The sequence below is a fragment of the Lactuca sativa genome, chromosome 1 (genome assembly GCF_002870075.4).
Source record: "Lactuca sativa cultivar Salinas chromosome 1, Lsat_Salinas_v11, whole genome shotgun sequence".
NCBI classification, from domain to species: domain Eukaryota; kingdom Viridiplantae; phylum Streptophyta; class Magnoliopsida; order Asterales; family Asteraceae; genus Lactuca; species Lactuca sativa.
In genome coordinates, this window is record NC_056623.2 from 93,437,905 (window position 1) to 93,509,993 (window position 72,089).

Genomic DNA, 72,089 nt, shown 5'->3' on the forward strand with positions numbered 1-72,089 from the left:
ACACTTTTCCTAGGGATTTCCTAGGAACGCAATCCATTTTCTAATATTAAAAGTTGAAACATCTATTTTTTCGTTCAATATTTTGTACAACTTCATTATACATGAAATGCTTTTAGTTTACCAAGTTATGCATGATATATATATATATATATATATATATATATATATATCTATATATATATATATATATATATATATATATAAATGTGTACACCACCATAACACATTACTCAAAACATTTGTTTATCATTATGTATTCTATATAGTGTATGTGTACATATGTATGTGCATAATACATATTTTTGTAAGATAAAAGTATTTCATGTATAACAAAGTTGCACAAAGTATGAGACAAATAAAAAATAATAAGAATGAAAAAATGAGTTTGATTCCTAGGAAATCCCTTGGAACTTCCTATGCATTTCCCACAAATTTGTGACGACTAATGTATTTCCTCGGAAATCCATCGGAAGTTCCCACATATTTCCTAGGGATTTCCTAGGAATCAAGGAAATGTCTCGGAAATATATTTCCTAAGAAATTCCTCGGAAATATATTTCCTAGAAAATTCATCGGAAAAATAATTCCTAAGAAATTCCTCGGAACTATATTTCCTAGGGAACTTCTCGGAAAAATATAGGCTAGGAAATTCCTCGGAACTACCGACAAAACATATCTCCTCGGAAATGCCTCGCAAATTTCCTCGGAAATCCCTTACAAAAAGTTTCCTAGGAGGGTTTTACCTACGCACAACTATTCCTCGGTATTTCCTCGGAAACACCGGTTTCCTAGGAATTTCCGAGGAAATTGTCCCTCGGAAAAAACGTGTTTTTTTAGTAGTGTAAGAAAAAAAAATATGTTTACAATTAATAAATAAAAATGTTATAAAAAAAATTAACATACTGATATAAATTCCTAATTAATGAGTGGTAAAGGAAAATACATATAATGACATTTTAATCAAATATGACAAATCAATTTTATGTTATAGAATATTTTGTAAGTTAAAAAAATTCTTTAATATCTGTTTGGAAAATATACGGATCTATTGTGTCAAATAAAATTGTTGTGTCAAATAAAAAATATTAAAAATATTAAAAAAAAAAAAAAAACTATTGTGTCAAATAAAACTGTGAAATGTGAATTAGGAAAAAAAATAATCACTCAAATAATGTCATTATCTAAAAGTAGAAAACAAAAATATTATGTTGACTAATATGTTGTTCTTTCAAAATAGGGTTAATTTCATTTATATCATAATTGAAATATAAGTTTGGATATAAATGTTAATTTTATAGATTTAAAAGGATATATACGTAATTTAAACTTTTACAAGGATGTTAAAGTAATATTAAAAGTTTACAAGGATATATATGAAATTTAGCCTTCAAAATAATGTCATATTGGAAGAAATACAGTTCACAGGTAGTTAAACTCTCTCTTTCATATTTTTTAATCTTGAATTTAGCTTCATGTGATTATGTTGTTCTTGCTAATAAGTAATAACAATTATATTATGCTTTTTATCACGGATATAAAAGGTGCCAACATATTAGTAGACATGCATGGGTACTTTATTGATTTTCGTCTTTATAAAAAGGTAATTTCCTATTTCCTTTATGCTTTCTTATTAGTTTTTATGATTTTACTTTTTTTTTTTCTTTAAACAAATTTGTTATTGTATGTTTGATATGTGTTTTCAGGCACATGCAGCAGCTAATCCTGTTGTTTATGAAGAGTATTTAGAGAAAAGGAAAAAGGAGAAGGATGAGGAGGAGCGTAGCACACGTATTACGGTTAGTATCTAAAGAAGGGCAAATTAGGAAATATAGAAAAATAAAACAATATAATCTTTTTTATAATTCTGTTGTTGCAGATTAAGAAGAAACTCCCTAAGGTTAATATTCTTGGGGATCATTGCTGGTTCTGGAGAAGGAGATGGTGATGAAATGTGATCAAGTGATCGGGAGTTAACAGAACTAAAATGGACGTTATGAGGAAGGGACTGTGAAGCTGTACAATATCAATGTTCTAATTTTTTTTTTATAGTTTCTTGCACAATTTTGTATCAGACTTTTGTTATCAAATTTTCTATTATACATCCAGTCTTCAAATCCAAACATCAATGTGAACTGATTTGGAGTGGAGTTGTAGTTTTTTTATTGTTTACTGTACATCTTTGTGGCTTCACAGCAAGATAACGTTTGGTTGCATTTGAGTTCATTTGATACCTTTTTGGTTTCATTTGAGTTGAATGTTATTTAATTTTAGTGTATGTGTGATTATCTAGCAGATGGGTTCAATAGAGTCAAAAAAGAAAGAGAAAAGAAACATACATGGATAAACAAGTGTTTCCCCACAGCCTAATCCACCTGGAAAGTCTCTAGCTAAAGCCATAAGTAATTCAACAGTATCTTTAGCAGCCAAGTCTGCAAATGATTTGACTCTTACTAATGCTAGTTCTCAAGGCACATTGCAATATAATGTCACCGGTTCATATATTTGAGTTGAATGTTATTAAATTTTCTAGTTTTTTTTAATAGCTAGTTCTATATTTTTTTTTATTCGAATTGTTGTTTGGTTTTCTATTTGGACGGTTGTTTGATCACATTTTTTGGTAAAAGCTTTGTGAAATATATTGTGTTGTTTTGAATGGCTAGTTAAAATTTTAAATCTTATTATCAAGTGAAATATATATATTGTTGTTTTAAGCACTGGAAACATGGAGACCAAACAGGTGTTTGATGGAACTCCTCCTCCTACTTTACTGGATGATTCTAAGCAACAAGCGAGGCAGGGAAAGCACAGAAATCGACAGGTTACAAGTATGGAAAGCACAATTGAAATCACAGGAAGAAAGGCCACATAATGAACTCTTGTATTCAAGTCAATTTGGGACAGGGGCAATTCGGTCTTTTTCTGTCTATAAATTTTTTTGTGTTAATATACTTCTATGGCTAGTGAAACCTTATAAGGTAATCTTCGGTCAGAAGAGGAGTCTTCCACCAAACCTGTTTCAGTTACATGAACAATCATTAACAAACTCAACAAAACAAAATAACAAACGACAATCAAAACTGTTTATAGATAAAGGATAAGAGAAGTTAGCACGAATGATTTAACATCAAATAATGTTATATATGTGTAGAGAAAAATATATAATAATTAAAATAGTACATATAAATAGTCTATATCTCACTTTATTGTTTTTTCTTCAAGTCCTCATACTCACTTTATCATTACCTACTGCCCACGCACTTTATACATTTATCTTGAAAATATAAGTATTTCAATATCTTTGTCATGGAAAGCTCTTCTAGAATGATTTTGATATTTTTGTTTCCTCGGCCCAACATGTATTATCTTGGTCACTTGGTCTAAAAATAAGGTTATTAGTTACTACTTGATGGCCGATGGACAACAAGTTTACTCTTACGTTATTTGACTCGTCAAAGTCGTGAGTTGGATCCACTAGGTACGAGTTGACGCGTGACTCATATTTTTTGATCTGAGTCACATCAATTTCGAGTCATGCTACCAAGTTGGTAACTTTAAGTTTAAGGTTTGAAATAAATTCACTCGTGTGCGAGTTTCACAACTATGTAGAAAACTACCCAAGTACAAATACCACTTAAAATGTATTATTATTGCATGTTATAACACAAGCTTTGAATGTTTTCATGACACATATTATCCATACATTTTTAAAGTACTTTATAAACAGATATTTTTCTCTTTTTTACTTTTTACAATGTCACTTTGACCCCCTACACTTTAAACTTTGTAAAATGTCACTATTTCTTCATCGACTTTCTAAATTTTCGTGTTTACGTCTCGTAATATATATAATCTGAATTTCCTTAGTAACTTTTTTCGTTAACTAAAAAAACTAATTTATTACATGTTTATTTTTATATATATTTGAAATGGTCAACGTCTCGACGTAAATTTAGAAATTTTAATTTGGTAATTTGAAAAAAAGATTCTCGACGTAAATTTAAAACTTTCATTCGTTAATTTAAAAGAAAAATTACTTTTTTTTTTATGTAATTTTTTTTTACGTTTTCCTACTAATTTTTATGTAAAATGACATTTTCCACCAATTTACTTTTTTAAATGTTACTTTGACCCCCTCTATTTTGTAAACTTTCATGTTTACCCCTCATAGTATACATAATATGATTTTCCTTAATAACTTTCGTTCGTTAAAAAAAATATTTAAAAAAATTAGTTTTAACGTGCTTATTTTATGTATGTGTCAGTATAAATTCGAAGTGATCAACGTCTTAACGTAAATTTAGAACTTTGTTCGTTAATTTGTATCGACATTGTATATTTATCTACCAACAAATTTAACGGCACCTAACTTTTAAAATACTTTGTATATTTTTCTGCCTCTCTGCATTTTAAAATACTTTGTAAAATGATACAACTCCTATGTTTTTTAAAATGATACAACTCCTATGTTTTTTAAAATGTCACCCCCTTCATTTTGTAACATTTCCTTTGTAGTATATATACTTTGATTTTCCTTAATAACATTGTTCGTTAACTTTTTAGAATAAAAAAACTAATTTTTTATGTACTTATTGTTATCTATATGTCGGTATAAATTTGAGTTGGTCAACGTGTCGACGTAAATTTAGAACTTACGTTCGTTAATTTAAGGAAAATCTCCAGAAAAGTCTCAATATTTTGGTCTTGTTTATGAAAAAATCCTCAATTTTATTTTGTTAAAAAAAAGTCTCGATTACCAGATAAAAATTTCAAATTAGCCTTTTTTACCGGTAAATTATTTTTTATCCGGCTACTTTCAGAAAAGTCTCATTATTTTGCTCAGTTATGAAAAAGTCCCAAATTTTTATTTTACTTAAGCTCTGTTAATCTTTCACAAAAAAATCTGAAAATTTCTAATTCTAAAATTTGCATGGTTCTAACCATTTGTTACACTTTCAGGACCATTTTCTATGATTGTAACGACCCAAAAATCACGACTAAAAATTTCTTTTAAAACATTACTAAAAATGGATTTATAAACAACGTATCATAAGTCAAACATAACTTTTGAGTATTAAATTCAAAACATAATAGCATTATCAGAGTCAAACATTCCCAGGCTAACTGACTATGGTGTGTGCTCTGCAATCTTCCCGAGCACCTCTTTTGAAAACCGAATACCTGAAACCAAAACTGAAAACCGTAAGCACGAAGCTTAGTGAGCTCCCCCAATCTACCACATACCACACAAAACGTATAAATCAAATATTGGGCCTTGCCCACTGCATCGGACCGAAGTCCGAACTATCTGGGGCCTTGCCCCCTACATCGAACCGAAGTCCGAAGCTGACATCGAACCGAAGTCCGAAGCTAACTGACTGGGGCCTTGCCCCCTACATCGAACCGAAGTCCGAAGCTGACATCGGACCGAAGTCCGAAGCTAACTGACTGGGGCCTTGCCCCCCCTCCATCGGACCGAAATCCGAAGCTAACTGTCTGGGACCTTGTCCCCTCCATCGGACCAAAATCCGAAGCTGACATCGGACCGAAGTCCGAAGCTAACTGACTGGGGCCTTGCCCCCTCCATCGGACCGAAGTCCGAAGCTAACTGAACACAACATATCATAACATATTACTGGCATAAACTCACATATACTGCATACTACATCGGGTCGTAGCCCGGAACACATAACACATAATTCCTGTCTGAGCCACGAAGGCATCAAACATACTAACTACTGTACCAGATCAACATCCGAAAACTACTGCTAGCTAAACGGGCCGGCATTGTGGCCTTAGACCCGTTCCTACTGGAAGGAAACTCACCTGAACTGCTGAGCCCTGCTGATAAACCTCTGGCTGCTACTCGACAATCCCCTGAACCGCTGCTCCTCTAGCTCTCCGAGCTATCAATATACATATAACACTTAGTCTGACAGTCAACTAAGTCAACTCTGGTCAAAGTCAACCTTCCAGGTCAACCCTACTCGCCGAGTCTTCCTAAAGACTCGCCGAGTTCATAAGCTCAGGGTCTTTCTTATTCGCGACCCGACTCGCCGAGTCAGTCCATGACTCGCCGAGTCCAACTAGTTCCAAGTCCTGTCCTGCCCAACTCGCTGAGTCGCCACCCGACTCACTGATTCGAGTCTCAACTCAAAAGGGTTTAGGGTTTCGCGACCTGACTCGCCGAGTCCAAGAACAGACTCGCCGAGTCCAAGACAATCTTCAACCAACTCGTCGAGTTGTTCATCCAACTCGCTGAGTCCATGCCTAACTTCAACCGACTCGACGAGCTGTTCATCCTACTCGTCGAGTTCCTCCTCATCTTCAAGCTACTCGCCGAGTCCACTCGAAGGACTCGCCGAGTCTATCCAGTCCTCAATCCATGCAGTGGCTTTTCGAGCCAAACAGAACTTCCAACTCATAGATCCATACTTCTAGGGCCTATTCCCCACGTAAAGTGGCAAACTTTACGTGTAGATTGAGAGATCTATGCTCAAAACACACTAAACTAGGGTCTATGGCAAACATGCTTCTTCAACATACCAAGGGCTGATACTTTAGGGGATTCAAGACCAAAACCAACATGGATCTGAGGTAGCAACCTCAGATCTGAACCTCCAACTCGAATTGGTTACAAATCATACCAATAATGACCAAAACTCACACATAAGAATAGATCTAGATGCAAAGGGAGTCCAATCAACAGCTTATTACCTCCAATTGATCTGAAATGTCTTCTCAATCTCGTATCTACAGTCCCTTCTTGCACTTCCAAGGTTTTTCTTCCTTCTCCACGCTTATAGTGCTCTCTTTGATGCAAGATCTAGCTCAAAAACGGATATGGCGGCTAGGGTTGATGTTCAGGGGTAAAGAGGCACTAAAGGAACCCTAAGAAAGAGAATGAGACGCTTAAATAGGCTCCAAGTCCCGGATTTAGGGTTTTCCTCGTTCAGACCCAACTCGCCGAGTCTCCTTGGCCGACTCGCCGAGTCGGTCGCTAACACCTCAACCCGGATCCCGCTCGGACTCGCCGAGTCCCTCCTTGGACTCGCCGAGTCTCCCCTAAACTTGAGGTTTTTCTTTCTTTTCTTGACTTTCCAAACTTTGGGGTGTTACAATGATGTAAATGGAAAAGGACATTGTCGTCTTTCGTACAAACTAGGTCGAAAAGTAGGTCATCATTGCATCACTTGGCTTTATAACGCCCACTTTCCAGGCATGATTAAATTTATTAAGTTACATGTTCAAAGGTTAAGGATTTGGGGTTTCGGGGGTTCGCGGCGCGAGCGTTGACCTTAGCGACGCAAGCTATGCCAATAAGTAGTGACACCACCAAGATATTGGTCACAACACGACACCGATTTGTGCACCTATAGGCCCTTTGAGCTGTGGACTATGAATTGGTTGGAAGTCTAGGGTATTATTAATGGCACCATGTTTTTTTTTAAAACGGCAAACTAACTAATCTACTCCTAAATAACTACCTATGTCTCTACCGAGACTTGAACCCCTGACCTCTCGTATGAGATGGTCACTCCATACCGCTAGGTCATTGGCCATTTGGTTAATGACACCATGTTATAGGTCAAAACCACCTTACAAGTCAAAACCACTATTAATAAACTATTAATTATTGTTAAAACAACTGTTAATAAACAATTATTTATTGTTGTCAAAGAGGTTAAAGTGAGCTGGTAAAAAACTATGACATGCAGACTCGTTATAATAAATTTACATCTTTGTTCCTTTATTTTACTTTTACTTTCTCTTTCAATCCTTTTAATTTTAAAGTGTTTTATTTACAACCTTTTGATATATATGTGAATCATAACTATTATGTGAATGTATGATAATTTTTGGTCCATTAGATTAAAAGAATGAGTGGTTATGATGCAAATAGCAGGATGGTAATTAATTAGAAAAAAAATAATTCTTTTTAATATTTAAACCTCCAATACGGGCAAATTGGACATTTTGTTCTATTAGAAATTTGGAAATAACATATATAAAGGGATACAAACCAAAAAAATTTGGAAAAAATTCATATCAAAATACAAAATCGTAATTAACATTTTTGAAAATTAACATTTCAAATCCAAATTAAAATTCCGCTTGTCTGCATCACGTTCTTCAAACACCAACTTCAATAATCTGTATCATTCTTCAAGAATTGGTTCCAGTTTAGCTTTTTTCATAAAGAATCAGTTTCTATTCTGCTTCCATTGTTATGCATTTCATTCAAGAATTAGTTTCCAATATGCATTCCAATCTTCTGCATGAACAAAAAAAATTGAAAATATTATTAGGAGCACTATCAGAATATGTAAAAATATGAAAAGGATTTTAAAACTTTATGCATATTCTGAAAGAATTTAAGCATATTTTTTAAGAATGAGATAAAACACACAGAATCTTAGGAAAACATGCTTTCTATTAAACTTGAAACATTAAAGTTCTAGTACAGAAAAAACACAACTTATATTCTTTAAGAATATAGCTCATTTAAATTTTATCATTTTAAAATTGCTTATGTAATCAAACTAGTATAAAGAAAAAACCATTACAATCAAATTACATCATCAACAGATATTGTATTTGGTTTATTTACAAACATTACAAGTATAAAAGTTGTGTTTCCTATTTCTCATGCACCGTTCTATAAGACTTCATACTAAATGCTTGAAGAATGGAATATTTATCTCTAAACTAATTTAAGAATGAGACTAGATTATATATGTTTTATTCTTAAAGAATATAATTGCCTAATTCTTAATGAATATGACTATTTTGTTTTAAAAGAATTTGATAGGTTCAATAGATTGCCTTTTAAATTTTATCTGTTAATCAAACACAAACTTAACTGCTTCAATATACTATTTTTTAAATTTAATGTATTAATCAAACACATAGGAACAAAAACCCCAACATTGCTTCACCAAAAAAATATTATAATTCAGCTGTTTCACAACCAAATTTCATTGTGAAGATCAATCGGTTGTAAAAAAATAAACTCTTGTTGCACTAATATATCTAAACCTCCAAGAATTTTGTTTTTATTTACGATTTTGGCATCTAATATTACACTATCTTTAATTTTTCAAGAAAGTTAACATTCAATCACTAATAGCAAAAGCCATGATCATGACTTTTAGTGTATAATTCTTGAAGAATAAAAGAATATCTAACCTGATGGGGAGCTTCAAAGTCATCATCGTTTCATGTTAATAGAAAATCAGCAGTATTATTAATCTACGATTTGAAATCCGTACATAACTTAGAACTCGATCTCCGAACCTTCATTATTTATTTTCTACACCTTCAAATTCCTGATTTGAGACGTTGGAACAATGCTCCTGTTTTTTAGTGTGAGAATAAATCGACAATTCCTCGACGTATAATGGCTGACGGTTCTTTAGCAATGGTTGTAGAGCGGCCGACAAGTGCGCCAGTAATCATCGAAGATGGTCGACCAACGCCTGATGATGAAATCTCCGGTGATAAAGAAGCGGACCAAAATCCATTTCAACTTTCTGTCTCGATGGAATGAGTTTTTAGTTTCTAAAGGGGAGGTTCCGATTGTGGACCTTTGTTGCTAGATATGAGGGTTCAACGCCTCCTGTTACCGGAGGGGAGTGTAGATGGAGGAGGAAATATTGGGGAAAAAAAGGATTGGATAAATACGGGTTGTACAATTAGGGAAATTGTTAAAGAATTAATTAGTTTACCATAATTAAATATGATTAAAGTTACTTTTATACCCTTCTCAAATGATTGGTTGAGATTTAGCCCTACATTCACACAATACTTATGGTTTATATATGAACCTAACTCTCTCTCTCTCTCTCTCTCTCTATATATATATATATATATATATATATATATATATATATATATATATATAGTAATTTACATGAATCGTCCATCATATAAGTACCAAAAAGCACGTTTGGTCTATATTTTCAAAAATTAACTCGGACAGTCTCTCGTTTGTTTAAAACTTACATGTTTCATCCCTAAAATCGTATTTTAGACATAGAAGGACTGTTTTACCCTTATATATATTTATTTTATTTATTTATTTATTATTTATAACATAGAAAAATAAAAGAAGCCCGCCCTACCCTTCGCTCATACACCCATATGTCGTATCCCACTCCGTTTCCTAACCTGACTCCCTTTTTCTCATTTTTAAACTCTTTTGATGGAAAACACATTTATTAGAGAAGATGAGACGGCATAGAAGATGATAGGAGAAGATGGGACGGCGTAGAAGATGATCGGAGAATATGAGATAGCGTAGAAGATGAGACGGAGACTGGTTTATCAGTCAAAGAAGAAGATAGAGAGAAGAGGAGATGGAGGCGGCGTGGTTGACTGGTCGGAGAGTAGGATATGACGGTCATCTAGTCGGTTGGTCGAATAAGACAGGAGGATGGGAAGGAGATGGTTGGAGTCTTGGAGAAGGGATGGGTTCCAAAAAGGGCATTTTAGTAATTTTATGTTCGGTAGGGAGTGCAAGTTTTAAACAAAAGAGGGATGATCCGAGTTAATTTTTTAAAATGTGGACTAAAATTGTGTTTTGGCATTTGCATGAGGGACAATTTGTGTAATTTACATATATATATATATATATATATATATATATATATATATATATATATATATATATATATATATATATATATATATATATATATATATATATATATATATGCCGAAACACTGGTTTTCTCATCGTTAACATGTTTAACGTAATCGTTCATTTCTTAAGTAAGCAAGATACATCGCCAACTATACGTATATTATATTATGTATTTGTTTAATGGGATACAAAACGAATGAATATAAATAATCATTGTCTCGACTGAACGAAAAAAAACCACTGTGTTGTTTGTTTGCTTTGTAAAAAGAACAAAAATCATGTTTAAATTCATTATTATGAATTTTGAATATATGTTCTATGTTATCCTTATATTTTAATAATAACTTTAAATTTAAAAACAAAAATGTTAAATGACATATTAAATAAATTTATTTAAAATATTACAATATATTTATTTTAATATAATATAAATTAAATAGAAATCTTTGAAAAAAACATATTATTAAGCTTATAACAAAATAACTAACTATAAGGTTTAATAATATATATTATAAAATTTAAAGGTTTAAATCACAAGTATGATATATTTCAATATATTTTATTTTAATATAATATAATTTAAATAGAAATTTTTTAAAAAACCATATTATTAAGCTTATAACTATAAGGTTTAATAATATATATTATAAAATTTAAAGGTTTAAATCACAAGTATGATATATTTCAGGGGGCTATTTCGTAAACAAACAAAACAATTGTGATTTCAGGCAATTGAAAGCGTTGGAATTTGTGCAAGGTCACTTCATCATCTTGACTTTGACTATTAGGCTTCTTATAGGTTTATCATAGGGTGTGCTTAAAATCCCCCGGAAGTCTAGCATATCTGTAGGATGATGAATTTGTGCCTGTATGCCCACTAAAGTGTTGACTATGAACCTTTTGCATGTATGTATTGTATATGTGATGTATTATATGGTATTTTAAGGAACTCACTAAGGTTTGTGCTTACTCTCAAGTTAAATGTTTTCCAAGTTGTTCTTCTGAAAAAAGGAAGGACTCAGCTTGATAGTACTGCACATGCATCTTGATTGATATTTGTTTTAGACTTTTGTTGTTTTATGATGATTCTAATACACTTTTATGATATGGTTTTGTGGTGATGAAAGGATTTGATACTTTAGTTTTTATGAAAATGGTTTAAATGTTTTATTATGTCTTCCAAAAAGAAAATTTTGGCTTGAAAATTTGGGACGTTATAGAAACAGTATAAAATCACAATGTTATATATTGGTATGAAATCTATAACATAGCTTCATTTTAAAACATTCATGTGTCAAACTAAAAGTGATCATAGAAGTGAATCCACGGAAGAACAAACATCGCGTTTCATATGGTCTTGATGTTTTGGAGCTCCGAAATATACTTTTAAAGTAATTAATCTATGGATGAATTGCTCATATATGGTTATGATTTAAGGATAAAACTCATGCTCTTCTCTAGAATTCGTATAACCTTACCTCGCATACTATTGCATCGATTGGTTTGTCATCAGTCAATGATTTCGTATATGAACATAACAATTAGTTTTCATTTAACCTACTTTTAGGTAGATTATAATAAGATGTTCGACGCCATTTTGAATATCTTATAATATTTGTAACATAAATTTCTATGAGAAACGATTATATGGACGATGATGAGTTCAAAATAATGCTAACTTCATTGTTTTGTGGCAAACAGTTGGTTATAGATGACTTTGATCCTTAGTTTTATGGAGCTTAATGACGTTTATTCTCATTCATAATTCGAACCAACAATTTTCCAGATTTATAGTAAAAGAGTAAAAGAGTTGAAGTAAAAAAATTAGGACTTTTTTATAAATTGGGCCAAAATAATAAGATTTTGTGAAGGTAGTCGGGTAAAATAATAGTTTGTCGGTAAAAAATGATTGATTTGAATTTTTTATTCGGTAATCGAGATATTTTTGTTAACAAAATAAAATTCACGATTTTTTCATAAACTTGACCAAAATATTGAAATTTTTCTGGGAATTTCTCTTAATTAAAAAAAATAAAAATAATAAAATAAATAAAAACTTACTACATGTCTATATAAAAAAATATAACTATATAGCTTTATTCTGATGCAAAGCATAGATATTTGTCTAATACCTACATAAAAACAACCACAAAACAAAGAAGAACATAGAAATTATCTTCTATTTAGAATGTTTATATTTGAACATTTCAATAAACAATATTTTAACTTTGAGATTAAACATATCGCAAAATGCAAGAGCTAGTAATGTAATTTAATTTCTTCTTATTATAACATTATACTTTCATATTATTTATTAATGCAACATCTACCATGCACATAGTTCAAATAAAATTTTATGTTACTTAAATACCTAAACACCCATCAATAAACCATCAATAAAGATCAACAAATACATCTCAAATGCCTAAAACACCCATCAATAAACCATCAATAAAGATCAACAAATACATCTCAAATGCCTAAAATACCCATCAATAAAGATCAACAAATACATCTTCTAGATCTGTTGAAAATGTTATTTGTTACAATCTCATATTTATTTTATTAAGAAAGTTGTGAAGGGTGTATTGTGTAAGTATGTATTCTATAAGGGTAAAAAGTGTATATAGGTGTTGGAATGAAATCTCGCGGGTTGAATCTGGATCAAGTCTGGGTCGGATTAAGTTCGTGGGTTTTATCCAAGATATAAATAGAAGGGAAGAATGTTCTGGATGAAGTGTGTGGTTAGACAAAAAGATCAGATCTAGGGTTTTCTCTCATTTTTAAGTGTCTCGTTCTTATCTCACAAGAGTTCTGAGGGTTGAGTGATTTAGCAGATGTATCAGTGTTCTTTTGGTTGTTGTTGATTAGAAGTAGGTTAGATTGAGTGTTGATCTGAGTGATTTTGTAGTGAGTTTTGATTTGTAAGTAAATGAAAAACCACCTGTTTCTTGATCCTAAAATGATATGAGAAATGGTGATGTTGGGAAATTTGTCTTGTGAGTTTTTTAACATGGTATCAGAGCTTAAGGCTCGTCTTCGTTGATCCTGACGGACGCTTCTTGTTCGACTTCTCGTGCTTCTACCTTTGACGATCTGTGACGATCTGTGACGATCTGTGAAAGGTATACTTCCTTTCTCGTTTTTTGTGAAGGAACGAGTTCAGTTTAAGATTTTTTCTTTATTTTTCTTAGATCTAGAATCTAGTTGTTGAGATCTTGGTACTGCGAGATTTTTTGGTTTAATCTTTCAGGGATATTGTGATTCAAGATCTCATTAAGTGTTGCTGTAAAGAAGTTTAAAACTCTCCAACGCAATCGATCAATCCCTATTAATCTGAAATAAACCTCGAGGGGTCAGATTTCATCACTGACAAACCCTTGTAGGAAACGGATTAAGGGAGTCGATACTGTCATTCTTGTTTGCCTATTGCACTGTGAGAGTTTCTCGTTCCCTTTTTTTCTTAGCTGTAGACCTGGAGTTTTTTGATGTTTTGAATACATCTGTTATTTGTTGGTTGCTTCTTGAAGCTATTTGTGTTTTTTTCACACTGTGTTGATTGTCTAGGGCCCCGACATACTGTGGTGACCATCTGGACTTTAAGTCAACACTAGTGGTGTTCTTTGTTCTTGATCTTTTTTGGCATTTGGATCTTTGATTGTTTTTTTGTGTGATTTACTATGGCTGGTGAAACTTCTGATGGGAGTGGTGTTCCTAAGGAAACTCCTGTAGATTTTGATGATCCTTTATATGTCCATCCTTCTGATAATACTGTAACATCCATTATAACTGTTAAACTAACTGGTAATGAGAATTATCGATTGTGGCGTAGTGCTATGTCTAGAGGTCTTAAAGCTAGAAATAAATTGGGCTTTGTGGATGGTACTATTACTCTTGAAAGTACTAAGAAATCTAAAGCCTCTAAATGGGAACGTGTAAATGCTGTTGTCTGTAACTGGATTCTAGGGTCAATTTCTGAGACTATATATGCTAGTCATGTGTATTCAGATAATGCTAAAGATATTTGGGATGAATTGTTTGAAACGTATAATAAATCTGATGGATCTGTAATTTTTAATATCCATCAGCAGATTAACACACTAAAACAAAATGGTTCTTCTCTTTCTGATTATTTTAATAAACTAGATTCCTTGTGGAAGGAGTTTGATGGGTTGACTAGTTTAACTGAATGTGTGTGTGAGGCAGCTACAAAACTTAATGATCATTCAAAATTGATGAAGCTTATGCAATTTCTTAGTGGGCTTGATGATGTTTATAATCAAGTCAAGAGTCACATTCTTTTGATGGAACCTTTACCCAATGTAAAATCTGCCTTCTCTATTCTTTCTAGAGAGGAGTCTCTTCAAAAGAATGGGTCTCTTGGGTCTACTGGTTCTTCTTCAAAACCACAAGTTTCTGTGTTTAATAGCAAAATAAATGATTTTAAACGAGGGCAAGATCAAGTTAGGTTTAAAAACCAAGGATTACAATGCAAACATTGCAATCTTAAAGGTCACACGATAGAAAGATGTTATAAACTAATTGGTTATCCAAAGGATTTTAAATTTAAAAATGAAAATAATAATCAAAACAAATCTGTTTCTGTGAATTCTTCTTCTGCTAGTGCTAACAATAGCCAGTCTGTTATTTCTGAGTCCGGTCTTGGGAGTGATGCTCATTTTCTCACTGGTAAGCAATATTCTAAGTTTTTGCGTCTTATTAGTGAGAATTCTGCTTGTGATGATGTGCCTGCTACTGCAAATATGGCAGGTATGTATGTGTTTCAGTGTTGTAATTCTTTTGTTAGTTCAAATGATTCTCAAAGCTGGATTGTTGATTCAGGAGCTAATCAACATATGATAGCTTATGAGTCTCAACTTAAAGATGCTGTAGATGTGTCTAAACTTAATCTGTCTGTTAAACATCCTAATGGTTCATCAGCTTCTATAAATAAAATAGGGAATCTTCAATTGTCCTCACATCTTACTTTATTTGATGTTTTTGTTGTTCCTGATTTCAATGTTAATCTTTTGTCTGTTCATAAACTTTGTAAAGATAGTGGCTGTGAGGTTGTTTTTTCTGAACATACTTGTAAAATCCAGGATTCACTATCAAAGAAGATGGTGGAGAATGGTAGAGAGTCTGGGGGATTATACTATCTTGATTGTGTTCCCTCAGGTATTTCAACACATAATGTGTCTAAATGTTATGTTTCTAAATTAACATGGCATAGTAGACTTGGTCATCCAGCAGACCAAGCTTTAATATCGTTAAAAGGTGTTCTAAAACTTGGAAATGAATCACTTCCTCCTTGTGATGTTTGTCATAAATCAAAACAAACTAGAGAATCTTTTCCACATAGTCAACATACATCAACCAAGTTAGGTGAACTGGTTCACATTGATGTCTGGGGTCCTTATAGGCTTGCTTTTGTTGAGGGGTTTAAGTATTTCTTGACTATTGTGGATGATTTTACTAGGGCCACTTGGGTATTTCTTTTAAAATCTAAAATTGAGGTTTTTGATTGTTTTAAGTCTTGTGTTAATATTCTTTTAAATCAGTTTAATGTTAGTGTTAAAATAGTGCGTTCAGATAATGGTACTGAGTTTGTTAACAATCAAATGAAGTGTTTTTGTTTTGAAAAGGGTATAATACATCAAACTTCTTGTGCTTATACTCCACAACAAAATGGAGTTGTGGAGAGAAAACATAGGCATATCCTTAATGTTGCTCGATCTCTTTTATTTCAATCAGGAGTCCCTATTAAGTATTGGGGAGATGCTGTTCTGACTTCTGTTTTTTTAATAAATAGAATGCCTACTTCTGTTTTAAATGGTCAGTCACCTTATGAGCTTGTTTTTCAAAGAACTCCTAGTTTTGATTATTTAAGAGTATTTGGTTGTTTATGTTTTGCTGCAAAGCCAAATGTTTCTGATAAATTGTCTGAACGTGCTGAAAAATGTATTCTTTTAGGATATTGTTCTGATAAAAAGGCTTATAAACTTCTTAGTTTGGATACTAATTCTTCTTTTGTATCCAGGGATGTGAAGTTTTATGAATCTGTTTTTCCATACAAGTTGAAATCAACCTCTGTTGATAAAAGTTTAAATAATTTTGGCCCTAGTGATCTCTTTTCCTATGATGAATTTGATAATAATAAATATATAAATGATTATATTAATCTTGATGAGCTGAGAGTAGAGTCTCAGTTGGATGGTGTTGATGCAGCCATTGGTTCGGATGATGTTAATTCTAATAGTTTTATCAACCCTGATGGCGGGGCAACTGTGCCTCCTACTGATACATCTGTTCCCTCTTCTTCAAGTGTATCTGAGGAAAATAGTCAGTCGGTCTTAACCCCTTCTTTGGATCAGTCTATAGCTGTCTCTAGGTCTAGGCGTGAGTCTCATTTGCCTGTTAGGTTTTCTGATTATATTGTTGAAGGTAAGTATAAATATGGTGTTGAAAGGTCTGTTAACTATTCTTTTCTTGATTCTGAAACTAAGTGCTTTATTTCTAATCTTGATAAAACTGTTGAACCTAAAAGTCATAGTGAAGCTTTTTCTGATCCACATTGGATTAAAGCAATGAATGATGAAATGGAAGCACTTCATCGTAATAATACATGGGAGATAACTGATTTGCCTAAAAATAGAAAGCCAATTGGATGTAAATGGGTTTATAAGATTAAATATAAGTCAAATGGTGAAATAGATAGATATAAAGCACGATTAGTTGCTAAAGGTTATAATCAAAGAGAGGGGATTGATTTTGAAGAAACGTTTTCTCCTGTTGCAAAAATTGTAACAGTTCGTATTGTTATATCTCTTTCTGTTCATTATTCTTGGTCTCTATATCAATTGGATATTAATAATGCTTTTTTGTATGGAGATCTTACTGAAGATGTTTATATGTCGCTTCCACCTGGTTATTACTCTAGTAATGATACGAGAGTATGTAAGCTTACTAAGTCTTTGTATGGACTGAAACAGGCTCCTAGGAAATGGAATGAGAAACTTTGTGCTTCTTTGTTTATGTTTGGTTTTAAACAGAGTATAAGTGATTATTCATTGTTCATTAGAAAAGTTGAAGATTCAATAACTGTGTTACTAGTGTATGTTGATGATATTATTTTAACTGGAAATAGTGAAGTTGAATTAAAAAAGGTAAAGTCTTTCATGAGTAGTCAATTTTTAATCAAAGATCTTGGAACACTTAAATATTTTTTAGGGATTGAAGTAGTTAAATTTGACAATGGTTTATGTTTAAACCAAAGAAAATATTGTCTTGAATTGTTGCATGAATATGGTATGCTTGGGTGTAAGCCTGTAACCACACCTTTGGAAACAAATTTTGTTATAAATTCTGATAATTGTGATGGGAAAAATGAGTTGTTGAAAAATAAAACTGAATTTCAGAAACTAATGGGTAAACTCATTTATCTTACTGTTACTAGACCTGATATTTCATATGCAGTTCAGGTCCTTAGTCAATATATGCATAGTCCCAGAAAGTTACATTTAAATATTGCTTTTAGGTTGTTAAGGTATTTGAAAAATAGCCCTGGGAAGGGAATTGCTTTAACCAGATCAAGTGAGTTGGAATTAAAAGGTTTTGTGGATGCAGATTGGGCTAAATGTTTAGCCACAAGAAGGTCTGTATCTGGTTATATGGTATATCTGAATAATTGTCTTATTTCTTGGAAAAGTAAGAAGCAGTCTACTGTGTCCAGATCATCTACTGAATCTGAATACAGGGCTCTTGGTTCTGTCACATGTGAAATAATTTGGATTTTAAAAATTTTGGTTGAACTTGAGGTTAAAAATCTTATTCCTGCTTCTGTTTTTTGTGATAATAGTTCTACAATTAAGTTGGCCCTTAATCCTGTGTTTCATGAAAGGACAAAACACTTTGAAATAGATCTGCATTTTGTTAGAGAAAAAATTTCTAGTGGTGTTTTAAAACTTGTGAAAATTGGTTCTGATGAACAAAATGCTGATATATTGACAAAGTCTTTAAGTGTAAAACAACATGAGTTTTTATCTAATAAAATGGGTCTTATAGATATTTTCAAAAAATAAATATTTCGATTGAGGGGGGATGTTGAAAATGTTATTTGTTACAATCTCATATTTATTTTATTAAGAAAGTTGTGAAGGGTGTATTGTGTAAGTATGTATTCTATAAGGGTAAAAAGTGTATACAGGTGTTGGAATGAAATCTCGCGGGTTGAATCTGGATCAAGTCTGGGTCGGATTAAGTTCGTGGGTTTTATCCAAGATATAAATAGAAGGGAAGAATGTTCTGGATGAAGTGTGTGGTTAGACGAAAAGATCAGATCTAGGGTTTTCTCTCATTTTTAAGTGTCTCGTTCTTATCTCACAAGAGTTCTGAGGGTTGAGTGATTTAGCAGATGTATCAGTGTTCTTTTGGTTGTTGTTGATTAGAAGTAGGTTAGATTGAGTGTTGATCTGAGTGATTTTGTAGTGAGTTTTAATTTGTAAGTAAATGAAAAACCACCTGTTTCTTGATCCTAAAATGATATGAGAAATGGTGATGTTGGGAAATTTGTCTTGTGAGTTTTTTAACAAGATCAACGGTAATCGGTGAATATGTAACCTTGGAACCTTCCCAAAAAAAATCATTGCAATTTCCACAAACCAAATACGCACATATAGCAAACAAACTTGGTAAACAAAACAAGAAACAAAAATTAATTAATGAACAGGAAGATAGGGACCAGTGCCACCTGGCTTATAAGCATCGGGAACACTCGAGTAGAAACAGAAACGATTTGACATTTCCCAACCCCAATCATGCCTCCTTGAAATAGACAATTGTGCCCAACTGTTGATTCTTACATAATGTTCCCGAATTCTTCCATCTGCTAAGAAGCTTGTAACAATGGAGTAACAGCATTCATGGCCTCCCCATACCTGATCATCAACATCAGCAGTTTGACTTCCATCTTCATGGAAGTAGCGATGCATTGGTTGCCCTGTTCCTCTCCAGTGTGGATCCAAATCACGCCAGTACTCTGGGGCACCCTGAATGCAATTAATGTAAATGTAAAACTTATGAGTTTCTGAAATTGAAAGAAATCTTGGGGTCATAATAAGATTCAACGAAGCCTGTAAGAGCATCTTCAATGCAAGCTTTTTGAAAAGATTTTTACATTTTGAATAAGGTTATTGGCAAACTAGAAAAAACACTTTTTATATACATTGGGGTAAAAGGTTTTTTAAAGTTTTTTTTAATCAATTTGTTAGTGAAAAGTCTAGTTGGAAAATACTACCTCCGTCCCAAATTAATTGTCCACATTTGACTTTTCAAGTCTTTATTGTTCAATTTTGACCTTAAATATTTTTCTTTTTGATAGATAATACTTGAAACAAAATATATGAATGGATTGAATTTTAAATGTCTTTTCATTGTTATAAGTTTCATCAAATAATATATAACACAAATAAAAATATTTAAGGTCAAAGTTGAAGAAAAAAGACTTCAAAAATCAAAAGTAGACAATTAATTTGGGACGGACGGAGTACCATAAGTCTTTACAAAGAGATGCTCTAAGATATCAAAATCCCATGAACGAGATAGTGCATGATTACATAACTAATTTTTAACCCGTGGGAACCACGGTCAAACTTTTATAGTAAAAACTCAAAATTATTAATAAGTTATTTTAAATAAATTATTAACGAGATATTTTTTATTAGTTATGTGAAATTATAATCATTGATTCAAATAAATATATAAAATTAATTTTTAATATATATTAGATATTTTTTATTTGTGAATTAATGAAAACAATAATTTAAATTTAAAATTTAAAATTTTAAATAGAATCACATTAATGAGGAGGTCTAATAAATTTAAAATGAAAAACTAATAGATTGACAAGTGACAACACATTAATTAACATGTCTAATATGGTGACACATGGCAAAAGAGTTACTCTTTTATTAGTATAGAGATAAGGATTAAATGCAAAAAAATTATAAACGACGTTTGTCTATTTGTTTATTTACCACCTACTTTAATTTCTTCATGTACTGTGAGAAATCTTAGCAAATTATAACAATATCAGTGGACTATGCCATCGATATATTTAGGTAGACTTTTCAAACTACAAGTCTTAATAAGTAAAAAAAAAAGCTGGTACAATGATATAACCTGGTAGAGTTTTCAATGTACAACGATTTCATAAGAAAAAACGAAATTACAATAGAAAGAAATTAACATATGAAAAGGAAGTATGATTCAATTTCTTGCTTTTTAGCTCTTATTATAGCATCCTACTTGCATTTCTTTTTGTTATAGCATTGTACTTTGAAAAATATAGCAAATTATAACAATATCCAATTATAATTCACAAATCAATTTTCATTGCTATAATCGGGTAGATTGTTCAAAATACAATGTCTTAATAAAAAAAGAAATTGGAAGTAGAATGGTATTATTGTGTAGATATATATTTCGACGTACTAGTATTACTCCTCTATAAGAAAAAAAAAATGCTACAGTGAACAAATAAATGAAAATATGTTGCTATTTCTTGCATTTAACCATTTAATAATGCAACTCAAAATTAAAAAAGAACGTGCCTCTTTAAAGTGAAACTCCCAAGCATGATCCCAAAGATCTTCCTTCACGATCCGACTCTAATAAAGAACATAAGCCAAGAGAGAAAAAATGTTGTTAATATAATATTTAAAATAAAATAAAATAAAAGGGTAAATGTCATACCCAGATTTGAACCTGAGACCTCACTTGCTTATATTAATTAAAGAGTCTTACCCGTTTGCCATCGTGAATGGATAAGGTGTAAGCAGACAACTTTGACAACCCCTCAACTAGGGCAAAACGAGGTAGATGAGCTTTATCAGCCCATAGCTCTTTAATCTATAAGCAAGGTAGAGGGTAATTAGGTCTTTTACGTAAACCGATGATCCTACCGATGATGACTATTCTGTGACATGATTCAAACAAGTTATATATGAGATCGAATATGCATGCCAATAATAAAAAGATTCAAAACCAATGATCTTTAAATTAAAACAGTGCAAAAGGGTCATCTTTATCCATGTAACAATCATGTCCTACATACTACTTTGCAGTTTCCGAATATACCCTCCATAGTTTTGTTATAAACTTGCCATTACTTTGCTCTTCATAACTTACTACACAAAAACAAACTACTAATTAGTAATTGTCAACAAGAGAAAGATACACACAAGAATCTTATAATACCAAGTACTACAAACATTATTTGCATCAACAACAGAAAAAGAAAATCTTGATGATTACCACAATATCAAACACACTAAACATATCATATGGTGATCAAAAAAGTTAACAAATGCAGTATTTTAAGAAACAAAAAAGAAGAAAGTAGAAGTAAGTGTGTCGACCTTTTCAGACCAAATGGTATCACTGGAAGCAACTCTACGCCATCTACGAGAAACAACAAGTGATGAAGCCACACTGTGTGCGTCAAGAAAGCTCAATATCGTCAACATGATATCGCCACCACATACAACCAACGGATCCTGTGAGTTGCAACCATTTTTCTTCAATCGGCGTTTTCCCCTGTTTCTCCGACGAAAAATCTCCACCGGAACTGCTCTTTCAGTGTCCGATTTCTCATAACTATCTTCGTCTTCGTCTGCAGAGGGTTCGTACCCATCTTTCACAATGCTCTGTTTCCTGTTTTTCCTCATGGCTTGAACTTTGAGAGACGATAATGTTCGCAGAAGATAAATGAAGTTAATATGACATATATGGCGTGGATTTATGTTGTAGATATTTGAGAGAGAGGAAACGTGTTCGCTAAGAAATGAAGTCGAAGCAGGTGAGTGATGAGTGATTAGTGGGGTGTTGAGACTAGAAATCTTTTGAGTTTCGAATGCAATCGTCATGAACGTATAGCCTGTTTTGTTGTTTTGTTAGCAACGTGGTGATGCAGCTGCTTGGTGTTTGCTTTAATGAACTGTTTTTTAATCGGAAAAAACAGAAACAAAACCCACTAAAAACAAAAGCTTCAACAATTGAAGGAGATAGAACTGAATTCTAAATACATATATAATTGATTTATATGATTTAAAATATATCATTATTATTGCATGTTTCACAAATTTTGGATGAGCGTCCATGTGGCAATCCTAGTCCACGATTAATTCTTTTTACATATTTTATTAAAAGAAATTAATTATATATATAAATAAATTATATGTAAAGGTTAAATATTGCTGTAGTTCAAACCTAAAAAACTAAAGCATAGATAAATGATCGTCTAGGATCTTGAATTTCAGATTAATTAGGGTTCTTGTCAATCTATTTAGCTAATTGCTTGCGTCTCCAAATAGATTGCTATTAGGTTTTTTTTTCATAAATTTGATGGTATTGAATTGTTGGTTTTCTCCTCTTCATCGACAGATCCCATAATGGGATTAAAAGATACAAAGTTCCTAAACTATAGGAAAAGAAAACGGATAAAGTTAATCTAATTTATCTAGCTCAACATGATAAAAGTTATCAAGAAACTTAAATTTTAAACATAAATTAAATATTATCTAATACTCCCCCTCAAGATGGAGCATGTAAATTAATGATGACCATCTTGCCAAGTAGGTAGAGAAGATGTTGAGCTCCAAGTCCTTTAGTTAAAATGTCGGCCACTTGTTGTCTGTTGTCGATCTTCATAGGGATGATTTCTTTTGAAAGAACTCTTTCTCGAACAAAAAAACAATCCATCTCCACGTGTTTGGTGCGTTCATGAAACACTGGATTATTTGCTATATGCCTAGCCGCCTGGTTATCACAAAACAAAGGAGTCGAGTCTTGTATGTTGACTTGAAGATCTTGAAGTAACCACTTCAATTCCAAGAAAGTATTTCAACTCTCCTAGATCTTTTATAGTAAAAGCTTCATGCAACAAGTCTTTTGTTCGTTGAATTTGTTGTAGATCATTCCCCACAAGGATAACATCATCAACATACACCAACAGAGTTAAATAAACACCATTTTTATTCCATAAGAACAAGGAGTGATCTGCTTTGGATTGCATAAAGTCAAGGCTAAGAAGAAACTTGGTAAGCTTATGGTACTAATTTCTTGAAGCTTGTTTGAGCCCATAAATAGACTTTTTAAGGCGACAGACCCGATCATCACCTTTAACTGAAAATCCCTCAGGAATCTTCATGTACACTTCTTCCTCCAAATCGCCGTGCAAAAAGGCATTGTTGACATCTAACTGGTGAATGAACCAGTTCTTCTTGACTGCCACTGCTAAAAGTGTACGAACAGTGACAAGCTTCGCCACTGGAGCAAACGTATCATGATAGTCAACACCCTCCATTTGAGTAAAACCTTTCGCCACAAGTCTAGCTTTATACCTTTCCACAGTGCCATCGGGTTTGAATTTTATTTTATAGATCCATTTCGAATCTATGGCTCGTTTTCCTTCTGGCAACATCGTTATCTCCCATGTGTCATTTTGTTCAAGAGTCGTTGCTTCATTTTTCAATGCAACACGCCATTTCTCATCCTTTGAAGCCTGACTAAAAGATGTTGGCTCACTATGTGAAGTAATGGCCACTAAAAAGGCTTTGTGATTGTGAGTAAAATTATTATAAGACACGAAATTGGAAATAAGGTGTACCGTAGAAGTTTCTAGATTGGAAACAGGTGCATCGTGACTGACGGAAGGGGGTAGCTTTACTTGAAAATCTTTAAATTTGGCAGGCTGAAATTTTGTGCGAGTGCTCCGAGTTCGATTTTCTGAATTTTATGGTTCAACGAGGTCATCAAAATAAGGTTGATGGATTGGTTGTTCAGTCGGACTCGTGACAGGCTGAAACATTGGGCCATCATTATTCACTGGACCAGAATCATTGTCCATATCGGTTTGAGGTGGACTCCCAAAAACGGCGCTTGGGCTCTCGGTATTAATTGAATCACTAGCGGAAGTCTGATCACTTTGGGCTAAAAATTCAGTGGGCTCATTAATTGTTTCAGCGGACCCACCATCAAATATTTGGGTTTCATGATCGTGGGTCATGTCATCAAAAACCTTAGATGGAATTTCATCCAGCTCGTCATTTTCTACAATTATTTCTTTGAATGGGAATATATTTTCACAAAATATAACATCTCGGCTAATGACTATTTTCTTTTCTTTTATATCAAAAATTTTGTAAACTTTTGTTCCCGAGGGGTAGCCTAAGAAAATACCCGGTTTTCCTCTTTCTTCAAATTCATCACCTAAAGAGTTCATGTTTTTGTGATAAGTCAAACATCCAAAAAATTTCATGTGATCATATTTTGGTTTCTCGTTCCAAATTAATTCATAGGGAGTTTTGTTGTCTGTTACCTTTGATGGGAGCCGATTGATTATGTAGGCTGCTGTCAAAATGCATTCTCCCCAAAATCTTTTTGGTATGCTTGCTTGAAAACGGATAGCTCTAGCTGTTTCAAGTAGATGACGATGTTTTCTCTCAACAACGCCATTTTGTTGAGGCGTGTGAGGGCATGAAGTCTCTAATAAAATCCCTTCTTTACTATAAAAATTGCGCATTAAATTTGAAGTAAATTCTCCGCCATTATCGCATTTAATTTTCTTAATGTTTTTCTCAAATTGATTCTTAACCATTTTATGAAAATCAATAAGACATTTACTTGCTTCGTTTTTGTGTTTTATGAGAAAAACCCATACTGCTCTACTATGATCATCAACAATTGTGAGAAAATAATTTGCCTTTGTGTAAGATGGTACACGATAACCACCCCATATGTCATAGTGTATAAGATCAAATACAAATTTACTTTTATTATTACTAACGGGAAATGGGTTTCTAATAAGTTTGGCTCTGGCACACGAATCACAAGTCTTATTGCAAAATTCAATTGGACTACTTTTAAGAAAATCAACATTTGAAAGCTTTCCCTTCGAGGCATGTCCTAACCTTTTATGCCAAGTTCTTGTAGTTGTCGGCATAGCTCGTCTATCTTTATTTGACCTCATCCGGTAAAGCCCCCTTTCCCGTCTACCCGCTCCAATCAAGTTCTTCTTGTAGAGGGCCTGCATGACACAAAAGTCAGGAAAAAAGGTTATAGCACACTGTAGGTCTTTTGTCATGCAACTTACCAAATGTAAGTTGCATTTGAAATCCGGTACACAAAGAACTCCATCTAATTTTACTCCCCCTGGGAGTATACTTTCACCTTTGCCTTTGACAGGAATAGAATCACCATTGGGTATGACCACTGATGATTCAAAAGGAGTGTTGGTTTTATTTTTAAGAAGACTAGGAATATAAGTTATATGCTTAGTACAACCTGAATCGATGACCCAGTCCTCTTCATTAATTAATTTACCTGCCATGTTCGCACTTCGTACTGGAGTTTCTTTTTCGTCGTTTGCAAAATGGCGCACAAACATTTGATATTGGTCTTTTGTTAAATCTGGGATTGGGCTAGAGTCTGTATCTGCAAATGCAACCGTGGACTTCCCTTTTTCAGTCTTCTTGTTGGGCCACCAGTCTGGGTAGCCCACCAGTTTAAAACAACCATCGCGTTTATGCCCTGAGCAATTACAATGAGTACAGTAATCGTTCTCCTTCTTCTCTTTCTGGATCTTCCAGTTGTTCTTCTGATTGAAAGTCGGATTTTTCCCTTGACTGGTCTTGAATGTTGCAGCCTTCGGCGCCGATCTGCTTTCACCGGAAATAGATCTCTGTCTCTCGTCCTCTGCAACCAGGTGGTACACCGCTCCCAAGGATGGAATCGGTTTGGTCGCTAGAATCTGGGTTCTAATTACGTTGAAATCAGAGTCGAGCCCCATTAGAAATTGATAAAGGCACTCCTTTTCTTGGTACTCTAGCATCCGTTTCCCGTTTTTGCAGGTACAATTCTTGCAAGTGCACACCGGAAGTGGCAAGATCGACGACGCCTCATCCCATAAGGACCTCAGATTGGTGTAGTAAGTTGAGACAGTCGTTCCGCTTTGTCGAGCAGCGGATATTTTTTGTCTCAATTCGTACGCCCTTGGTGAGCTTTCTTTTCCAAATCTCTCATGCAAATCCTTCCACATCTGTGAGGCAGTCGTAGAATATTTGACACTATCCTGTATCGTTTTTCCATTGCGGTGGCGAGCCAGCCTTTCACCATGGCATCGCACCGCATCCACGGCATGTATTCGGGAGTCCCCTTTTCTGGTTTTGCAAGAGTTCCATCAACAAACTCTATTTTGTTCTTTGCAAATAGGAAATTTTGCATCTCCTGTGCCCAATCGACATAATTGGAATCTGTGAGGATGTCGTTGACATGTAGTTGTTTTGGTACGTCAGATGGATGCAGATAATAGGGAGAATTGTGATCAATGGGGTTGCTGGAGCTTCCTCCTTCTGTCTTCTTTTCGCCTGACATCGATTAAGATACAGGTGATGTTGTTTTGTTGTTTTGTTGTGTTTTAGAATTTCTTGAACCGCTTTGATACCATCATAAATTTGATGGTATTGAATTGTTGGTTTTCTCCTCTTCATCGACAGATCCCATAATGGGATTAAAAAGATACAAAGTTCCTAAACTATTGGAAAAGAAAACGGATAAAGCTAATCTAATCTATCTAGCTCAACATGATAAAAGTTATCAAGAAACTTAAATTTTAAACATAAATTAAATATTATCTATTTCTAGTGCATGAATAAAATGATACGTCTGATTTGTAAAGTATCTTATGAAATATTTATGAATTGCATGTTGTGAATGAAATGTTATTGAAAAGAATGTGGTGTGTTAATGCATACATAATGTAATTTAATATTTTATCGACCCTTACTTGGAATATACTATATGTCCTTTTTAAAGCTCCTCAATGCGGTTGGGGTCTAATTTCTTTTGAGAAGCCGATTTGGGTAAAAAAAAAAAAGAAAGAATGTTGTGGATCCGATGGGATAAAGTATTGCCTGATTTTGATAAAGGATGTTTGGGGGTGGGTCTTTGGCAGGGTTCAATCGAGCCTTACTTTTGAAATGCCGTTGGAGATTTATTAGTAACGGGGGCGATCTTTGGACGCGTGTTGTGAAGATGGACAATGTTGTTAGTGGAGGGATTATTGATATGTGAAAAGGCAGACGAGTTTGGTCTAGTATAGTGCCTGTTATTGATCAAATTCATGAAGGAACATAGTTGCTTTTGATAAAAAATAAATAAATAAACCTAGATGATGTAAGGGAGTTCCAAAGAAAGTTAGGGGCTGTTTATTTTTGTCAGCAGATCTGCGTGTCCTCTTTTGTCTGCATCGTGTAGATATAATGATTTGCAGTGTGTGTGTTTCAGAAGTCCGCAGACATAGAAACATATGTGCGAGTTCTTCATGACAATGACATAGTCTTAAGTCTTCTTATGTCTCCACGCTTTATTAAACCTAAAAAAATACTCACATCTTTCTCTCCATATATCGGCTTCCCTACAACATCTCATTCACCAGACATCTTCCTCCTCTCCTTTACGGTGTCCTCCAGACCCGTGGTCGACGTCATCGCCATCTAGGAGGACGTCCAAAGCTACCGCCAACATCCATCAACACCTCCTTACCATCGACAGCTCCCTCCACCATCGAACATCTGATCTACCTTCGTCCACTCACATCAACGCTGCTTGTCACGCCCTTCGTCTCCATCGCACACCATCTCACAAATGACGGCGATGTTTGCTGCTACCGATAAGTTGTTAGTAAAATTTTTTCCCCTAAAATCGGATGATATCTTTTTAGGGTTTGTTGTTAATGCTCTGAAATCAAGATATTCATTGTTGCTAATTATCATATATATTTGCTGAAAATCCATATAATTTGTTGAGATTGTTCTAATTTGATGTTATATTTGCTGAAAATGTATATAATTTGTTGAAATGTTGAAATCTGATGTTATTGCTGTTGGAACTAATTTTTCTCTATTAATCTTTTGCTTAATCTAGATATGTATATAATTTGTTTAGCTAGGGATTTTGTATATGGACATTTTCTTATTTATATTTTCTAGGGACATACAAATTTTCTAAAGTTTTAAATTATAATGAAGAACATCATGCTTAAATATGAAAGTTTCTTGGTTTGATCTGAATTATTAATCACATAACATCTTCTAATATTGATTTTGTTGTTTGTAGGTACTTGAATTGGCTGGAAATGCCATTAGGGACAAGTAAAATAGTCTAAGTTCAAGGCTTGTTTTGTTGGCAATTAGAAATGATAGAAGAACTTGAGAAATTCCTTTTCTTGAAACTGTATATAGATCATATATATGATAAGTTAGTGCGTTTATTTTTAGTGCATTTATTTTTATCGAGATCTATTGATTTAACAACTAGTCTTTTATGACTTAAATATAGAGCTTTTTTGTTTGATGCAATATTTTAGAAAAATGAGTTTGCATGTTTAATTTAACAAGTCTAGTGTACTCTATTTTTTTATTCTTGGAACCGAAGGATGCTACATCTTACAAAGTACAGAATAAAATATAACATGCATAAACAAAAAGTAACAAGCTTGTGGGATGATTAATTGGTTGTCATAAACAGTGAGACAAGCTTATGGGATGATTAATTGTTTTAAGACCGAAATTAACAAGCTTGTGACAATATGGATTTTATTTCAATGTTTTAAGATTGAAATTATTTTAATTTCAGTGTTGAAAAACTATTTAAGGTTGTAAAATCATTTTACTTAAATTCTAGTTTATTTTAGGAGTCTGTAGACGTTAAAAAACAAACAGTCTTTTTCATATAGATTGCAGACGTTTAGTCCACCTTTTCTTTTGCAATGGCTTGAAAATATGGTCCGTAGACTGCAGACATTTTGGTTTTAGAAAAACAAACAGCACCTTAATGTTTTCTTGTTAAGAGCTATGTTAGACATGTTGCTAACGCGTCTAAATTTGTTCAAAAGGGGTTTCGATTTGGAGAGCATTGGTTGTGCTTCTTGTAGCTCCAATTTTGATTTGGACGATCACATGTATTGAATTGTGGAAAACCCCGTAGGGATTGCGGTAGTATATTTCAGTACACATGTGATATAGAAAGTTAAAAAGGGGAACCCTATACTATACAAGAATATATATATATATATATATATATATATATATATATATATATATATATATATATATATATGAAGCATCCAAAAATTATGACGCAAAAATTTCATTTTTTATTTAAGTAAAAAACAATATTCCAAAACATTGTTCATACAACCCAATAAAATGAATATGTCAAACATCATAAAAATCAGAGTATGTCTCATAAACAGAATCCACATGGCGTGTGCGATGCAGTCAACTCAAACTCTTCCCCTTGGAACCGGAAGGACCTTAAACATAAATTAAAACCATGACATCATTCTACATGAATGGCAATCTAGTAACATGGGTCTCACAAAAGCAACACAATGTAGCTTTGTCGTCCTATGAAGCAGAGTTTATTGCAGCAACCATGGCAGCTTGCTAAGGTATTTGGCTTTGGAGACTTCTCACTGAAATAATCGGGCAAAAGGTGCCACCTGTAGCTCTGTTTATTGATAATCGCTCAGCTCTTGAATTAATGAAGAATCTGGTGTTCCATGCACGTAGCAAACACATTGACATAAGGTATCACTTTATTAGAGAATGTGGTTAAAATGGGGAGATAACAGTAAGTCATGTGTGTGGTGCGAAGCAGAAAGCAAACATTCTCACAGAGACAATGGCAAGAGTGAAGCATGAAGAAATGAGAGATCTGATTGGAGTGAAGGCAATCACTAACTTCTGAATTAATGGGGAAAGTGTTAAAATAATTCAGAAGTATTTTATTCAATTTTTTGCATGTTTAAATTGAGTAGGAAGAATAACTCAAGGCCATGTGACAAATATGCCCCTGGTATTTAGCAAGTAGTTGGTAATTCCTATTTTCCTGCAATTTCCTTTCTTTAAATTCTAGGCATTGTGTACGTTGGTTATATCCCCTGTTGAAGTGAATAATATAGAAAAACATTTGCCTAATCTCTGTTAATTCCTTGCTCTATTATTTGTTTGTTTGTGAAAAGCCAATTGAAGGGTCTGTCAATACTAACAGTGTCAAGAGGTAACTTTGTAGAAGCTTCGTGGGATTCATGCAATAAGAGCATGTTCTTGGCTTCAAGGAAAGATGGAAACGGCTTTTTTTTAGTGTGTTGAAATTTCGGTAATGGAACTAGAGCCTTTTTTAGTATTACGAAATTGGTCTTGCAGTTTAAGCATATGGGACATTTTTGTTGTTGCGAAAAAAACTCAACCAATTTGTCATAAAGGTCCTTTGTAGTGCAATCATCCATAGAAATAATTTGGAGCAAACTCGGGTCATGTATATTATAAAACCATGACTGGATTCTAGCATCAATAGAATGTCAGGAGAGGTTGACGATAACCACAGAGAATCACATGTAGCAGTGGATGAAGAGAAAAAGAAAAAATATATATATTTGCTTTGATCGGTCACGTAGGGTATAGGATGAGAATTGTAGCTTGATATCATGTTGAATTGTGAAAAAACCCTTACGGATTACGGTAGTATATTTTAGTATAAATATGACACAAAAAGTTATAAAGGGAACCATATATTATACAAGAATGTATATAAATTAACGTGTTATGCTCATGTGCAGTAGTGGTGGAAGTGTGGATGTGGTGGTGCCTCGAGTCCATTTTATTTCCAAATGGATGTATTGGGTGGATGTCATGCTTTTGGTGACTACACGTAAGGAAAGACGGGAACTTGTGGTGTTAGTGACATGTTGGGTTCCTTTGGATATGCATGATGTGGTGTTGATTTCGGTTATGCGAAAGTTTGAGATCGTAGATTTTATTAAGACGACACCTTTCCTCTCGCTTAAAAGTAGAATTACAAAGTTTAATGTTTTTGCCCTCATTGCTAGTCTTGAGGTATATAAATTTTAGATGTTCAATATATATATATATATATATATATATATATATATATATATATATATATATATATATATATATATATATATATATATATATATATATATATATATATATACTAGCCATTTACCCGCGCAAAGCGACGGGTGCGTATCAAAAAAATGACATAAAAAATTTGTTAAACAAAATGACGAACATATAGAGATTTCTTATACCTGGGCTAGGATTAAACGTAAGACATTTTTGGGCTTATTCGATTTTAATAGAAAGAAAAACAAAGGATGAGGTAGCGAGCATGAGAGAGAACCAAGGTTTTGCGGTCAATGGCAAGACATTCATGATAGACGAATGCTAGATCAATGCGCCTCTTCCGGTTTATATAAAATGTTTTATAATGTGTACATCGTATTAGACCGATTCAAATGGATATGAAGAACACTTGGTCAAACTTTGACCCATTCAAAATCTTATCATCCTCTTATTTGACTTTATCATTATTATTGACAGATTCAGTATTTAGCGAATCAATTGGATATGAGGAACACTTGGTCAAAGTTTGACCCATTCAAAATCTTATCATCATCATCTTATTTGACTTTTTCATAAATGTTGACCGGATAAGATTTAGTATTTACCGATTCAATTGGATATGAGAAACACTTGGTCAAACTTTGACCCATTCAAAATCTTATCATCATCATCTTATTTGACTTTTTCATAAATGTTGACCGGATAAGATTTAGTATTTACCGATTCAATTGGATATGAGGAACACTTGGTCAAACTTTGACCTATTCAAAATCTTATCATCATCATCTTATTTGACTTTTTCATATTTAACCCATTCAATTTGAAGATAAGCTTAGAAGACCTATTCAAAATCTGTCTTTGACCGGATAAGATTTATTATTCTCCGATGCATAAAATTATTGTATATGATGCATAAAAGCTTGTACCTCTTAAAATTCAGCAAAATCTTGTAAATGTTTTTTAAGGTATATATATATATATATATATATATATATATATATATATATATATATATATATATATATATATATATATGGTAAAGTGCTAACCTTGTATACCCGATCCTCAAAACTGTAACATTTCTCACCCCTTGTCCGACCGACGTTCCGATCCGCCACCACCACCCACCCGTTTTCCTCTTCCCTTCTCACTCTTCACCAAAAATCCGCATCTTCACCAAATCGATTTCATAGAAATTAGAATTCAATTCATAGAGTTCACAGAAATCTCCTTCTTTCTCTTTCGTTGATTCGTTCTTTCTTTATCGTAATCCCATTCTTTCTCTGTCGCCGACTCATTCTTTCCTCCTCACTTGTCACTCTTCACCGGAAATCACCATCACAAAATTGGAATTGGGTCCTAGGGTCCTTGGCTTATCGATGCTTCTTGATTTGAAAAAGATTGTGATTTAAGGTAATATTAATCACGAAGATTGAAAAAGTTTAGTGTTGGAGTTTTCTTATTGCGTATATGCATCAATTCTTCCCAATAATATTAATCACGAAGATTGATAAAGCAAACCTATCTTATTTAGAATCGGTTGGGGTGTTTGAACGATACCAGGTGATAAGTTGAGACATTTTTTGATTTCATCTTCTTCAATTTTTTTCTTGGTGTGCATTAGGTAATTTCTATAGATTGGGGTGTTTGAACAATAGCAGGTTCATCTATGGTGATTAGTTTCTGTGTATTTTCTTTTCAAATATAATGTCTCTAGTAATGTATAGTAATGTACACTAGGTGTTTGATTAAATGTCTTAGTGAAATCTTGTCCCAATATGTAAAAAGACTGATTCTTTTGCTAGGAAAAAATGCAATTTCGGGTGTTGATTGAATTAAGTGACCGTGTTACTACAAAATTTGAAAGAAAGTAGTTTGATTGGGTCTTCTGCAGCTGCTGGTTTGTTTTCCTCCATTTTCCCTTATTTTGTGGATGCTCCTGGTTGTTTTTCTCTTCCTAGATTGCTTGTGGATCGCTAGTTAGTTTTGGCTTGCCCAGTTCTAAATATGGTTTCAATTTTAGCATAAATATTGTTAAAGCAATGAAGACAAGTTCTATTACTATGGTTTTAATTGTTTTTGTTAGGAAAGTTAAGTTTGTAATTCTAGCCACAGGTTTCTTCACTGATTAATTGTTTATTTTACTTGTATGACCAATTAGGAAAGTCAATTTAGCAATTTGTTACACGATAATGGTTTGGAAGGGTATGAAAGATAAGTATGCCCACATAGAAGCAATGTTATTCTACTTGGGTTTTGATGATTAACACCAAAAAAAATTTATACTGAATATAATGGAAACATTATACATAAAAAAACACAATAAATAACAAGTTATAAACATGGTAAAAATTTTAATTTATAAACACGGTAAAAATACTAAAACGAAGAAAGGCTTACGAGAAAAATTAAGCCGAAATCAAAGATGCAAACAAAGGTCACAAAATGATAATGAAGAACATCTTTTTCTTTCATGTCATAAGACTCTCCACTGAACATCAAAGAAGTATGTATATTTGTTTTTTTGCTGACTCACTTATTCCAACCACTGTATGAAACTCATCTAAATAAATAACAAGTTATGTACTCTTTATGTTTTATATACATACATGTTTTCTAATCCATCTATGTAAAAGTAAATTAAAGCCATTAATATCAATTTACTACTTTGACATATAGTAAAGCATTATCGTTTTCCTTATCATTGTCGATGTACCTTACAACTCCCTGTAACTCGTGCCTTTGGCGCGGGAAACTTCCCCTAGTTTGTATGAATTCTTGTCAGTTGCAATTTGTATGAATTCATGTGAATTACAATTTGTATGATTTACGTTAATTGGCTTCCATGGAATTGGAGCAGAAAAAAAACCATTCGTTAAAATACATTACAACTCGGAACATAAAAAGATCATTTGTTAAAAAACATTACAACCGATGACTTCATATTCAATTTGTTTGTTGCTTTTTATTATCAATTTTTCATTGTTTGCAATAAGTTGGATCAAATTCATCCAAGTTAACCCAAAACAAAGACTTTAGAAGGCATGAAGTTAGCTCTTTAGAATAATGAATTGCCTAAACCATCAAAAGATCAAACTGTTTTTATTAATGAAGTATATAGCAAAAAAAAAATAATAAATGCCGCTGCATTATTAATGAAGTATATGCCTTCAGCCAAAAAAAATGTCGCTGCATTAAAGACCACACACAGAACCAAAGAATTGAAATTAAGGGTTACAAATAATTTTGTAAACTTAATATATGTGTATGAATTGCAAACGATTCCAATTAATAATATAAAAATACAAACTAAGAAGATTGCAATTAGTAGATATAAAAAAACCCATGTTTGTATATTACCTGAAAGAGAGGTCGTAAGAATGAAAAGAACAACGAAACAAGATTATGATTGAATTGAAATCTTCTTTTTATTTTAATTCGTGTGAATTGCAATTTTTTTTTGAACTCCTTGTATTGCGATTCCAGATTCCGATTTCTTGATGATGGAACTATTGGAACGTGATCACGATTAAGGAAACCACATATTTTTTTATAAGGATTTATTTTATTTAGCAAATTAACCCACTAATCTAAACTACGTAGTTTTAAATAGTTGGTACCTAATCTTATATACCCTTAACGGTATATTTACTTTTCCCATATATATATATATATATATATATATATATATATATATATATATATATATATATATATATATATATATATATATATATATATATATATATATATATAGGTGTTACAAATTTTAATTTACAAATAACCATTTTGTTTTTTTTTTAAATTTTTTAGGACCGACAAATATTCAAGCTATATAGTTTTTTAAATGTCTCAAGTGTTGAAAACCGAGTTGACCGGTCCATGCTTTAAAACCAAAATCAATTTGGATTCACTTGAACGGATCGGATAGGATGGGAACCGGTCCATCAAATGAACACCCCTAACTTATCAGTTAATTTGTTCCCTCATGATGGTAAAAATAAATGATGATATGAAATCCAAGCATTGCATTATATTTTCATATTAGCGTGAAAGTATATTTTGTATTTCTATATAATAACTTGATTTTGTTAATTAAGCACCTGACCTTAGCATATGTTACAAAACAAATATGAGAGTTTCCATCCCAAAATGACTAATAGTCTAATACTATAACAAAAATGTAGACACATCCTTTTTACAGTACATTTTTTTTTCAAAAGTATCCATGTGCATACATACCCAAGGTGAGGCATGGGTATAAGTTTTAATGCCCATATTACAACATTACCCAAGCAGAAGTTTTTCATCAAGTCTCCAATGGCTGTAAGGAAATTATCTTCACTGAACTTAATGTCATTGATAAGAGAGCTTGACATCAAGTCTCCAACGGCTGCCGGCTGAAAGATTGATTGGTCTTATACTTTCCATGAAGAGCTCTCAAAATCTCCACCATAACAGACGGATTGATGAAAAATAAAATCCTCTGAAACTTTTTGCAAGTTTGAGTCGAAGATCCAATAGCCAGCTGGCGATGTTTCATCCAGCCATCAGTGTTGATCATCTTTCAAGAGTCGCAAATTACCAAAAAGACCTTCCTCAAGTAAAGTAGGTACAAAAGCTACACCAAGTTTGTGGGTAAAGAGCTTCTGAGAAAAAGCCATGTGATGGAGGGAGGGAGTATTCCGTTAAGAATTGAAAGATAAGGGTTTGTTATGTACAATGTGAAACTTGGAGGTGCGCAATGAGGTTTGGCGAGAGTTGGGGTGCACCAATTAAGGTTTGGTTTGGACTTTGGATTGGGAAGGGAAATCTTTTCCCATGAATATGCATGCGTGTGTGTGTGTGTGTGTGTGTCCTTCCAACCAAAAAAATTAATAAATAAAAACAGCCACAGAGCCCTACTCCTTTAAAAACTGAAACTCAGGGTTTTCAAGGAGTTCATTTGGAGGTTTCATGTCTGAAAAACCTTTCTCGTTTATTGACTTACTAATTTCCTCAATTGGAAAAGAAGTGCTGCAACCAAATAGGAATTAACTCAACACCATCAGTCCTTTCACTATTTTGAAATACATAATATTGTTTATATGTATATATGCGCAATTTACTATTAAACATACACACCTAGAATTGTCATCCAACAAATAGGAGTCACTATCAGGGCTTTCGGTGTCCTCATGCATTAGAACTTTGAACTTGGAAATAACCTAATATTATTGAAAACCATGAGTGCCAGGTAAGCATCTAGAAATAAACAACTCTTATTTTATCCTTACTTCTGGGGGGACGCTATTGCTTCCTTCATTGTCATTTGCATAGAATGTGCAGATTTTGTGGATTTGTTGAATACTTAGAACCTGAAAAAATCAAAAAATATATATATATCATTTAACTTATTACTTTAGATTCATTACACAACTCAAAGAAAAGGAGAAAAGAGACTTACAGGACATATATTAGTTGTGAGTTGATCATATGTGATTTTAGACTTCTTTTCTATAACCTGAAAAAACTCAAAAATTCATGTTTAGTTTTGATTTTTTAGGGGATTTTTGGATAAAGTAAATAAGCAAGCATACCAGAAATCCAACTGCCTGTCTTACACGCTGAAGTTCATCCGATGCTGAGTCTGCATACTGAGTCAATAAGTGGTTAGACCTACCAACTCACTTCAACCAAAATTTAAATAAGAAAAACTAAATTAATTAGTACCTCTGCAGTTGCCTTAGTACACCAAGCTTCTAATTTAGCTAACCCTGATTTCACATACTCCCCATTCCCAAGTGTACAACACTCTTTATGCATAAGAAGGCTGAGGTTCCATATTTTATAATCCAAAAGATTATATAATCATATATGATATTATATAAAACTAGTTTCACATGGTTAGAACTTAGAAATAGAATCTCTGGTTACCTGTTGAAGAGTTGCACATCAATGAAAGAGTAAACTTGAGCAAAAACCTTCTGAATAATGACAGGTGGCACCTGAAAACAGGAGGATGTACACAAGTGAGAGAGAGTTCAAAATTATAGATGACATATTGTGTAAAAAAAATAATAATAACTTACATGGAATTCTTTTAGTGTATCAAGAACACCATTTAGGCTTTCAATTATGCTCTCCCAATAACTAGTTGGATAAGATTTACCATCTGATGTAATTGGTGCCTGAATTTTATTTTTTAGGAAATTATGAAATTAGCATTTATCAAAAATATGCTACTTTTTTCAAAAAAAAAATATGGTACCTGGATACAAGAGGAAAGAAAATGTGACAAATCTTTCTTCAAGCTGTTGCGAATAAATCCATATAATTTTTCAACATAAACTGCAAGTTGCTTCTTAAAAAGCAAAGCTGGGTATTTGGCCTCCACATGATGCACTATACTAATAATGGAAGCTGATCGAAATCCCTACAGAGTTTACAAATTAATATAAAAAGTAGCCATTGGTTTTTATAAAATATATGGAAAAGGATAAGATGTTATGTACTTGTGTCATCCTTCCAAATAATGATGTTGGCTGCTGGGGTTTATGAGGAGCTGGACTTAAAGTTTTTTGAATCAGAAAAAACAATGTTGAAGTAAAAGAGAGCCAATAAGCCATGTGTTTAATGTCTTCTTTTTTCTGTAAGAATACAAATAACATTCAAGTTAATTTAGTGTTGAGTTTATATAATATTTATTAAATAAAGAAATAAACATCTCACCTCTATTGAAGAACCAATGGTCTGGATAATACGATCAAATACGGTTGTTATTTCTAATTCAAAAGTTTTCCAGTGTAAAAGACTTTTGTATATAACATATGTAGCAACTGGTTTCCCTTGAGAAAATCCAAGTTCTTGTGTAGCAGCTTTCATAAGAGCATCAACCAAATCCTATAGAGAAATTTAAGGCAAAAAAATAGTTTTTAAACAATCAAAATAAATATTAATAAAATATTAAAAATGAAAGTCGAAAAACGTACACGCTCCTTTCCTATTGTGGAATTTGTCAAGTTGCTATCAAATTCCTTTGAAGGTCCTCCATTCCTTTGTTGCTGCAAATAAAAGGGTTGTCTTTTTACTCTTTTAGATTATTATAAAGCAAAAAAAGATTATAAAACATTTTTATTCAAAATCAATAAGTCCACAATAAAATCACCTTATGTCTCAGAATCTCTTCCTCGGCTTCCATGTCAGCAATTTTTTCTTGAAGACTGAAGAAATAAGAGAAAAAAGAGTAAAGTATGTTTCCTGTAATTTTCACTTGTAATAAAAGGCTTGAAAAACATAAATAATATCAGAATAAAACCTTTGCATGTCAATCTTTATATCAATTATCCGATTTTCTGCTTCCATGGCTTCCTTCAACCTATCTTCACTCAATTTTGTGGTTTCTTCCAATTTCGTTTGTGTTTCATTAATTTCCTGTTCTAGTGTACTAACCTTTTCCTGCAAGTGTTCAGATACCATGAAATACAATAAATCATATTACACGAGGGTATAATCGTCAAAGCAGGATCAAAAACTAACCTGGAATTTCACATTATCAGCAGTAAGGCTTTCTACTTTCTCATTGTGAGTAGCAAGAAGTTGCTCGAGTTCTATCTTTTTAGACTCTAATAGTTCTTTAGTTTCTTGGACTTGAACTTCCATCTCTTGTAAATCAGATTGAAGTTTTGCAGATTCTTTGTTTTTAGCTTCCTATAAATTTTAAAAGAAAAAAAAATAAGTTATGCTTTTCGTAATCTCATAATTCAAGCTTTGTGTGAAATAACATTAAAAAAAGTTATCAGAAAGTTACAGAGCACCAATTGAACTTCAGTCTCCTTCAAAGTAGAATGTAGATTTGCAATATCCTTATTTTTAGCTTCCTCCATTTCAACCTACAAAAATTGAAAAACAAAAAAATACATAGTTTTAACTTTTTATAATCTTAAATTTCATGGCTTGTGTATGAAGAAATAAAATAAGTTGTAAAGAGTTAAAAAGTACAAATTTTTCCTCCACATCCTTTAAAGCTGACTGTAGTTGAGTAGTTTCCTTAGTTTTAGCTTCCTCCAAATCAGCCTACAAAATTTGAAAGCAAATCAAAAAAATCAAAAACAAAGGAAAGATAGTTTATAGTTAAAATTAATGTTTTTCTTTATGTGATCTCTTATTTCATGTGTTTTGTATAAATAAATAAATAAAACAAGTTGTGGAAAGTTAAAAGGGAACCAATTGAGTTTCTGCATCCTTTAAAGTAGTTTGCAGATTTGCAATTTCGGTACTTTTAGCTTCCTCCACCTCAGCCTACAAAATTAAAAAGAAAATGAAACATTAAAAACTAAAATAAGTATTTAAAATAAGTTGTTAGAAAGTTACAAAGCACCAATTGAACTTCAACAGCCTTCAAAGCAGATTGCATTTGTTCACTTTCCTTTTTTTTAACTTCCTCCACCTCAGCCTACAAAATTAAAAAGAAAATGAAGCATTAAAAACTAAAATAAAAACTAAAAGAAGTATTTAAAATAAGTTGTTAGAAAGTTACAAAGCACCAATTGAACTTCAACAGCCTTCAAAGCCGATTGCATTTGTTCACTTTCCTTCTTTTTAGCTTCCTCCACCTCTGCCTACAAATTTTGAAACCAAATCAAACAATAAATAAAATAAAATAAAAAGTTAACACTAAATTTTTGCTTTATGTAATCTTTTATTTCATATATATAAAGTAATAAAACAAGTTGTTATGCATCACCAATTGACTTTTCATCTCCTTTAAACTAGACTCCAGTATAGCCTTTTCCTTATTTTTAGCTTCTTCTGCCTCAGCCTACAAAAGTCAAATACAAATTAAATAATCAAAAACAAACAAAACTATATATAAAATAATAACAAAAATATTTACCCTCATGCGTTCCTCCTGTTCTAATCGTATTGTGAGTTCTTTGTGTTCTCTTTCCAATTTAGCTTTAGACTGTTCAAGAGCACGAGTATCTTTTGCAGCCTACATGACATGAAACATTTGTAAGCCTCATTTATGAAGGGCAATATAGGTAATTTACTTTCTCTTTTACTCATAATAGCAACGTACTTATGTCTTTTACCAATAGTAGTAATATGTAATTTAACATTTGTGGACATTTTACAAGTTTCAGGTTACATATTGTTAATATCAATAAATAGAGGAAAGTATGTTGCTATTTTTTGCAATTTTCCACTAAAAGAATACTTAGAATATAGTATAACTAAAAAACTCAAAAAGGGAAAAGAAATTAACCATGGTTGTGTTATAAAGCTCAAGAGTAGAATAATAAAAGAATAAAGAGCATGTGAAAGAGTGACCTTTTTAAGGTTCCTAAGTTCAATGCGTGCCAAGTCTCTTCTTAACACAGACTGAGCATAAATTGCCACTTTCTTCATCTTCAAATAACGACGACATGCCAGATGATGACGTGATCGAGTCTGAAAGTTGTTCATCAAACAATATCAGTTTAAGAAATAGTATATAGGGTTTGGTTGATATGATGGAATGGAATCACAAAGGAATGGAATGAATCATTACATTCCATTGTTGTGTTTTGTTGACTTGAAGGATTGGAATGAGTCGTTTTAACATGGTTAGTTTATGTATAAGTGAAAAAGTATTTCAAAGAGAATAATGAAAAGCAGTTTGTCATTTATTCCTTAATCTGAAAGGAATTGCAATACCTGGATGCCAATTGCAGCTTTTGTTTGCCTTTTATGATTATATGCTTTGCGTGCAGCCATCCCACGCATTCCATTTTGAATTTGAATAGCTGAAGAGTGTAAGAATTTGTAAGCTTTTCTATCATAATGCATGCGTCCAATTTTCTGGATCCTCAAACATGCCACTTCTCTCCTCCTACGCTGATACCAAGAGCGTGCAACTTCCCCTGTAACAATAGATTATATAAGCTACATACAAAACTTAGGTTCATAGTTCCATTAAACTAACTGAAACTCACAAAGTTACAATCTTTTATCTCACCAAAAAGCAAAAAAGTGGAAAAATTCACAAAAAGTTACAATCTTTTGTCCCATCCAAAAAGGTGGGACACAGATCATTTGAAACTTTCTCCCACCCGAAAGTTACAATCTTTTTTCCCACCAAAAATTACAATCTTTTGTCCCATCAAAAAGTTACAATCTTTTGTCTCACCAAAAAGCAAAGAAATGGAAAAACTCACAAAAGTTACATTCTTTTGTCCCACCAAAAATTACAATCTTTTATCTCACCAAAAATCAAAAAGGTGGAAAAACTCACAAAATTTACAATCTTTTATCTCACCAAAAAGCAAAAAGGTAAAAAAAAACTTACAAAAGTTACAATCTTTTGTCACACCAAAAAGCAAAAAGGTAAAAAAAAACTTACAAAAGTTACAATCTTTTGTCACACCAAAAAGCAAAAAGGTGGAAAAACACACAAAAGTTACAATCTTTTGTCTCACCAAAAAGCAAAAAGGTAGAAAAATTCACAAAGTTACAATCTTTTATCTCACTAAAAAGCAAAAAAGTAGAAAATTTCACAAAAGTTACAATCTTTTATCTCACCAAAAAGTAAAAAGGTGGAAAAACTCCGAAAAGTTACAATCTTTTGTCACACCAAAAAGTAAAAAGGTGGAAAAACTCACAAAAGTTACAATCTTTTATCTCACCAAAAAGTAAAAAGATGGAAAAACTCCGAAAAATTACAATCTTTTGTCACACCAAAAAGTAAAAAGGTGGAAAAACTCACAAAAGTTACAATCTTTTATCTCACCAAAAAGCAAAAAGGTGGAAAAACTCCCAAAAGTTACAATCTTTTATCTCACCAAAAAGTAAAAAGTGGAAAAACTCACAAAAGTTACAATCTTTTATCTCACCAAAAAGTAAAAAGGTGGAAAACACCCAAAAGTTACAATCTTTTGTCACACCAAAAAGTAAAAAGGTGGAAAAACTCACAAAAGTTACAATCTTTTATCTCTCCAAAAAGTAAAAAGGTGAAAAACGCCCAAAAGTAACAATCTTTTGTCACACCAAAAAGCATAATGATGGAAAAACTCACAAAAGTTATAATCTTTTGTCCCATCCAAAAAGGTGGGAACAGTGATTAACTGAGTCATACTAAAAAGGTGGGAGTGAGGTTATTTGAAACTCACAAAAGTTGCATATAGAAAGGTGATAGTTGTCTATAGTCTATACCTCTACAAAAAGCTTGTAATGGTATTGCTGCAGATCGTAACATGGTAAACTTCTTGCAAGCAGAATATGAAAGAAATTTATTTTGGATCTTAGAAGCTGATCTTCCTAAAACCTCGCTTCTTCGAGCATCTATTTCTGCCATCTGTCCAGCTCTCAGAAACACTTTTGTTTTACCAATCTGATAGCCTTCAAGGTTAGCCTTCTCTAACAGAATCTTTGAAGCCTCCACCTCATCACTACAGATGAATAAAACTATAAAAGATAAACATAAAACATATCATAACTGATGATGAACTAACTAACTACATTAGTACCTCATATGTACAACATCAGGTGAAAGGATTTCAAAGCGTTCGATAAATTCATGGAACGGTTTACGAGTGGGAAATCCAGCACAACTGATTCTGATTGCCTCCATCACTCCCTGAAATTCGTGTTTTTTTTTAATAAACAAAAAGATTATAAGAAGGGCATAAGTGGTAAAGTTATTACTTACTCCACATCGAAGTTGTTGCAATATGTTCTGATTCTCAAATATATTAGGCTTTAGAACATTATTCGGTTTCACACACCGAACATAATGTGGCTCTGTGTGACTCAGTGTCTCAAGTAAAGCTTGTAATTGTTGCTGCCAAGATGATAAATGCAAAAATAAGTTTAATTCATTAAAAAAAAATGTCTTTATAAAAATGTGAGAATAAGGAGAGAAGCAAATTAGACCTTGAATCGGGAACCAATTGATATGAACTTAGAAGCTTTAGAAGAATCTTCAGGAAGAGGTGGGAATAAGCCTGATACAAAGGAACACTTAGAAGCACTCAAAAGTGCCTGATGTTCTGCAACAACATAGTCCTTGTTTTTATCCAAGAAGAAGTCGGTTTGATATGTGACCTGAAACCAAACATATATATTGTAGACTTGTAGTTAGTTATATAGGATTTATTTATTTAAGTTATATTAAGAAGCAAAAGAAAGAAAGACAGAAAAATGCATACATCACCAGCATAATGACAAATGGTAAAGTCTGTTTTTGCTAGCTTTGGTTTGCTAAAACGTTTATGACCTTTGAATGTTTGGTAAAGCTTTTCAGCAAATGTGATATGAGTGGATCTTGGAAACATGCTGCATGAGAATGATTAATTGATTATAAAGAAACAAATAAGTAAAAGCTAAATACTAACAATATAAAAAGTGAATACATACCAAGCTTCATCTAATAGAGCTAGGATTCCCCCAGGTTTCTGAAGCAATCAAAAGCTTATAGATTAGATCAACATATGAGCATAAAATGAAATAAAAGAAAATTTTCTTTTTTTTTTAATTGTCCCTGAATATGCAGACCTTTTCAATGAGATCTAGAATGTCTTGATTGTCCACAAACTCTATGTAACTCCAATTGATTTCCTCTTTGGTATACAATTCTTGCTCCATCTTGAAAACATGCTGGCAAAAAGACAAAAAGAGAATCATTTTCTATCAAAGATTTAAAACATATAATGCTACATGTTAGGATATATTAAATTTCACAAACCTGATTAAAATGTTGTTGGAGTTTCTCATTAGTCAGATTGATGCAAAATTGCTCAAAACTGCATAATGAATAGAGCCAATTAACATTTATGACCATAACTTGGCACAAAAACACAAACTAAACTTTAGACTGATTTATTAACAAGACCATTAACTAGGGGCTTTTATGGAGTGATGTCCAATAAATAACCTATTTAAATGATGAACCAAAAGCATACCAGTTAAGCACCTGTTCGACTTGAAGCTTTCAAATCCATAAATATCGAGAACTCCAATTAAGAATTTGGAGTTTGGATCTTGACCAATAGAATTATTAATCTTGCTCACAATCCTGAATGATACAATAATAAAAAAACACCTTGAGCTATAGCCTATAAGCCTATAATCGAAAAAGAAAATAGAGAATTTTTTATTTAGATCAAAAACTTACCAATCAAATAATCTTGAGTAAACTATTTTGGCCAAAGCATCTCGATTAAGAGCTGCAGAATTTGGATCAAGGGATTTTGTGATGCTCTCACCACGAGTTACAATCACACGCTTGCAGAAAGACTCTTGGAGAGCTGTCTCATCACACCTAAACAAAATCTGAAACTTTATAAGAAAGACTTTTTGTAAGAATATAAACTGAAAAACAGATTAAAAGAAGACTAACTACATGAAAAGCTCTGCTGCAGTTTTCAAATGAGATCTAGATTTATCATCCTTAGGTTGAGAAGAATCTGGTTCACTCCCTCTAGTGAACTCAATATTCCCTAAGTGAAGAATTGCAGCCACTACACGGAATATAGCTTCCTATGGGAAAAGGAAAAAGAAACAATTTAGGTGACATTTTAATCTTTTATTGAGAAATTGTAATATATTTATCTTACCTGTTCCTCAGAACTTATTCCAACAACATCCATGGCTTTAATGGTTGAAAGGTACTCTTTTGCTTCATCTAATCCATCCAGTTCATAGCATTTCGATTGATTAAGGTAACGAAATGTCCTAGGGTTCCCCAATTTATACTTCTCACACACCTAAAAAAACACCATTGAAGGTTGTAAAAGCAACAGATGAAAAAGGTGGAAGCAGAAAACTGATTATTAATATTACCTCAGGAGGTGCAGCACAGAGCATGTAAAAGCAATGGTAGCTTCTCTCAGGGTCTGAAACTTGACAAACACGTGATCTTTCAAGCAAATAAGTTCTTATAGCAGCTCCAGATATCTTCCCTTGTCCATTGAATTGGATCTCAACAAACTTACCAAAACGACTGCAATAATATGAGATTCAGTTACACAAACTTAATTTTCAAAAATACAATTTTGTCTAAAGCTTGAATGAACCTTGAATTGTTGTTCCTAACAGTCTTTGCATTCCCAAATGCTTCTAAAACCGGATTAGACTGCCAAAAAGATAGTATCAAACAGATTCATTTAGTGATTGAGATTAATATATGTCTAAAATTGAAATGAAACCTTGAAATAAGTTATATATATGTTTCAAGTTTAGACTAAAAACAGTAAAGATCAGAAAGGAGAGTATAGCATACTTCTAGGACTTGTTGTTCTACACTCCTTCCATCAGCTCCAGGGCGACCTCCCATATAAGCAAGATACTGCATAAGATTTTTTGATGCTTCTGTTTTTCCAGCTCCACTTTCTCCACTTACAAGAATTGATTGGCTTATTCCCTCATTAACCATCTGCCTGCGTTCAGACAAGTCCTTAATGCCTTAAAAGATAAGCACTTAAGAGAGAAGAAGGAAAGAGCATGAGTTAACCACTTATATGACAGGTCAAAATGGTCAGTGAAACCTGATATAACAAGTCATAGTGGTTAATTTGGAAAAATGTGTGAAACTTTTATGGTTTAAGTGGAAGAAATAAAATATTAGTGGTTAAGCTGCAAAACTGCCCAAAATATGATGGTTTTTTCTTTTTTCTGTAATTTGAACATTAAGATAAGCAGGAAGAAAAAATGCCTGTATGCTGCATCTGCAATAGCATAAGGATGTGGATTCAGGTCACCAAGATTTACTCCTTTGTATTTCTTCATCACTTCTTTTTCATAATAATGAGGTAATCTTTGGAAAGGATTCACAGCAATCAATATATTTCCTGTGTAAGTATAAATTTCATTCATATCAAAACGACTTTTTAAATTTTGTAGAACACCAGGTTCATGAAGATAAGCCAATTTTGTCATATCATCCACTCCACATTCGGATGCTTCTGGATCTTTTGGATACACACGGGACACATTTGTAACAACCTATACGATACAAATGTATTAGAAAATATAAAAAGAACCAAAAAGAATAGTAACAGTAACAGTAAAAAACAACCAAAAAGGTTTTAAAGTATTTTGGTTAAACTTTGTCATCTAAACAATCTTTAACTTACTTCTTGTCCATTTGAGCATTTTACTTTTATTTCTTTGTCATTCATTTCAAGAACATCACCATCTATCCAAGCTACCTCATTATCCTCCACCCAGACTTGAGATCCTACTATGATATTGGATGCAGTAGCCTGCATGACAATTCACAAATTGAATGTTTATTCATCTTTAATGGAAATTTTAGAGCTATTTGAAAAAACGAAGCTTCCAAGTGACAATTCACAGTAACTGATTGTGTAAATACACTTCTCCAGAAAAAAAAAAAATACACAAAATGCATATAAGTAACAATTAGGTCATCAATGGTGATTCAACAGCATCTGGCTTTGTAACAATGTACCATAAACAATCAGGACAAGGTTTTAATACCAATGTGGATAGATATCGGGACAATAATCTGGACTGACGATGATATATTAGAAACAACTCACCATTTTGGGAACAATTGAAACGTAGAGCAGAAAAACTTCGAATTGAACACCACCGATCTCCTTATTACAATGTAGAAAGATCTAATTTATATTCAGATAGAAGGAAGTCTGTTTCAAATCGTTTTACCATCAATAAAATGGTAGAGATTAATGAAAGAGGAATGATGATTCTGATTGTCTAAATTTATGGGGGGAACGTTGCAGGTGACAAAATTATTCTAGAGAAAGGCCTCCGGCAACCTCTCCGTCGCCCACTACCATTCTCCGGTGATTGAAAACCCTGATTTCATCGGCGTGTTTCGTTTTTTTCTGTTCACCTGTCCGACTTTTTTGGGTTTCCTTTGTCGAAGGACCAGAGTAGCAACGAAAACGACTTCCCTTACGTTTTTCGGTTTTCCGGCTCTTATATACTCCCTTCTTCCCCGCGGAAAATAAATAAATATATAAAGACTAAAGTTACATTTTAAATAGCAGTTTTTTATTTTGTTTTTGAGTAAATTACATATTTGGTCCTTGTGGTTTGCTCCATAATCAACATTGTCATTAACTAGTGAGACACTGTCTATACCATCACTTTTCAAGTACACAATCAATCATCAACCCAAAAAAACCACATTCAACTTCTGTAACCTTCTTCCTGATCATCTACCCTAGGTTAAAGGTCAAGATCATGATATTTTGCAAAGAAAATTAAGTTAATCAAGATCTTCCAACCTACAATATGGTAGGTTTTTCTAAATCTTTCATTACAATAGTTTTTGTTAACAAAGATTTGTTTTTTACAGTGTTTTCCTAATATGTTTACAGTGAAAATCAACTATGGTAGGTTAGATCTTTCATTAATCCCAATAAATACCGATAGTTCTATCAAATAAGGATCAGATATGTAAGATAGTTGGGAGGCAGGGTCATTTCGACATATAGTTTTTTTGAAATCCAACAACCAAACCAACATGATCATTCTACACACATCTCCCGTAATTAGATCAATCAGTATTATACTTGAGATTATTGATAAATCTTAATTATATATTCATAACATCGATTATGAGTATACATATAAGTTACATTTAAAGCAATATGAGTATAGTTTAACTTACTGAGATTTTCTAACGAAAACCGGGGGATTGCACTGGCAAAACTATGACCTGATAGCTTCTACTAGTTGAGCCTAGATACTCAAAGCTTTGCTAAACTAAAATACTTTGGAATCCCAAAGAAAAAACCTATTTTCGTGCCAAAGAATTAGAGAGAAAGTTTAGAAATGGTGTGCAGAGGAATGAGGGCAGCAAAGACTATTTATAGGGCATTTTCGGGGCAAGTGTGTCACGCATAGACTAGAGACGTGTCATGCCCTGGCTCTAGTTGGCCACTCTCCTCGTGACACGTGACATACTTTTAGTGGATCGACGTGGCCGGCTTTTAGAAGCGTGCGTTGTGCCTCCTACATGTGACGTCGCCGAGAAATCTTCAAAAAAGCGTATCTTCTTCATACAAACTCCATTTTTGACGTTTTTTATATTTACATATAGTTATCAACGAGATCCACAACTTTGTTTAGACTTCATCGGCTAGTTCTCACTTTACTTTTAAAATTATATTTTTAACAAACTTAGACTGTTAAATTCCGTGTAAAAATCATAACTTTTTCATACGACATCCGTTCTCGACTGTCTTTATATCGTCAGAATCCTAATCACAAGATCTTCAACTCTCATTTAAATTGTTTTTCCTAACAATCGACCAACTTAAAATTCGGTTTTTGTATCGCATACTGTTACGCTAAAACTTCAAAAAACCATAACTTCCTCATATGAAGTCAAATTTAGGCGTTCTCTATATGCACGCTCTCGCTTTTACGACTACTACGACTTTCGTTTAAATTACTTGGGCTAATAAGTAATCCATCTCTTATTCATATTTTACGACGCGTTTTGTCGTTTAGGATTGAACGCGAGACTTCGAAGAGTCATAACTTCTCCATACGAAGTCATATTCGAACGTTCTATATAGCTAGGGAAACTGTATTGACGTTTCCTAAATATTTATGATGATTACTTTGGCCAAAAAGTAATATATTTCTACATCGAAGTTTATAAACAAATGCTCATATTATTCCTACTGAAATGTGAAAATGGGTTGTTACAAATTGGGTGTCGTACAAGATAATAACAATCTTTAAGGAGATAGATAGCTACAAAGGATAGGAAATTGGCCAAGAATTACTAGATTTCATTTGCGGATAGGGTATAAAAGATGTCATGTTTATGTTCGTGGATAACGACAAGGCAATTAATTGTTTAGTTAAGAACTTGTCCAATCTTTATGACGGTTGAAATCATTTCCACATAAGGTTCATAGCCCTCATATCAAACTTTATCGTCATGAATGGGCTAAAATTCCAAAAAAATTATTAGGTTCTCAAGCCCAACAAATTAAGGGGTACAAAATACTCCAAAAGAACACTGCTATATTGCACTAATAGATAATACAGGGTAAGCAGGGTCGATCCACAGAGACATAGGGATAACGTCTATACCTCTTTATGTAAGGTACTTTGATCACAAGAAAATGAGGGTTTTGAATGCAATGATTAGAACTGATAATTAAAGACACAAGTAATCGACTAAATGAGTGAATTAAATTCAAAAATTGTAAGGACTCCAACTCTATGTATGACAACTAGCAATGTGATTCAAAGATTACTAAATATTTGCTCAATTCTATCTAAGTTGGTACTTTAAAGTGTTAACAGACTCTAACACTTCCAATTTACTACATTAATTAACCAAAATAACCGCTTTGATTAACCCTAACCTTACTAACCTAATCTAAACAAGCTCTTGGAATTAGATTGAAAGATTGCATTAAACTTTATGTGAATGTCCCCAACAACACCCACTGCTCCTCACAAGCTCGAGAGCGTAAGAGTGTGTGAATAAGATTTGCACTAAATTCATTCAATGGAAATCAGTTTAGTACTTGTTACTTAGTCCAATTCACAAAAAGATTACGGATTTTGCAATTAGATAACTTGAATAACCTAAACCTAATTCAGATGGCCAATAAAAATCAAATTAGAATCAAAAATTCGATTAAAACAAAATCAAATTCACTAGATAGAAATTAAAAGCAAACATCAAGTCATATGACTGAAATCACAACTAAGAAGTCAAAACATAAGGTTGGAGAAACTAGGGTTCTAGCCACACATGACTAGAACAATCAACATGTCTAGAAAAGATGAAATAATCCACATACGAGACTTACAAATCCAAAAACAAATGTTTCTAAATGATTACAATTGAAACCTTGCAAAAACCTTCGAAAATTGCCCTTCTCTCGTGCTCTAGAAATGAAGTCTAAGTCTCAAAATGCCCCAAATCCCATAATATGAAAGATAGGGAAAACTGTCAAAAGTTGGTTTTAGGGATGAACACGCCCCGTGTTAAAATAGAGTAAATCAACATGGGTCGTGTTGAGTGAAAATTGGACGTGCCATCCTCGTGTTTTCTTCCAAAGCATAATGCTCGAAAATGCTCATCTGGGCCAACACGGCCTGTGTCAGAATAGGCTAAACTGACACGGGTCGTGCTCAGCATAGTCAACAACCTCTTCTTGGTCAAACAAGACCCGTATGCATTTTCCAGTACAAACTGAACACGACCCGTGTATGCTCCTATCTCCATGTCCAATCTTGATTTTTTCAACTTTTCTGTTTTGAGTCCGATCATCCCAAAATCTTCACGCATGCTTCTCAGCACCTCCCAAAGCGCGTTCCAACCTCTGGTTTACCTGAAAAGATCATGAAAGTTTGCAAATAAGGTTGTTCTAAAGACTAACATGAATTTGATGAAATGCAAGAAAAATGAAGGACATGTATGTTAAATAGATGCATAAAAGGGACTAAAAGATGCACAAAAGGTACACAAAATGCACTTAACAACTACCATGTCGAATGTATCCAAAAAACTGTAAGGTATATTATACAATCGGCACAAAAGATAAGCAAGTTCAAAGAGACTATGAAAGATTGTGGGTTAGAAATGAAGAAGTTTTTATGTAGTAACACCCTTACCTTACGGAAATTGACTTTCGAGTTATTGAAGATTGCATACAAGCTACGAGAGGCGTTTATGGAAATTTGCATAAGATGTATTTTTTTTTAATTGTGTTGAATATGTCATATTCTTTAAATTTTCATAACCCATTCGTTTGAAATCGGAATGACATGACCTTTTTTCAGATTTGTAGTTTATTGTTTGTATTTCATTTTAGACTATATAAATATCTTATTTTGTTACATATTGATTGAGTTAGAGACCCACAACATGGGATATAAAAGCTAAATTTATGTTGTTTCAACATTGTGATGAATCCTAATTCATGCTTTATGTGTTTTTATAGAAAAAAGTGTATGAAAATGATCTAGGTAGAGTACCAAAGCATTTTGACATACAAGCTACGAGAGGCATTTATGGAATTTTGTATAAGAATTTTTTTTTTTTTTTAATTGTGTTGAATATGTCATCTTCTTTAAATTTTCATAACCCATTCGTTTGAAATCAGAATGACATGATTTTTTTCCAAATTTGTAGTTTAGTGTTTGTATTTCATTTTAGACTATATAAATATCTTATTTTGTTACAAATTGATTGAGTTAGAGACCCACAACATGGGATATGATAGCTAAATTTATGTTGTTTCAACATTGTGATGAATCCTAATTCATGCTTTATGTGTTTTTATAGAATAAAGTGTATGAAAATGATCTTGGTAGAGTACCAAAGCATTTTGACTTCAGTGTGATATATATATATATATATATATATATATATATATATATATATATATATATATATATATATATATATATATATGAGTTCCTTGAAGATTTTATGACAAAAACGGAGATTGTTTTGGCTATATCAAAACCTTTAGTAGATCTCTTTATCCGAGAAGTCTTAGATGCATCTAAGAAATTGGTCAACCATAACCGGATTTATTGAAATGGTAACAGACATGAGGGCGAAATACGACAAACATTAGGGTGCTTACAACAAGATGAATGATTTATTTACTTAAGAGTTTTGCTAGATCCTACCATGAAGTCAACTTTATTGTTACATTATTTACAAAAATGATCAAGTACATGAATAACTCGGCCAAAGAGTTTAAAGCTTGCCAAGTTCGAGAAGTCCAGATGGGATGGAGAAATTGTTTGGCCTATTTGGAAAGATTTGACAATGGTGGGTCTTTTCAACAAGAAAGTCATCAAAAGGTCATTGCTTGTGATGATGATAGCAACTGTTTCGATAATTTCTTTAACACGTAAGGTGGCAACTCGGATCCGAAGGATAACGAGTTAAAAAGCTATTTGAAGGAGAATCAAGTAGCTTATAAACAAGATTTTGATATCACGATTGGTATGAAGTTAACGCGATAAGGCTTCGGGTACATGCTCAGATCGCGAAAGGTAATTACTACTTTTTTTTTTGTCTTTCCTAGTTTGTTTATAAATTAAAGTGGCAACTCGGATGTGAAGGTGGGTCTTTCCTAGTTTTTTACAAGATAAAGGTGGCAACTCGGATCTAAAGGATAACAAGTTAAGAAGCTGTTTGAAAGAGAATCAAGTAGCTTACAAACAAGATTTTGATATCCTCGACTAGTATAAAGTTAACGTGATAAGGCTCCGGATACTTGCTCGGATCGTGAAAGGTAATTACTACTTTTTTTTAGTCTTTCATAGTTTGTTTATAAATTAAAGTTGTTTCAATTTGTAATTCTTTTTGTTGTTGGACATGTTTCCGAGTCCACATTTAGTACTAGTGGTATGGTTTAAATTGCAACGACATCTTTAAGGACGATGATATAGCTTTGGGTTTCCTTTTTCTTTTTTTACAATTTCTGTTCTATTTTGATACGATGATTACTTTTTATTAAATACTTGTTGGTTCATTTCGTATTAAAGTTTTTCGGTTAATTTGTTGATTTGATATTATTATGCTCAAAATATTGACTAGTTCAATTATGATTTAACACATAGTATAATATGTACGGGTTCCAACTTCCAAACCGGGTTTCCTACTGGAAACCCGGACGGCACCGGTGTAGTGGTGTAGTCTTACTGGTCAGCTTAATCGGTTCCGGTTCCAAACCGGTTCCGACCCCTAAACCGTCTTGCAAGTTGCAATCTTCAATTTTGTTGAAGATTCATTCAACTAATACAATACATATCAATACTGGCTTCTCAAAAAACAAATTTGTAGCATGATTTGAAGCAATCAATTTCAATTCCGAAAACAAGCCCTAATTCAACGTTACATCAGTGGAAAAATCAAAATTTCTCATAAAATTGATCAATCTGTTCCTGTTTTGCGAATTTGTGGATCGGAAACCAATCACAACAAAGAAAAAAATACACCGTTGACCGTTCGAATTACGTAAAACAAAGTTTAAAGAAATAAAAGATGTGACCGTAAGATTAGTATCAATTGATGTCGGCGTCGTCGAAATCGTCTTCGAAGGAGTTAAAGAAATCGGAATCGGTCAAGCGGTGGTGATCCAAGGCGGCGATAGGTCCTTCTCCGAAAATATCGAGTGCTTCGACGTCGTCGACGTCCATAGCCACCGTTGATGCTTGTTCTTCCATCTCTCCGAACAATTCCACTGGCATTGGTTTCATTTTCTCTCTCCAAAAAGTTCGTGTCGAAGAAAAAGGAAGGTGCACTTGAAATTTCCTTTATATATGCCTTAATGCCGATTGTAAGTTTCCCAAATAGCCCCTCTATATTTCTTCATTTTCTTATTTCTTTTGGGATTTTGTTGAATTAAATACTAGTATATTTTTTTCAAATCTTGGTTTACAAAAGATTTATAAAACATAATTAGAAAATCATTTGATTAATTTAAATTAGAAAATCATTTGATTAATTTATAAAAATTGCAAAATAATTTTATATTTATTAAAAAACAATTTATTAATAACAATATCTTTTTTATATAACTCAAATAGGGTTAATTAGAAATGAAGTGGTAAACATGGACATGTACTCCATTAATTTGACATGAACCGAAATCAAAGAGTCAGTCAAACCGGTTATTAAACTTTTTGGAACTATTCGGTTCTATTTCAGATACAAAATACGCAAAATAACTACTAATTACAATCCACAATGTAGCATCTCTCCCTGCAAAAGGAAAAAGAAAGTAAAAAACATTAACTTTTGAACAACAAAAAGATGTTAAGATGTTAAATCCTTTTAAACTTCAAAATTATATAGTGGTGTTTAATGAAACAAAATCTCAATGTATCAAATCACTTAAAATGAATATGTTTAAGTTTAACCATCAGTATATATTATATAGTGCTATTTGACAAAACAAAGTCTCACCGTATCAAATCATAATCAGTTTCAATTTTTCCATCAGGTTGTGTGTGTGTGTGTGTGTGTATATATATATATATATATATATATATATATATATATATATATATATACACCAGTTTTAATACGTACCCATCGGATAACGGTTTCAAAAAATTAATAACAATAGTCATAATCACTTTCGATCGATTCCAACATTGAGCCGGAACCGAAACCATTTACATCAGTTCTAAATCCTTTTAAACATTGAATCATTTACATAGTTAACCCCTAGGGTCAACTATGTCAAAGGCTTACCAACTTTTTCGTTTTAACTTATTTATCGGGTTTATATGAAATCTTCTGGTAATGACAAATGCTTTTATTTTCCAAAAGAAATTGTTTGACAAAGTTTTTCTCAAATGTGTTAGGGTTCAAAAAAATGTTAGTTTACCAAAAAATAAATTTTAAATAAATAAATAAAACATATGGATAGCCATGTTTTGAGGGTTTTTCAGACAAATTAGATAAAATGAGTCGAAATGAGGAAAATAGTAAAACATCAGGGATTTGAAAAACTTAGCTGTTTAATATGATTAGCCCTTCAAACTATTTTTATTATAAGAAAACAAACTTACAAAATTAGTTTTGTGATAACAGAGTTGACTCATAGGGTTCCCATTAGGTTAAAGGGAGTGATGCCTTACATGATACGTCTTCCACATCAGATTTTTGACATCCACCTCATTGTCACATCATTTTTACCACACAACATGAATGTCAATTTCAGAGGTGGGTCAAGATTGATTTTTTTTCTAATTTAATACATTCTGTTAAAAAAACAAGCATTTCATTAAAATAAAAAAGAAAGCTACAACATTTGAAATATTACTTAACTTTACTTAATACTTTACTCAATACTAGACTTATAACTTGACATGTTTTGAAGTAACTATATTGTGAAGCATGAAAGTTTGGGTCTTTTAAAAACACGAAAGTTAGGGTCTTTCATGTCTTGTGTCTGTATATAACATTCTAACTCACATGTTCAATCTTCTACAATAACTAAATACTCCATTTAATTAACAACTAGCTCATAACAAGAGTTCCACTTCATTTTTATTTTTCAGATTTCTTTCAAAACTATACAGATTTGAATCTTGAACAAGTAAGCAACAGTCAAAATAAAATGTTTAATCGAGTTTTAATTTACATAACACAAGTCTTTAATTTATCATCTTGAAAATAATCCAACTTTGTTTAGAAAACATCCAGATGCTGGGTCCCCTATGCACCCACAAAAACCGTCATCGTCCTTTGGAAATGATGCTGGCAATGGATGATCAGGTGTTATCCCAACCTACATTCCTCAACACCAATACAATATTTGGTCATACATACATACATACATACATACATACATACATACATACATACATACATACATGCATACCTTATTGATGTCAATGTGATCAGGGGTTTCATAACGAGCAACAGTAACAGCTAAGCCAGAGCCATCAGACAGTTCAAAAACCGATTGTATTTTTCTGTAAATTAAAAATAAATAAATATATTTGACTTTCCAAAAAAGAACAAAACATTAAATGAAAATTTACTTTATTACCCTTTGCCAAAAGTAGGTTCCCCAAGAAGCACTGCACGCTTGTTATCCTTCAATGCCCCAGCCAATATCTCACTTGCACTTGCAGTTCCTTTGTTCACCTAAAACACATACAAAAAGACTTAATTTTCTTTTTGACTTTTTCCAAATTTGCCCTTGTTGATTATTAAAATTATTAGCATTACCAAAACAGCTAGAGGCTCTGAAGCTGCTATTGCATTTGTTCCATCAGTGTCATATATATCTCTAACTCCACGACTATCGCATATGTACACAATCACACCCTTATTCAACCTGTTTCATATAATTTTAAAAAATATAAAAATAAATAAAAAAGAAAAATCTTTTTTAGTTCTTAACAGAGAGAAAGTCAGAAGAACAAAAAGGCTTACCAAATCCTAGCAATTTCAATTCCTTCAGGAAAAAGACCACCACTGCATCAAATTTTTTATCAGCTTTTTAAAAAGTGTTAAGCCCAAAAAACACTAATTTTTATTTTTTATAAAATATTATTACCTATTGTTGCGAAGGTCCAAGACAAATGCATCAACATTGTCTCTTCTTAAAGTCTCAATTGCTTCCTTCACAGCAGCTAGAAAGAGTAAAATTTGTTACAAGTTAGAAGCAATTTTTATAAAAAAAATTAATATAGTAAAAGAATTGCTTTTAAAATATTACCAGAAGCATTTTGGTTGAATGATGTTAATTTGATGTATCCAATCTTTGAGGTACCCTTCCCCATGCCAGGTGTCTCACACACTCTTGACCTCACTGGATTTAATGAAATATTTTCCCTCCTTCATATCACATAATTTTAATCTCAATAAACATTTTTTGTTATAAATTTATAATTTAAATGAAAGAAAGAAAGAAAGAAAACTGATATACGTTAAAGATAATTGCTTTATCTCGGGCCCACTTTGTATTTTTAACTGTACTTCACTTCCTTCAGCCCCCCTGCAAATTAGTTAGATTTTTTATAACTAACTTCAAGATTTTAAATTTTTAATATCTATTTCTTTATTTGAAAATGTTAAAGTATATAATATATATAAGTATATAACTTACTGTAAGCGTTCAGCTGCATCATAAATATCCATTGTTTCTGTACTAAAATCATCAATGGCTAGAATTAAATCACCAGGGGCAATGGAAGCCCGACTTGCGGGCCCACCTGGAGAAGCTGAAATAACCATAAGTCCAGAAAGAGCTCCATCATTTCCAGTTGGGTAACCAATTGACAATCCTACCCCTGTAAGTGCACCTTGTGTTCCTGACTGCCTTCATAAAACATATTTGTTTAAAAAAGAAAGTAAATCTCATTGAAATATAGTCAGCTTCATTTTCAATTTTTCATACCCTTAAACTTTTGAACTTTTCAGGCTCTAAAAAACGGGTGAAAGGGTCATCTAAGGTGGCAAGCATCTTCTTTATTGCTGCATCTGAATGCCAAGATAGAAACAAGTTTTAGACAATTGTTATTAGTAAAGAAAATGAAAGAAATTGAAAGAATGAAATTTTACATGTTTGTTCACGATTGTTCATTGGTTCATTTCTCAGTGCATTTTCTCTATACCTAAACCAACTTTGACCATTGAAGCTTTTGTCAACATATGCACGATCAATTGTTCTCCATGCCTCAAGGAATAAAAGATTCTCCTCAGTAAGTGCCCCTACATATCAACTCAGAATAAAATTGGAGATCTTCATATCATACCTTGAAGAAAAATGTAAAGATCAATAACTTACAGGAAGGAGATTTGCTAACAGGAATAGTGATTGCCATAAAGATCATCATTCCCAAGACAATTCGGACAAATAGAACTGGAAACAAATCTTTAAGTTTCTCAGAACTCTTAACTAGTTTCCGAAGGTTGATAGTATGATTCCTTAACTTTGTTAATAACCTTCCATTCCTCCTAAAAAGCACAACATGTTGGAAAGCGAATCGTTTGTTGAAACTTCTTATCAACCAGAAGAAACTTCCGTTCTGCTGCTTGTTAGGGTTGAAAGCTCCTAATCTATTGCTAGAATTTAAGCTTACACATGAAATCGAGTTACAAATTTGAGGTTTTACGGAGCTAACAAGCAAAGAATTCCATGGTAGCACCTGTAGAAAAAATACATCCAAAAATGTGAACAATAGTACTAGTATAACTGTGTAATTTCATCGCCATTCCATGATCATTTCACATTTTACAACTTTACTTACACACAACTTATACTTTCCAGTAACAATTAAGGATTGATAGGGATAAAGCGATTGAAGTATAGAAAAAGGCAACAATGTATTCTAGGTCAAGCTCATGTGTTGAATGTGGTGGTAAATTCAAACAAAATTAGAAGGATTCTATACCCGATTGCAATGAAATTGTGAAAATGGAACTAATCAAAAGAAAATTTGAGGATGAGCGCATACCTTAGGAGCGAAACAGAGATTGTTGCGGGGGGAGACGAATACGGAGACGGAAGAGGAGCTACATATCACTTCCATTTGACTCCCACCAAAGTGGATGGGGTTTCGAATTCTTTCCCATTTTTATATGTGGACTCGTATGAAACCAATTAACCAACTTATTATTTCTTTTTATTTTTTTTATTATCTATTTATGTACTACTTTTTTTTAATTATATAATTATATTAATAAAGAGTTCCCAATTCAACGGTCCTTGCTCTTGATTGGACCAATCTCATTTTTTATTTTATTTAGTGGTATACATGTTATGTTCGATGCTCCCAGACAATTGTAACCAATAAAAGCGGGATGAGTGTGCTCTCCACCGCTTCATTCCCCACTTGAGCTTCCACCGCCTATCTTCTTCATTGTTCATTTTTTTCTTTGTTCCGATCCATTCCTCTATTCTACATCTATTCTTCTGTCGACTACCCTTCAACTTTACCACAGATTAGTTCGATGAGCGGTAATAGTTTACATGTAATGTCCTTGGATGAATGCTCTTGGGTTGACATTTTAGAGTTTCCTTGTGTCCGGTTTTGATTTGTCGAGGTGAAAGAAAGGGCGAAGGTCAAACTGATGTTATTACCAAGGAGGACGATGGGTTGCTTTCTCCCCTGATTTCTAGGGTACGTATGTTCAAAGTATTGGTTCCTTTGTCTATTGAGTCGATTTTGTTTTTCAAGTGTCAGTTGGGTCCAATTTCTTTCTAGGGTATCGTTCGATTGGAATATGGGAGCAGCACAAGAGCTGAAGACTATCTCCTGGATGAAGTTATCGATTAGAGCTTATGATTCTTCAAGTAAGTGCAAAATATATGTATTTTTGTTGCCTTCGTACGCCCCCACCTTTGTATTGACTTTAATTTCATTTGATTGGAATCAGTTACATAAAGGATGTCAACCCTATTATCGTTTCTTCCTACTCCCCCATCTTTGTACTGACTTTTATTTCATTTGATTTAATTTTTAGATGATCAGAGGAATCAGAGCATATAGCGTTAGGTTTGGTACATATGTCGGTCCTATTCATTTCAGTTTTAGGGTTTGATCCCCTCCATTGGGGACACCAGACAAACCAGGATGTAGCTTTTCAACTCAACAAAGACTTGCAACATACTTTTATAGGGTATATAAAACATCAATCTGTATTAGATAATTTTCCTCAATTGTATACAATAAAGTTGTTATTTCTTACCCCACTGATAGGATGTGTGTTTTAGTGATAATAATGAATACATGGCATATTGTATGGTTAAGTTGGATTTGGGTGTTTTATAGTCGGTCAAGGAATTGGATTCCATTCATATTTTGTTATTCCTTTGGAAACCGGTTGTGACAACCCGAAATTTCCATTCTGAACAAACCATATCAAAGCCAATAAGAAGTTAGAACAGTTACAGTGAAATTCCAGACTTTGGGTATAAGTTTGAATATTTCAGGATTAGCACTTAAGGAGATATCAGGAGAGTGGATGCACTAGGGTTTTGTGCAACACTGTTATTCCAATACTCTATGATACTAGAGTTCATTCCGAGAATAAAATATTTTCTGCCAAAAATCTGAACCATATTTATTCATTAGTTACATTTCCAACTAGAGAAAAGTCGAATTCTCTCTCACGGATCTTCGGTTTTTTATCTCAAATCGTGAGTACTGCTATCTAGTTGTATTATATAGCTTGGATTGTGTTTTATAACATCAAAATCGGATGAAAACCCCAAGATTTGGGAGTTTACCGCCCAAGAACACTTGGAGAGTAAACTCCTTTTTAAGGGCCAAAAGACTGCCTAATGTCCCTCAAAGCCTTGGAACTCAAACTAGAAGCTACCATTACATGTTTAGACCACAAAATCAATTAGAAACAAAGGCTAGAAGTGAGTTCACGGCCAAGGATGTTCTTGGGCCGTGAACTCCATTTTTAAGTGTAACACCCGAAATCAGAAAGGTCAAGAAAGGAAAGGAAAAACCCTAAGTTAAAGAGGGTTGACTCGTCGAGTCCAGGGAGGAACTCGGCGAGTCGAAGCGGGATCCGGGTGTAAAGCAAGTGACCGACTCGCCGAGTCGGCAAGTGGACTCGGCGAGTCAGGTCTGGGTTAGGAAACCCTAATTTCGGGACTTGGTACCATATTTAAGCATCTTAATCTCTTCCCTAGGGCTCATTTGCGGCCCTATAGTCTAGAACCAAAAACCCTAAGCCTCCATTGTTGGTCAATCAAGCTTTCTTGCCAATTTGGTTGATTTGAAGGAAGAAGGAGGAAGGCACACATTGGGGATTCAAGAATTGGCAGTAGATCCAGAGTTTGTGAGGTCTTCCAGAGCTTTTGAAGGTAATGAGTCGCTACCTTCCCTCTTTTGCATATAGATCAACCTTTATCATGGGATTTGGGGCTTTTAGGACAAGTTTATGAACCATTTCGATTTAGAAGCCCAGATCTGAAGTTGTTACTTCAGATCTATGTGTATCTTGGCCTAGAGAATCATAAAGCATCAGTCTATGGGTTGATTGTTGAGCCCCTTTGTCTCAAACCCTAGTTTATAGTGATTTGAGCCTAGATCTCGTTAGCTACACGTAAAGTTTGCCACTTTACGTAAGTAATAGGCTTTAGAAGAGTGGATCTACAGTTTGGAGTCCATGCATGACTCAAAAGTCCTCTGCATGTATGTAGATCTGAATGGACTCGGCGAGTCCTTCGAGTGGACTCGGCAAGTAGCATGAAGATGAGGAGGAACTCGACGAGTGGGATGAACAACTCGTCGAGTCGGATGAAGTTAAGCATGAACTCAGCGAGTTGGAAGAACAACTCGACGAGTTGGTTGAAGATTGCCTTGGACTCGGCGAGTCTATTAGTGGACTCGGCGAGTCAGGTCGCGGAACCCCAATCCCTTCGAGTTGAGATTCGAATCAGTGAGTCGGGTGGAGACTCAGCGAGTTGGACACGTCAGGACTCGGAAATAGTTGGACTCGGTGAGTCATGGACTGACTCGGCGAGTCGAGTCGCGAATAGAAAGACCCTGAGCATATGAACTCGGCGAGTCATTAGGTGGACACGGCGAGTAGGGTTGACCTGGAAGGTTGACTTTTACCAGGACTTTGACTTTGACCAGAGTTGACCTTGTTGACTTTTAGAGGACTGTCAGACTAAGTGTCATATTGATATTGGTAGCTCGGAAAGCTGGAGGAGCAGCGACTCAGGGGATTGTCGATCAGCAGCCAGAGGATTATCGGCGGAGCTCAGCAGTTTAGGTGAGTTTCCTTCCAGTAGGAACAGGTCTAAAGCCACAATGTCAGCCCGTTTAGCTAGCAGTAGTTTCCGGATTTTAGTCTGATGCAGTATTTAGTATGTTTGATGCCTTCGTGGCTCAGACAGGATTTATGTGTTATGTGTTTCGGGTTACGGCCCGATGCAGTATGCAGTATATGCGTGTTCATGCTAGTTGATATGTTTATGTTATGTCTTGTTCAGTTAGTTCCGGACTTCGGTCCGATGCAGGGGGCAAGGCCCCAGTTAGTCCGGACTTCGGTCTGATGCAGGGGACAAGGTCCCAGTCAGTTAGTCCGGACTTCGGTCCGATGCAGGGGACAAGGTCCCAGTCAGTTAGTCCGGACTTCGGTCCGATGCAGGGGCAAGGCCCCAGCCAGTTAGTCCGGACTTCGGTCCGATGCAGGGGACAAGGTCCCAGTCAGTTAGTCCGGACTTCGGTCCGATGCAGGGGCAAGGCCCCAGTTAGTCCGGACTTTGGTCCGATGCAGGGTACAAGGTCCCAGTCAGTTTCCGGACTTCGGTCCGATGCAGGGGGCAAGGCCCCAGTTAGTCCGGACCTCGGTTCGATGCAGTGGGCAAGGCCCAGTATGTGTTTTATATGTTATTGTTCGGTATGTGGTAGTTTGGGGGAGCTCACTAAGCTTCGTGCTTACAGTTTTCAGTTTTGGTTTTAGGTACTCAGTTTTCAAAAGAGGAGCTCGAAGAGATTGCAGTGCACACACCATAGTCAGTTAGCCTGGGAAATGTTTTACTCTGATAATGAGATTATGTTTTGAATCTAATACTCAAAAGTTATGTTATGACTTATGATACGTTTTTTATAAATATGGTTTTAGTAATGTTTTAAAAAGAAATTTTTAGTTATGATTTTTGGGTCGTTACAAGTTGGTATCAGAGCCTTGGTTTGAGGGATTCGGGCGCACTCCCGAGTGTGTCTGAACTCAAACTAAGGAAGAGGTATAAAGTTTTCAAGAGAAAAACCATGGTTACAAAAGAATTTTGAGAAAAGAAAACAATTTTAGAAAAAGTATGAAGAAAAGAGTTTTAGAAAAAGCAAAAAGAATTTTGAAAAGAGAAAAGGGTGTGGTGCATGCAATCAGCCGAGCTCAAGTAAGTACTCCCAAATTACCCATACAAGTTTATGATCATTAGTTTCAGTTTCAGTTTTAGTTCCAGTTCCAGTTTCAGTTTCAGTAGAACAGCATGCTAGTATAGGACTAAGGATCTAGTAGGATGCCTTATGTGCCTGCTTTATATGTTTCAGCTTGATAAGAATTTCATGCTAGTATTGAGTAGACAGTAGTAGGATAGCCTGTGTAGGTTATGCCTGATAGTATGAGCTTAGCATTGTATGCTAGTACAGTTTCTTGTTATGAGAATAGTTTTGCCTGAGTATGTTTCCTTTATCCGAATGTTGCTTGCTTTGTGCTTTGTGGGACTCTGAGTGATGGGAGTTAGCCATTAGGTGAATATGTCACATCACATGTGATCAGGGTTGAATAATCTCAGAGTGTTGGATTTGGCCCTACTGCGCAGCTCTCGTTTGAGTCTAACCGTTGTAGGGACGAGACTTTTACTCGAAGGATTATCCGAGCCTCATTGCATGTGATGGTATTCAGGTGGTGGCTAATTGGCATTACGAGGAAGCCTTCAGCAGCTGAGGATTGGTTTGGGTGGAATCAGAGGTTCCCTAGGGCAAGCCTAGGATGAGAGTAGCAGAGATCAGTAGTAGAGAAAAGGGGACTTGGTGGAGTTGAGGTAACTCTTGAGGAAAGTATGGATAGATGTGGAAGGTAGTATGGGCCTGTACTACTGAAAGCAAAGGATCCGTACTCGATTCAAGAGGGGCCAAGGAAAAACCATGGAACTAGTAGAGTGTGAGAGAGATCCCTCAGCAGTAGTGTGTAAATTGATCAGGAATTGTTATATTTTCAGCATGGTGACGTTGCGCGAGATATCAGTTGGCAGTTCAGGTGCCGGGGAGGGATCTCGCTCAGACTCTAGAGCCGGGCAGCTTGAGGATCAGATGAGGGATTTCATTTCCGCAGAGATCATGCGCAACATCATTGATCAGACTCCAGTGATTTTCGGTTCGGTTAGAGAGGCCATTGTGGAGCTCATGGACAGTCATCTTGAGGCCTTGGAGGCCGGGATAGTTTCAGGACAGATTGGGGCTCATCTAGACCCCGATTCTTATGGAGTTCAGGGATCCATCGGGAAAGGAGATCCCATTTCTAGTTTTTGCCATCAGGGGACAGGAGTGAGTGGGGCACCCTGTCTCCAAGAGAGACCTTTGCATGATTGGATAGTTAAAGAGGTTACACGAGCCATTCGCGAGGATCTGCCCGACATGGTTGTGAGGATCACTGATAGGTTGATTGCGAAGCTCTAGGATCAGACAGCTGTTGTTCAGTCGACGAGCGGTGTCGACAAGGGAACGCAGGAACGAGAGGCGGGCAGGGAATCGGAAAGGAAGAGGAAAACGGATGAGACTCAGGAAGCCGTAGGTTCGGGCAAGAGGCCCAAGGGGTCGGATTTGAGGACGAGGAACTATCAGAGCCGCAGTCGATGCGGGAAGTGTGGTAGGACGCACATGGGTACATGCAGGCGTAAAAGTGGTGGTGATGCTGGATGTTTCAAGTGCGGCCAGATTGGCCATTTTAGCAGAGATTGTACTGTTACCATCGCCCATGGACTTGATCCGATATGTTTCCATTGCAGTCAGAGGGGCCACAAGAAGGACCACTGTCCGAGTTTGTATACAGCAGGGCAGATGCCAACTCCTGCCCTTGGGACTTCAAGTACCACCAGTGGTTGCCGAGGCCGGGCAAGGGAGCCCACGGCTCGGAGCCGAGTTTTCCAGTTGATTTCAGCAAGGATTCGAGCAGCGCTGAGTGATGGAGGTATGTATCTTTTACCTCCCTGTCAATTATTATTCATGTTATTTATTTGTTATGTTGTTGCATTGATATCAATAAGTATATGTGTTGGGGGTATTATATTACATACTTGTGACGGAGTGTTATGCCATCTGCATACCATGGGATTAGAATGGTGAATTGGAGGTCGTTCCTTCTAGATCAGGTTACTTCAGATGCGGTGACTGTAACATGTATGTGTAAGATTCAGTAGTGCCTTACTACTTGCGAAAGGCGTTAGTCGGGTAATGATCAGTTATATTCTCAGTAGTGATAATGCAGAGTTTTTAGTGGAGTAGCTAGCGGTCAGTAAGGAAGTGGGTTGGGGATGTGCACCCCAAACGCAGGTTCTCGGGATGTAGTCCCTAAAGCAAATACAATTAAGGATCGAAGGGTGCTCAGTCAGAAAGCAAGAAGGGTGCGAATCTGATAAGAGTTAGTTGGAGCGCTGGCAAGGGTAAACGTTGGCGGACAGCATATCGCCCTTTTAATGGAAGGAATGTTGGGAATCCTTTCGACCAGTGAGCAGTAAGGAATTAGCCGAATCCAAGTGGGGGAGAACCCTCCGGGTATACAAGGATAAGAGCCACGTAGACCCAAAATGAGTGTGCGGCCTCTGAGAAGAAAAGATAGTAGCATAGTGATTGATGGATTGTGAAGTTCAGAATTGGGAGTTTGAGGACCTTCCCAACAGTTAGTTCATGTAATCGAGAGGGTTAGAAGCTGGTTGGAAATCCAGGATTGGAGGACCACCTGTAGGGCTCAAGTGAATCGGAATGAGGATCCTGAGAACGGTTAGTAAGAGATGCTTTCGTATTAGTAGCCAGTGACAGAGTCAGCATGCAGAATTGTGTAGATTCAGGAGTTGGGAGTTTGGAAACTTCCCAACAATAGCTTCTTGTATCCGGATTAGTAGACGGTTGGTTTGGGAACCAAGCCGAAGAATTCCTCGACGAAGCGCTTAGTATATCAAGGATATAAGATGTCGATGTTGATGCAGTATTCAAAGACTGAGGGCTGGTTTTGAGAAATCAGGATGAGGAATCCCTAACAGGACTAGGGATAGTCAGGATGTCATCAGATAGTAGTAGTAGTAGTGTTGTAAGTCTGCGGGGGTAGCCGTAGCATTCACTAGTAGTCAGAAAGTATTAGAGTGTTGTAAGTCTGCGGGGGTAGTCGTAGCATTCACTAGCAGTCAGAAAGTAGTAGAGTGTTGTAAGTCTACGGGGGTAGCCGTAGCATTCACCAGCAGTCAGATAGTAGTGGAGTGTTGTAAGTCTACGGGGGTAGCCGTAGCATTCATTAGCAGCCAGATAGTATTAGAGAGTTGTAAGTCCGCGGGTGTAGCCGTGACCTTTATCAGATTGGTAGGCAGCATGAGCGTGTTGTTGGACGTGGGAAAGCAGTAGTTCCCACCCGTTCGGGTGCAGCAGTGAGGATATGGGAATCCACGGGTTAGATTTCAGATTTCCCAAATGGTTCAGTTATGGCTAAGTCAGCAATTTGGCTATAGATCGTCACATCAGTTATGAGATCAGAGTAGCAGTGGGCCGTTGGGGTTTAGGTATGTTAAGGGCTACCGTCAGTCTGGGAGCCATCATGTTGTTAGTCGTGGATTTGATGATGTCAGGATATGACGTATGGACCCGATTGGTTGGATCGGAAGGTTGTTAGAGCCACAGTGACAGGATAACTAGTGGAAACTAGTTCCAGAGAAAGATTTCGTTCAGAAGTCGTGGGAGCGACTAAGTGAGGAGTCCTTTGACTCCACGGTTGAGTTGGAACTCAGTGTTGCAAATAACCGACGAATGACTGGAGACCAGGAGGGTCTCGAGATATTTGGGAAGCAGCCATATGTCAGTTCAGTGTTTCAGGCAGTTCAGTGTTTCAGGCAACTCAGTGTTTCAGTCAGTTCAGTGTTTCAGGCAGCTTAGTGTTTAAGTCAGTTCAGTGTTTCAGGCAGTTCAGTGTTTCAGTCAGTTCAGTGTTTCAGGCAGTTTAGAGTTTCAGGCATGTTCAGTATTGCAGGCAGTTCAGTGTTTGGATAGTTTCAGAGTTTTGGACAGTATTAGTATTTGTGTTGGAATGCAAGTGCTGACGGTATAGTTGGTTGATTTGGAAATGGCAAGTCCCTCTCAGCACGATCAGTTGAGCCTTCTGCCAAGTATAAGTGATCTGTAAGGATAGCTAGGCAGGTAGCTTTTCTTTCAGGATGGAAGGCTCGAGTTAGTAGGAATTGAATAGTCAAATGAGAGATAAGTAGGCTGGTTCCAGCAGCATCGATTCAGTATGGATGGCAGAATGGATAGAATAGTTATAGATAGTCGAAGTATCTTCAGGAGTCGCTGGGAGCGACTAGGATATTGCGATGGAGTGTAGTGACCGGTGGGAGTCTGGTAACTCAGATATCGACAAATTAGTTAGACCTGGGTAGTCTCAGTGCATCTGGTAGGCGGATGAGGGGCAACAGGATTTTCAGTCGGAGGAAGTAACGTTGAGGAAATTATGGAAAAGAGAAGGATTCAGTATGTACCAACAGTAGTGACCAGCACTGTGAGTGGCTAGAGTGATGGACAAAAGGGTGTTAGTTTTCCCAGACAGAGAGTTAGAGGCAGTTCGCAGGACAGTTGCCCATAGCAAACTTCGAGGACGAAGTTTAGTTTAAGTGGGGGAGAGTTGTAACACCTGAAATCAGAAAGGTCAAAAAAGGAAAGGAAAAACCCTAAGTTAAAGAGGGTTGACTCGTCGAGTTCAGAGAGGAACTCGGCAAGTCGAAGCGGGATCCGGGTGTAAAGCAAGTGACCGACTCGGCGAGTCAGGTCTGGGTTGGGAAACCCTAATTTTGGGACTTGGTACCCTATTTAAGCATCTTAATCTCTTCCCTAGGGCTCATTTGCGGCCCTATAGTCCAGAACCAAAAACCCTAAGCCTCCATTGTTGGTCAATCAAGCTTTCTTGCTAATTTGGTTGATTTGAAGGAAGAAGGAGGAAGGCACACATTGGGGATTCAAGAATTGGCAGTAGATCCAGAGTTTGTGAGGTCTTCCAGAGCTTTTGAAGGTAATGAGTCGCTACCTTCCCTCTTTTGCATATAGATCAACCTTTATCATGGGATTTGGGGCTTTTAGGACAAGTTTATGAACCATTTCGAGTTAGAAGCCCAGATCTGAAGTTGCTACTTCAGATCTATGTGTATCTTGGCCTAGAGAATCATAAAGCATCAGTCTATGGGTTGATTGTTGAGCTCCTTTGTCTCAAACCCTAGTTTATAGTGATTTGAGCCTAGATCTCGTTACCTACACGTAAAGTTTGCCACTTTACGTAAGGAATAGGCTTTAGAAGAGTGGATCTACAGTTTGGAGTCCATGCATGACTCAAAAGTCCTCTGCATGTATGTAGATCTGAATGGACTCGGCGAGTCCTTCGAGTGGACTCGGCGAGTAGCATGAAGATGAGGAGGAACTCGACGAGTGGGATGAACAACTCGTCGAGTCGGATGAAGTTAAGCATGAACTCAGTGAGTTGGAAGAACAACTCGACGAGTTGGTTGAAGATTTCCTTGGACTCGGCGAGTCTATTAGTGGACTCGGCGAGTCAGGTCGCGGAACCCCAATCCCTTCGAGTTGAGATTCGAATCAGTGAGTCGGGTGGAGACTCAGCGAGTTGGACAGGTCAGGACTCGGAAATAGTTGGACTCGGCGAGTCATGGACTGACTCGGCGAGTCGAGTCGCGAATAGAAAGACCCTGAGCATATGAACTCGTCGAGTCATTAGGTGGACTCGGCGAGTAGGGTTGACCTGGAAGGTTGACTTTTACCAGGACTTTGACTTTGACCAGAGTTGACCTTGTTGACTTTTAGAGGACTGTCAGACTAAGTGTCATATTGATATTGGTAGCTCGGAGAGCTGGAGGAGCAGCGACTCAGGGGATTGTCGACCAGCAGCCAGAGGATTATCGGCGGAGCTCAGCAGTTTAGGTGAGTTTCCTTCCAGTAGGAACGGGTCTAAGGCCACAATGCCGACCCGTTTAGCTAGCAGTAGTTTCCGGATTTTAGGCCGATGCAGTAGTTAGTATGTTTGATGCCTTCGTGGCTCAGACAGGATTTATGTGTTATGTGTTCCGGGTTACGGCCCGATGCAGTATGCAGTATATGCATGTTCATGCTAGTTGATATGTTTATGTTATGTCTTGTTCAGTTAGTTCCGGACTTCGGTCCGATGTAGGGGGCAAGGCTCCAGTTAGTCCGGACTTCGGTCCGATGCAGGGGACAAGGTCCCAGTCAGTTAGTCCGGACTTCGGTCCGATGCAGGGGGCAAGGCCCCAGTTAGTCCGGACTTCGGTCCGATGCAGTTGACAAGGTCCCAGTCAGTTAGTCCGGACTTCGGTCCGATGCAGGGGGCAAGGCCCCAGTTAGTCCGGACTTTGTTCCGATGCAGGGGACAAGGTCCCAGTCAGTTTCCGGACTTCGGTCTGATGCAGGGGCAAGGCCCCAGTTAGTCCGGACCTCGGTCCGATGTAGTGGGCAAGGCCCAGTATGTGTTTTATATGTTATTGTTCGGTATGTGGTAGTTTGGGGGAGCTCACTAAGCTTCGTGCTTACGGTTTTCAGTTTTGGTTTCAGGTACTCAGTTTTCAAAAGAGGAGCTCGGAGAGATTGCAGTGCACACACCATAGTCAGTTAGCCTGGGAAATGTTTTACTCTGATAATGAGATTATGTTTTGAATCTAATACTCGAAAGTTATGTTATGACTTATGATACGTTTTTATAAATATGGTTTTAGTAATGTTTTAAAAAGAAATTTTTAGTTATGATTTTTGGGTCGTTACATTAAGTGTCAAAATGCCCTAAAAACTTTCCTTAAGCCAAGAGACTAATTTAGACAAGTACCCTAGTGTGTTTAGGACTAGCAAACACCTTTAGAACACCAAGAAAAAGGTGTTCATGGCCCAAGAAGTTCCAGGGCCGTGAACTCCAAATAATAGTGCCAAATGGTGCTATAAACTCTCCTATAGCCTTAGACAATTTCCTTGATTCATTCTTAGATAAATCAGGGACTTGAAAACACCACAAACACCCTCCCAAGGTAGATTACGACTGTAATCTCCAAGGGATTGGTCCCAAGGCCGTGAACTCCTAAAAGGAGTTAAAAGGAAGCCCAAACACTTGTTTAAGCCTTGAAGCACTTCACCACTTAAGTTGTAATAATTTTAAGGTTCATTTAGTGACCCTATAGAGAGTTTACGGCCAGGAGTTTACTCCCCTGGGCCGTAAACTCCAACACATATGGTCTTTTGACCATAAACTCCCATAAGAGGTCTTGCACTCCTTTGTTGCAACCCATTAGCCTCCAAGCACTTGACGAAAAGTGTTTTCCTCGCATTAGGATGATTATACATGTTTAATTGGTGTTATAATCACTAATTGTTTATATACATATGTCTTCATATGTAATTAGGACCATTGTGTGTGTCTAAAGTCTTCACTTGACACCTAGCAGTCCTACCTCTTCGGTTCATCCGTATCACCCATAACAGGTGAGTTCATACCCCTTATTCAATGTTTTAACTGTTTTTAAATGTTTTATGGGGGGATACTAGTAGAATCATGCTAGTTATTATATCAATCACTTGTGATTAATAAACAACATTCAAATGATTGGCTACTCATTAGCCGTTTTACCAAACAATTTCCTTCAAATGTTCATCGTAAACACTTATTATGTTTAAAACTCCTTATTAAACTGTACATTTTACTTTGTATGTTTCCATTCAAACTCATTTACAATTGTGTTTCAAACAAATGTTTCCTTATACTTAAACTGTTTATTCAAACCCATGCCTTCAAACCGTTTTATAGATTGACATCCAGTCGATCTTTTCCTTAGATAATAATTATGTTCAAAGGTTTTACAAAACTTATTTTATGCTTTTATATTATAAATTGCATGCCTATATATGTATAGTTATATAAGCAATGTTGAAAGGACTTAGGAAGGCTATCCACCCTATTTCCTTTTCCTCGATTTGGATGTGGTCTGGTGGGATATCGGGTACCCGTTCGAAGGTCGTTTAAATATTAGTTATATATCATGTGTACATATATAGTCATAAAGGTCCTTCCAGTACATCCAATGCCCTTGGGTAGCAAGGGTAAATATCCATGTTCATACGTACCAGTTAGATTACTAGTAAACTACCATAGGGGTAGTTTAGGAAGATACTAGAACTATTACTAGAACGCGATATCATACAATGAGTCAGTTCATTCATGAGTCAATACTTGCTAGATAGAGAGAACATACATTATGTGACATCCCCAAAATCACGGCCAGAAAAGACCGGTTTGTTTATGCTTTGTTTAAAAATCAGAGTTACATTTTAAATGAAAGTGTTGCGGAATTTGTCCCAAAACAAAAATATGATAAAGATTTATCAAAAACATTTCCATAGAAATGTATTTCATTAAAAGACTCGGGATGTCATGTTCGTACAGATCAAAAGCATAAACAGTACAATATAAGCCTTACTACATTATTTCATATCTACAGACCTATATCCGTAATCTCTCGTCCAAAACATCACACCTATGCTCATGCGCCACTACCTGTAATACATAAAACTGAGTGGGTCAGGCTTGGGAGCCTGGTGAGCACATAGGGTTTTCAACCCACAATAAATAAGTTTATTAATTTCATCAATCAACAATAACCCGATTACCCGTTCCCGTTATCCTCACTTTACGTCCCTAAACACCTATCATAAGGGACCTAGCCTGAGGATCATCATCGGGACGGACACTACTGCTAAGGGGATTCCTCAGCAATAAATGTCCTAAAGGCAACCATGTGGGGGATGGAGTACACCGGTGAACACATTGTTCACAAACACCTACAGGTTGCGAGCCTGCTAGTGTTCCACTGGACTGTCTAGAAGAGTCCGTGGTTGTCATCCATACTCCGCTAGATGACAGAATCAACAACATCAACATCGAGGCCTCTCATCATTTTATCACACATCACCTATTACATCTACCCATGTTTTACCCCAACATTTTTGTAGATATAAAATACATATACAGTTTAAATCATTGAAAACATGTATAACAAAGTTTATCCAGCATAGATAGCAAGTATTCAGATAATATGCACACATAGCACGTAATTTATATAAAATACTTCATATCTATGTGTAAGCTGAAAGTAACTATGCACTCACCTGATTAGGTGGTGACTCAGCACTCGGACAACGCTTCGATACTCTCAAAATGATATTCCTTCGATAAAACCTAGTATCGATACCACTAGGGT

At 34.8% G+C, this 72,089-nt stretch overlaps 3 protein-coding genes across 3 annotated transcripts; 1 reads left to right on the forward strand and 2 right to left on the reverse strand.

The window, feature by feature from the left end:
• The first annotated feature begins 1,463 nt into the window (after positions 1–1,463).
• Positions 1,464–2,241, forward strand: LOC111882830 (uncharacterized). Its single transcript, XM_052765641.1, has 3 exons — positions 1,464–1,600; positions 1,704–1,796; positions 1,877–2,241. The coding sequence occupies exons 1-3, from the start codon at positions 1,481–1,483 to the stop codon at positions 1,943–1,945; spliced, it is 282 nt and encodes a 93-aa protein (XP_052621601.1). The 5' UTR covers positions 1,464–1,480; the 3' UTR covers positions 1,946–2,241.
• Positions 2,242–35,457: 33,216 nt separating this feature from the next.
• LOC111882833 (myosin-7) lies at positions 35,458–46,859 on the reverse strand. Its single transcript, XM_023879208.3, has 41 exons — positions 46,725–46,859; positions 46,304–46,593; positions 45,872–46,028; positions 45,666–45,724; positions 45,433–45,592; positions 45,207–45,356; positions 44,993–45,129; positions 44,765–44,911; positions 44,564–44,665; positions 44,336–44,393; positions 44,146–44,247; positions 44,008–44,045; positions 43,800–43,926; positions 43,525–43,695; positions 43,301–43,432; positions 43,119–43,228; positions 42,805–43,040; positions 41,311–41,516; positions 40,945–41,064; positions 40,508–40,606; positions 40,358–40,432; positions 40,158–40,232; positions 39,992–40,066; positions 39,838–39,912; positions 39,613–39,687; positions 39,429–39,503; positions 39,151–39,321; positions 38,930–39,069; positions 38,780–38,834; positions 38,604–38,675; positions 38,344–38,514; positions 38,127–38,261; positions 37,883–38,047; positions 37,704–37,802; positions 37,549–37,619; positions 37,345–37,444; positions 37,212–37,268; positions 37,079–37,135; positions 36,909–36,989; positions 36,757–36,839; positions 35,458–36,648 (listed from the first exon to the last, which is right to left on the reverse strand). The coding sequence occupies exons 1-41, from the start codon at positions 46,857–46,859 to the stop codon at positions 36,534–36,536; spliced, it is 4,758 nt and encodes a 1,585-aa protein (XP_023734976.1). The 3' UTR covers positions 35,458–36,533.
• Positions 46,860–55,614: 8,755 nt separating this feature from the next.
• On the reverse strand, positions 55,615–58,714 carry LOC111882822 (carboxyl-terminal-processing peptidase 2, chloroplastic). The gene is made up of 13 exons (XM_023879195.2): positions 58,561–58,714; positions 57,891–58,251; positions 57,665–57,814; positions 57,501–57,583; positions 57,210–57,418; positions 57,030–57,098; positions 56,820–56,938; positions 56,658–56,733; positions 56,534–56,575; positions 56,327–56,435; positions 56,145–56,242; positions 55,974–56,067; positions 55,615–55,880 (listed from the first exon to the last, which is right to left on the reverse strand). Exons 1-13 carry the CDS (start codon positions 58,633–58,635, stop codon positions 55,755–55,757), a joined length of 1,611 nt encoding a protein of 536 aa, XP_023734963.1. The 5' UTR covers positions 58,636–58,714; the 3' UTR covers positions 55,615–55,754.
• Between the last annotated feature and the right edge of the window lie 13,375 nt (positions 58,715–72,089).

What these genes read in the sequence shown, in the direction of transcription:
- LOC111882830 (XM_052765641.1), top strand. Translation starts at nt 1,481, where the DNA reads ATGTTGTTCTTGCTAATAAGTAATAACAATTATATTATGCTTTTTATC. An exon ending in ATTTTCGTCTTTATAAAAAG is followed by an intron (nt 1,601 to 1,703) that starts GTAATTTCCTAT and finishes ATGTGTTTTCAG; the next exon opens with GCACATGCAGCAGCTAATCC. An exon ending in AGCGTAGCACACGTATTACG is followed by an intron (nt 1,797 to 1,876) that starts GTTAGTATCTAA and finishes CTGTTGTTGCAG; the next exon opens with ATTAAGAAGAAACTCCCTAA.
- LOC111882833 (XM_023879208.3), bottom strand. Translation starts at nt 46,859, where the DNA reads ATGCAGGCTACTGCATCCAATATCATAGTAGGATCTCAAGTCTGGGTG. An exon ending in ATTGCAGATGCAGCATACAG is followed by an intron (nt 46,029 to 46,303) that starts GCATTTTTTCTT and finishes GTCTGAACGCAG; the next exon opens with GCAGATGGTTAATGAGGGAA. An exon ending in TACTCAAGATTATTTGATTG is followed by an intron (nt 44,666 to 44,764) that starts GTAAGTTTTTGA and finishes TGTATCATTCAG; the next exon opens with GATTGTGAGCAAGATTAATA.
- LOC111882822 (XM_023879195.2), bottom strand. Translation starts at nt 58,635, where the DNA reads ATGGAAGTGATATGTAGCTCCTCTTCCGTCTCCGTATTCGTCTCCCCC. An exon ending in GATGCAGCTGAACGCTTACA is followed by an intron (nt 57,099 to 57,209) that starts GTAAGTTATATA and finishes ACTAATTTGCAG; the next exon opens with GGGGGCTGAAGGAAGTGAAG. An exon ending in CAGAGCCTCTAGCTGTTTTG is followed by an intron (nt 56,243 to 56,326) that starts GTAATGCTAATA and finishes TATGTGTTTTAG; the next exon opens with GTGAACAAAGGAACTGCAAG.